The sequence below is a fragment of the Crotalus tigris genome, unplaced genomic scaffold (assembly GCF_016545835.1).
Source record: "Crotalus tigris isolate CLP2741 ecotype Arizona unplaced genomic scaffold, ASM1654583v1 scf7180000017611.44802233496:7321179, whole genome shotgun sequence".
NCBI lineage: Eukaryota > Metazoa > Chordata > Lepidosauria > Squamata > Viperidae > Crotalus > Crotalus tigris.
The window spans coordinates 1,769,915-1,832,804 of NW_024096511.1; the positions used below are offsets into that span (position 1 = coordinate 1,769,915).

The window sequence follows — 62,890 nt, forward strand, 5'->3', positions numbered from 1 at the left end:
AAGAGGAGCATCACTTCGAGTTTCAATCTGAACTGGAGACGACGCAGTGTTCTCGGTTACATAGCAATGGGAGCGTTGGGGGGCGTGCTAAAAGCTCCCTTTTGGGATGCAGGTTTACACCTGACATGTGACGTGATACACAGCCACCTCCTCAGTTCTTGATTGCTTTTGAGTTGAATGAGAAGTTCCCTTTTGATGAGGAGAATGCAACATGATCAAGCAGCCTCCCCCCCTTTTTTTTTTTGACTTCACCGGAAAGAAAACACGAATCAACTCACTTGTGATCTTTCCCACAGAGGGGGTGGGGTATTGTTTCCTTTAACTTAATCCACTTGTTTGTTTTGACTCTATCATAGAGTTTGGTGAATTTGCCAAATTAGAAAAGTGTACTTGCTCTTTTTTCTATTACAAGTAGTCCTCCTTCGTTTAGTGACTGTTCAAAGTTACAACAGGCACTGAGAAAAGTGATTTATTACTGTTTTTCAAACTTAACCACTGTTGCAGCATCCTCATGGTCATGTGGTCAAAATTCAGAAGCTTAGCAACTGACTCATATTTGTGACGGTTTGGGGAAGCCAGATTCACTTAACAACCAAATTACTGACGTAAGAACTGCAGTGAGTCACTTAACAACTGTAGCAAGAAATGTTGTAAAAATGGGACAAAATTCACTTCACAAATGTCTCCTTTAGCAACAGAAATTTGGGGCTCAATTATGATCATAAGTCAAAGGCTACCTGTATTCTACTCTTGAGTTTGACTGAAATTTAGGTGGCATTTTCTAAAAGGCGGAGCTTCCTCAGGACACCCTTTTGTTGATCCACAAGTTCTTCTGGGCCATTTGACATCTGTGTAGTTGCTGCAGCTGCACCATATAACATATTAGACGTGACCAACACTTTATTTGAATCTGTTCGTTCACTTTTAATAAAAAAAATAGGGGATTACACTCCAATCACGGGCTGAATTCATTTATGGAGATTTCTGGGAGCTAATTTCAATTCAGATTGTTTAACTAGTTTGCAGACTGCTTTCTATTGTTCTCTAGATACATTTCAACTTGAACTTCAGGAATTACAGCTTGTATAATAGAATTCTCTATGCTCACTGAGAATTCTGAGAGTTTGGGTCCAAACATATTGTATATAAGGGGCACCAAGTTTGGAGAAGGATATGGTCTAGTGGCAGTGCAATTTTAAAATGATACTCCCCCAAAAAAATCAATAGAAACCAGCGACATCAGTGGAAGCTGTGGCAAAATTTTGAATGCAGCATCTTTTTGTACATGTTTTGTACACATGTTGCCACATCACACTCATGAACAAAAGGGATAGAAATATCTAATGAAAGCAGTGCATTTCTGTAATCCATGATAAAACACCCCTTTAGCCTCACTAATTTAGGTTAGAATAATATTAATTTGAAAATTCAGTTACACCAGCTTGCTTTAAAGCCTTATACCATGGCTTCTTTCCTGGCTGTTTATCAATCATCTAGATAAGTAATAAACACTACTGCTTTCCCACTTTTGTGTCTTGGCCTTTCAAGAGATGACATCTTTATCCTCCTAATAGTTTCTATAGCTTCCTTCTACATTGCCTAGTGCACAGGTATCAAACTCATATCACAACTTTTTTTGCATTGCCGGAGCTGGGGTGGGGCACGGCCTCTGCATGATGCAACCGGCCCATGAGCAGGCAGTTTGACACCCCTGGCTTAGTGAATATTGGCTATGTTGAAGAAGTGCAAACCTCTTCTATTTTTGGACTTACTCTAGACCAGGGGTAGGCAACCTTGGCTCTTTTATGACTCGTGGACTTCAACTCCCAGAATTCCTGAGCCAGCATGACTGGCTCAGGAATTCTGGGAGTTGAAGTCCACGAGTCATAAAAGAGCCAAGGTTGCCTACCCTTGCTCTAGACAGTGTGTTTTCTGCATTCCTATCCCCTAAGATCCAGTATTGGACTTAAAATGAAACTGGTAGCCTTCTATGATCCTGTTTCCAATGTTGGGAAATTTAGGAATTTAAATGTTTATAGGAACAGATGTCAATGCTTGGGCGTTGGACAGGATAATATGTCTATACTGCCCTTTCAAGTTATGGCGGCTTCACTTTTTTTTTTTTTTTACTTTTAAGGGATTATTTTTTTATGTTTCTTGATGCATTCAAATATTTTCTCAAAAGTTTGGAATATAGTTCTCATATCTGAAGGCCATTAAGTTGAAAAAGTCTGGGATAAGCCAAACATACTGCAGAATTACAAAATTATTTGAGACTGAAGGAAGAATAAAAGCCAGGATCCAATGTGTCCAATAGATTGGATATACAACAACAGTCTCAACAATCTATTCCACAAAAGCTAAAAAGTTACATTGTATAGTTAGGCTTAGATTTTACTTGCACAGGTAAAAAAAAAACAAATTTCAAGACTGAAAAACTTCTAGCCTATCAAAAATACATTTAATTCCCTCTGAATGTTTAATAAATAAAACACTATTTGACTAAATATAGATTACAGATCCTTGCTTATTCACTAAAGAGAGAAGTAGACTCTTTGTGCTAGACAGCTAATTTAGCAATTTACAAAAATGAAGACATATTGGGCTAGAATCTTAATTATGAGATAAGTAAACATGGTATTCCTTAAATACATTTTGTCACATTTTTATTTATTATTGATTCAGTCCTGAAATTTCAAAATAAAACTCATTGAGCTTCCTCCTGATATCCACAGATTTATCTATATGCATTGCATGTATAATTTGCTATTACTTTTTTTTTTCAATTTGATGGTCTTTCATTATTGGACAATGCAATCCTATAGAGATAGGAGAGAAGAAACTCAGAAGAATTATCCAATTGCTGAATTGGAGAACTATGTTGCTATGTCAGTGTAAGATCTTTTTTTTTTTTTTTCTCAAGCAAGGATTTTTTCTCTTGTTGGTTGGAAGTGGATGGATTATTCAGACCTTTCCTCCAATACCTCCCCATGAGAAAAAAATTAAATTGATCAGCTCTCTAATGTCTAGTGAATCGATTCATGCTCCCTTTGAACTACTGTCCAAATATCTGTTTTTGCCATTATTAACCAAACAGAAATGGCAAGAATAAGGGCAATGAAGATTTTCGTATCTATTATAGGAACGGTGGTCCTCCACCTCTAGATTCCTCTCTCTATAAGGCAGCAACAAGACCCCACTCAATCCTAAATTCTTCAAGATATTCTCTTAGAGACTCAATGAATGCAGCCTTACTCTAATGTGATTGGATGTTGATCAATTTGATTGACTTCCAGTTCTATTTGCTTAAAAAGTCATCTGATTTAAATCTGGGCTGAGGTGCAAGTAATAATAATAATAATAATAATAGTAAAGTTGGAAGGGACCTTGGAGGTCATCTAGTCCAATCCCCTGCTCGGGCAGGAAACCCTACACCATTTCGGACAAATGGCTGTCCAGTCTCTTCTTAAAAACTTCCAGTGTTTGAGCATTTACTGCTTCTGGAGGCAAGCTGTTCCACTGATTAATTGTTCTCACTGTCAGGAAGTTTCTCCTTAGTTCTAGTTGCTTCTCTCCTTGATTAGTTTCCACCCGTTGCTTCTTGTCCTGCCTTCAGGTGCTTTGGAAAATAGCTTAATTCCCTCTTCTTTATGGCAGCCCCTGAGATATTGGAATATTGCTATCATGTCCCCCCTTGTCCTTCTCTGCGTTAAACTAGACATACCCAATTCTAGCAACCGTTCCTTATATGTTTTAGCCTCCAGTCCCCTAATCATGTTTGTTGCTCTTCTCTGTACTCTTTCTAGAGTCTCAACATCTTTTTTACTTCGTGGTGACCAAAACTGGATGCAGTATTCCAAGTGTGGCCTTACCAAGGCATTAAAGAGTGGTATTAATACTTCACGTGATCTTGATTCTATCCCTCTGTTAATGCAACCTAGCACTGTGTTGGCCTTTTTGGCAGCTGCAGCACACTGCTGGCTCATATTTAAGTGATTGTCTACTAGGACTCCGAGGTCCCTCTCACAGTTACTATTATTGAGCATGGTTCCACCTATGCTGTACTTGTGCATTTGGTTTTTCTTGCCTAAATGTAGAACCTTGCTTTTTTCACCATTGAATTTCATTTTGTTAGTTAGTGCCCAGTGTTCAAGTCTGTCCAGATCCTTCTGTATCTGAAGCCTGTCTTCTGGAGTGTTGGCTATTCCTGCCAGCTTGGTGTCGTCTGCAAATTTGATTAGTTCCCCATCTATCCCTTCATCCAAGTCATTGATGAAGATGTTGAAGAGTACTGGGCCCAGAACAGAGCCCTGGGGCACCCCACTACACACTTCCCTCCATATAGAGGCAGTTCCATTGAGGACCACTTGCTGAGTACGGCCGGTCAGCCAGCTACGGATCCATCTGGTGGTGGTTCTGTCTACCCCACATTTTTCTATCTTGTCAAGTAGTAGGTTGTGATCTACTTTATCAAATGCCTTACTGAAGTTCAAGTAAATTATGTCCACAGCATTCCTCTGATCCACTAATTTTGTCACTTGGTCAAAGAATGCAATAAGATTTGTCTGGCATGATCTATTTTTGACAAACCCATGTTGGCTTTTAGTAATGACTTTGTTTGCCTCTCGGTGTTTGTTGATTCGTTGTTTGATTATCTTTTCCAGGATCTTCCCAGGTATTGAGGTCAGGCTGATAGGTCTGTAATTTCCTGGATCCATTTTTTTTCCTTTTTTGAGATGGGAACTACATCAGCTCTTTTCCAGTCCTCTGGTAGTTCCCCTGTGTTCCAGGATCTTTGAAAAATATAGTTCAGTGGCTCCGATATTACATCTGCCAGTTCCTTGAGAACTCTGGGGTGTAATCCATCTGGTCCTGGCGATTTGAACTCATCTAGGCTGGACAGGTGCTCCCTAACCATTTTCTTGCCTATCTTAACTTGTGTTTCTGTTTTGTTTTTTATGGCACTATTTTTAATAGGTTGGTCAGTTTTTTCCCTTTGTGTAAAGACAGATGCAAAACACGAGTTAAATAGTTCTGCTTTCTCCCTGCAGCAGTTAGAGTGCAGTACTGCAGGCCACTTTAGCTGACTGTGTTCAGCAGGTCAGCAGTTCAAATCTCACCGGCTCATGGTTGACTCAGCCTTCCATCCTTCCGGGGTAGGTAAAATGAGGACCCAGATTGTTGGGGGCAATGAATATATATATATATATACATTGCTTACTGGTGTACACCGCTTAGAGAGTGCTTGCACTTAAAGCGGTATATAAGTCTCCTAAATAAATAAATATAATACACACATTCAATATACTATTAATTCAGTGTATAGGAAAAGATCTTTGGTTCCCTTTTCCACCTTCAATAGTACAAAGAACAAGATTTGATAGACAGGTAGCCAAAGCACTGAAATCAGATTAATTTGAGCACTGATCCTTAAACATCTTTCGTGACTAAGCAGAAATTCTACCGATATTTTTTTTAAAAATTATCAGAACTGTTTGGATGCAAGTTTGATTATGTCTGCCAAATTAAATTCCACAGAAGTTAGTTGACTACTGTACATTGCCCCCGTCTTCAAAAGCATAATAAGTCTTTGGGTACATTTGCCTCAATTAGCATGCTCAATGTTACAGTAGACAGGTATTTCCTTTTCTCAGCTATTACCTGCCAAGTAATAGATCAATTGCCACTTTCAAAGTGGATAAGCTTTGATAAAAAAGATGAAGATGCATATAACTTAACGTAGTTATTAAAGATGGCAATTATGTTACCAGGAGATTTGATGTGTGGAATATTTGTGTAGAATTATGGCATGCTACCTGTATTTTTGCAGAGCCAAAAGTAAATATACCCCAAGGTAAATGATTACAGCTCATTCTTATTCATTGCAACATTTTAATAAGCATTTTAGCCTGATGTGTGTGTTCCTTTTCTCACATGCTGTGGTCTTAAATTTGATGGCAATTAGATAAGAGTAATCAAAGGAAGAAATAGTATGTTGACAGAGCTTTTTCAGCCCAGGTGTTCCTAAAGAGCAAAGCTTCCATTTGCTGCCAAAGTAGTCAGAAGTTTTGCATTTGGATTCTTACGAATGGTTGTGAAGATGTTTGCTCTGTGACAGCACAATTCCCCTCTGTGTTGGATCAGCAGAGACAGCTGTATCTTTCAACAATGGGAGGTATTGTTAGGACAACTTTAAAGAAGGTTCTCTAAGTTAATGTGATTATGCAAATATTGCTTGAATTACCTTCTATCTTTCACAAATGAACACATTTCATTGTGGGCATCTAGTTCTGCTGTTCAACCTTGAACTCTTCGTTAAGCAAACCAATTCTCACCTATAAATACGCTCTGGTGTGGGCAGTTTACTCTAAAGCATGGGTGTCAAACTCGCCACATCACGTGACGTGTTGCAACGAATCACAACTGTTTTTGCATTGCCGGCAATGGGGTGGGTGTCGCTTCAGTATGATGAAAGTGGCCCGCGGGCTGGCAGTTTGACACCCCTGCAAGTTAAAGCTTCTGACTTAGAAAGACCACCAGCAATAGACTGGACTGTAAGACTAAATTTCATTCAGGATCTCCTTATCCTCAAATAAGGTAGTAAGTAGACTACTGTCTAGGTATCCTTTGTGGAAGGGGAAGAGCTCCTGGCGACCCCCAACCGGTCGTAAGTCGAGGACTACCCAACCAGTCATAAGTTGAGGACTACCCAACCGGTTGTAATCAAGGACTTTCCCTGCGCTGGCCAAGGCGTAGCTGGCAAGCGGCAGAGACGGAGCAGGCCAACCACCAGCTGGGCCACCCGCTGGCCCAGTCCAAGGGAGGTAAGGCACCTGCCGGGCCCCATGCACACCAGCAACCCTCCCTGTGCCCGCCGGCCTCCCACCTCCCACCCCGACCCTCTTTTACTTACATTTTTAGTAGTTGCTGAGCAGGGAGGGGTGGAAACTTCCAGACAGCTTGCCTTCGCTGAAGACAACTTGCAGCACCGTTTGCAGAATGGGACTTTTGGCGGGCTCAGCAGGCAGAAACAGCCTGGACAATTCCTATTGGCTTTTGAAAGCCAATAGAATTAGACTCTATTCAAGAGAGTCTATTCTATTGGCTTTCAAAAGCCAATAGAATAAAAGGGAGTAGCACAGCTAAGGAAAAGGGGAAAAAATGGCGGACTGTGTTGTTTGGCAACCCCCGTGAAATGGTCATTCGACCCCAAATGGGGTCCCGACCCACAGGTTGAGAACCACTGCACTAATGGAACAGAGTCATTTGGTTCTCTTGCTAAAGGGATATAGTAGTAGAGGTTTTTGTTACCATTTGCAGATGTAAGGCTGGTTACATAATCTGATGAAGTTTCCCAGTTCCTTGTCTCTGCCCAATCCAGGTTGTCATTATAGCTGAGATTTGTCATGGAAAGCACAGATTTTGTTTGGTCATTTATGGAACGGTTCAGACTCAACTCAGATATAGTTTAGACTTAATGATGGTTGTATAGAAAATGTACTTCCAGGTGAGGAAGGGCAAGAGAATCTGCTCATTAAATTAAGTATCGGAATGGAAAATTTTGATAGAAGATTTCTGTTGCAAATTTTTAAAGTGATAACACATTTAAATTTCTGGTATACATTGTGAAAACATTAGGAGCTCATTAAGCATCTTTTTCACCCAGTTTTGAAAGCGCATCATAGGAGGTAAACTTCCTAGTATTTTAAGATTAATAAAGAAGAGAATGGTTTCATAGGGCCCAGAATACTTTGTTAACAGTATATAGTTTAGGGAAGACTCATATAATAAAAATTAACTTTTAAAACATGTTTATGTTACATTAATTATTTTATTTAGACACCACTAGCTCCAAACTGACTCTGTGCAGTCTGCAATGCAATAAATACATTAATAAAATCACAATATATATTTCAAAAGAAATGATACAAACAAGAATTGCAACCATGCCAGTTTTGACATAAACTTAATTCATTCTGTGTTTCAGCAGCATCACTGGTTGGTATTACTCAGTGATTTACTTACGTGCAGATCTGGCCTAGGTGATGTGAATATTTGCAGCTTAGCTTTAGATCCAGGAAGAAGTTTTAGGTATGTTCACTGCCTTGAGTTATTTATAAAAATAATAAAGCTGGGATAATCTAAATAAAAAGTCTCTTGGGGAGGCACTTATTTGGCAGATGTAGAATAAACAATGGATTATATTAGGCACCGTCTCGCCAGAACTGAATTTACCCATCCAATTACTACATTTCTGGAAGATACGTTAAGAGTCCTGCTCTGCCTGAAGTTGGGGTGACATGGACAGGACAACAGGTCTTCTCGTGGGTAGCCGCCTCTGGAATGGAACCTTTCCACCCACAAAAGTTCCTTCCCTCATGGGTTTTAAAAGATCTTTTAAATCTTTTTTAAGGTAGGTAAAATGAGGACCCAGATTGTTGGGGGCAATGTAAATATATATATATACATTGCTTACTGGTGTACACCGCTTAGAGAGTGCTTGCACTTAAAGCGGTATATAAGTCTCATAAAATAAATAAATAAATAAATCTTTATAAATTGTTTTATTTCAGCAGACTTACCCTAACTATATTTAAGTAAATCCTGGGGGGGAAATAAACTTGTTGTTGCTTTATTGTTTTTTGTCGTCGTCATCATCATCATCATCTCAGCCATTGTTTATCCACTGCAGGATGAAGGCCTTTTCAACATGTTTCCAACCTATACAGTCCTGAGCTTTCTGTTGCCAGTTGGGCCCGCCATACTTGCTGATGTCTTCAATCCATTTTGTTTTAAGTCTGGATGCTTTTTAACAAGTGGGATCCATTCTATGACTGCCGTGCTCCACCTGCCATCACCTGCTATGTGACCAGCCCATTTCCATTTCAATTCTGTTACTTTCTTTACATTATTCTGAAAATACAGCCATATGATTTCCCAGCCACAGACATATTACATGATTGGGCTAGTATTTTAACAGCTTATATTGGGTGTCAGTTCTTCAGGGCAACTACAACATTCTGAGATTAAATACTACTGATGTAATGCTGGGAACACAGTCACATTTTTTACTGAGAGCACTGTAGAAGCATGTCTAATTAAGATTCATGTTCAGCAATATAGATGGAAAGTGGTGACATCACACCCCATGTGTGCAGCTTTTCTCTGTGGGCATAAATCCTCAAAACCTTACAGTGATGCTATCATGGTGACTCACTCTGTTCTAAAAGCAACAACATGTACCTCTTTTATATATGTTTATATATATGTTTATATATACTTTTACAATTGTGCTTTTTCTGTAATAAACATGCATTCAAAGATGTGGTGTGCATCTATTGTCTTGCCTTGTATTCTTGGTGTCCCAATCTGGGACTGTTTCTCTTGTTTGAACCAAGGCTGCATTTTGGGGATCCACTTTTCTCTGGTAGATCCTAGGACCGTGGTGGCAAACCTATGGCACGCGTGCCACAGGTGGCACGCAGAGCCCTCTCTGTAGGCATGCGCGTCGTCGCCCCAGTCCTAGGCCTTCAGCTGGGTTTTATAAAATCTTTTCGCTTTAGGCCTCCGCTGCTGTGTGCAAAAAAAAAAAAAAAGGTTCAATCAATCAGTCAATTTCAACTTCTTGCAGGGAAAAAAGTTGGAATTGATTGATTGATTGATTGAACTTTTTAGTCCCACCCAGTCTGCCGTTACCACTGCAGCCATGCCCACTCAACTGGCCACACCCACCCAATGGTTCATGCCCACCCGGCACCCGACGATACATAAGTGGGTTTTGGAGTGCAGTTGGGCGGTCTCTCAAAGATTTGCCATCACTGTCCTAGGATGTATCCTCTCAATTGAGCACTGGCTTTTAGGGGAAGTGTGTCATATGGCCATGCTTCTCAACCAACACCAGACTGCAGTCTGTAATATTTTTTTTTTTATTTCTTAAGAAGGCCTCTAGGGATACCTGAGACTCAGAAGCATTCCTAGAAATAAAGTCTACTTGGGGAAGGGGACTGGTATATCCAATATGTTGATACTTGCAGATACTAGGGGCTTCTCGATGGCTCAATTTCACCAACTTGCTCTGTATGTTTGACACATAAAAGCTTTGCAGTGTAGCTCTTTTATCACATAGTGTGCAGAAATATCCAAGTGACTTGAGTTTTTTTGTGCATGCTTGAAAGCAGCATGAAATTGTTCCCTACTGTTGCTAAATCAGGGGTTGGTGACCTGATCAGAAGCTGGGTCCTACCTCCCCATGTTTAAAAAACCAAAAAAGAAACAATTATGTAGTCTTCAACTACAGTTAAATCTTATAAGATTCAGCTATCTTATATCCTGATCTTCTCACATTTCTCATAATACCTCATGCAAAGAAATTAAAAGCTTGTGAAATATGGATGATATAAGGTCATCTCCCAAGATTTTACATTTCAGCTTTCCTATTTACTACTCCATCTCCATCTCCTTTCCTTTCCTTTCCTTTCCTTTCCTTTCCTTTCCTTTCCTTTCCTTTCCTTTCCTTTCCTTTCCTTTCCTTTCCTTCCCTTCCTTCCTTCTGGCAAATTCTGTCCTCAGATCTATGGAGGGTGAGCAATGCTGTGCAGAAGCTTGAAAGGTGCTTGATTTCAACAAAGGTTTGTGTGATTCTTGAAACTGCTTTGCATAGCAACTCTTCTGTTTAAAGATGACCACACTGATTTGTTTCATCTCTAAGAATCCGCATGTTAAAACAGAGTCACATTTTCTATTGGAACCACTGGCTTGTTACAACTGCATTACTTTCTTAGAAGCATGTTCCAGGAATGTAAACCTGTTTTTGAGTAAATGGGGTTCCAGTTAAACTTTTGAATTAGTCTAGATTAAATCTCTACTTGGAATTGTTGAATTCCTTCTGATGAAACATGCAGGAGGTATAGGGTAAATGACAGACATGGATATAGAGGGAAACCCTTCTGTGTCATGGATTGATTAGCTCTTCATTCCAGGAGTGTGATTAATATGCTCAGTTCTTCCTTTGTTATGGGGGCTTCCATGGGTCCTCAGAGCTCAACATTAATATTTATTAATATTTCCAGTACTGTCTTTAGAATATATTGTATATTGAAGCAAATTTAAAAAGCAAAGCTAAGTGTAGTAACTGAACAATGAAATAAGTACCACCTTTGCCCAATACATAGTGGACTTTCAACTATATTAACACAACAAAAATCATGATGGCTATGAATAACAGACACTATGGTACAACACATATGAAGGATGTAGTCTGGATAATGTTGATAGACATGTCTACAATCTGTTATGCTTTTGTTTAGTGTGCTTATTGAGATTTATACCCCCCCATTCCCTTCCAGAGCTCATTGTGGCATACATAACATGCTTTTGTATTTTTTTTCCTTCCAGCAACTATGACTATTTGTTTTTACAACTAGTTTGCTATTGTTAATTTCTTCTATTGCTTCTAAGAGTTGTTAATAGTGAAAAATGCCATGCAATTCTCTGGTGTGTGTATATGAAAAAAGGGACAGGCAGAGGACAGGAGTATATAAATTTATCACATTAAAAGAATGTGATCATTGGGGAAGTCTAACACTGATGGCCAAGCTAAGTGGCTATCTTAGAACCAACATCTTCTATTTAAAAAGGAAGTGAAAAGCAAACCAACATGTTAAAGAGTTGTAATTTAAGGAGGGAGACTTAGAAGAGACACAGCTGGGCTATTTTACTACACTACAGCTGGGCTATTTTATTATACTCACAACTCATCTGAGTAGTTCTAGTCTGAGAACCCGAATCTTTACCAAACTTCTTAACAGGTAGCAGGAGAAAGGCATAATTTATTGCAGTGCTTAACCCTCCCTTCACCCTGTTTTTCTACTTCTCTAGTTATATGGCACAGGATAAGGAATAAAGCTCTTTACTCTCCTCTTCTCAAGATCTGTCCAGCTGTGTATGATTAGAGTCATCCAATAGGATCCATTCTAATTTGCTTCAAAACTCAAGAATTAATAGGGACACCACAATCAGGTTGTAGTTAAATTGGTATCTAAATTTACAGATCAGTCTCGTTATCGTAATCTATAATCTATATGGGTAGCTATGGAAGAAATAAATGCCAGTTAATAGTGGCGGAAAAGAGTAGGGAAATTTTGCAACATGCTATTGAATTTTTTTGTGTATCATCAGCAAATGAGTAAGAATTCTTGAACACAACTCTGTTGAACCTATCAGTTCAAAATTTCAACTATGGGATTTCAATAACTGAATGGGTAAAGAACATCAGTTTGCACTATTGATAGAGATGACTACAGGGGACATCAATTCAACCTTTTATGCACTTGAATGAGATATTTTGATATACTAAGAGGCGGGGCATGTATTGTAATATAACAGAACAATTTCAACTATTTGGTATTGTCATGGTATATTAATTGGAATTACTTATGTAGTTAGGTATTTTGTTAATTTTGACTGCACCTTTGCTGATTAATAGGGAGAGTTGAAGATCTAGAGATGAGTTTATAGAAAATGGATATAATAATAATAGTAGTAGTAGTAGTAGTAATAATAATAATAATAATAATAATAATAATAATAATAATAATAATAAATTAAAAAGTTGGAAGGGACCTTGGAGGTCATTGAGTCCAACCCCCTGCTCAGGCAGGAAACCCTACACCATTTTGGATAAGTGGCTGTCCAGTCTCTTCTTAAAAACTTCCAGTGTTGGAGCATTCACAGCTTCTGGAGGCAGGTTGTTCCATTGGTTAATTGTTCTGTCAGGAAGTTTCTCCTTAGTTCTAGGTTGCTTCTCTCCTTGATTAGTTTCCATCCATTGCTTCTTGTCCTGCCCTCAGGCGTTTTGGAGAATAGCTTGACTCCCTCTTCTTTGTGGCAGCCCCTGAGATATTGGAACACTGCTATCATGTCCCCCATCGTCCTTCTCTTCATTAAACTAGACCAGGGGTAGGCAACCCAAAACACTCAAAGAGCCACTTGGACCCATTTCCCACCAAAAACAAAACACCGGGAGCCGCAAAACCCTTTTGATATCTAAAATGAAGATAACACTGCATATATCCTTTTTTACCTTTATTATAGGTGTGTGTGTGTGTGTGCGCGCGCATGTGTGTGTGTATGTATGTATGTGTGTGTGTACACACACACACACACACACACACACACACACACACTAAAAAAAAAGTAAAAATATGACTCTTGGGAATATCCATACTATTAAAACAATGATCACCAAGAGAATGCTTTAAGAGAATAAAATTACATACACACACAGGTTAAAAAAAGGATATATGCAGTGTTATCTTCATTTTAGATGTCAAAAGGATCTCTCTCTCTCTCGTCTCTCTCCCTCCCTCCCTCTCTATCTGCCCTTGGTCTGCCACTCCTCTTCCCCCACTCTCTCTCTCTCTCTCTCTCTCTCTCTCTCTCCCTCCCTCCCTCTCTCTTTCTCTCTCTCTCTTTCTCCCCTCCCTCCTATCTGCTGCTCACCTGGCAAGCTTCAAGCTATTGTCCAACAAGATCAGGGGTAAGCAACCTCATCTCTTTCATGACTCATGGACTTCAACTCCCAGAATTCCTGAGTCAGCCTAGCTGGGCTAGCTAGCTCTCTCCTGCCCTTCCTGCTTCCTGCTTCCTGCAGAGACAGCAAAGGGAGGAGCTTCCCCCAGAAAGCTTTTCAGCTCCTCGGAGAACACTGTGAGTACACTCTCTTTTACACATACACACACAAAAAAACACAAACACACACACACACACAGAGAGAGAGAGAGAGAGAGAGAAGCAGGGAAGCGCAATTGCCTCTCTCTGTCTCTATCTCTCTCTGCAAAGGCAGAGGAGGCTGGGAGCCAGAGGGGAAGGCTCAAAGAGCCGCATGCGGCTCCGGAGCCGCAGGTTGCCGACCTGTGAACTAGACATACCCAATTCCACCAACTGTTTTTTATGTTTTAGCCTCCAGTCCCCTAATCATCTTTGTTGCTCTTCTCTGTACTCTACAGTCTCAGCATCTTGTTTACATCGTGGTGACCAAAACTGGATGCAGTATTCCAAATGTGGCCTTACCAAGGCATTGTAAAGTGGTATTGATACTTCACATGATCTTGATTCTATCCCTCTGTTAATGCAGCCCAGAACTGAGTTGGCTTTTTTGGCAGCTGCAGCACACTGACTCATATTTAAGTGATTGTCTCAGTTACTACTATAGAACAAGGTATCCCCTATACCAGTGTTTCCCAAACTTGACCATTTTAAGGCATGTGGACTTCAATTCCCAGAATTCCACAGCCAGCAATGCTGGCTGTGGAATTCTGGGAGTTGAAGTCCACATGCCTTAAAATGGTCAAGTTTGGGAAACACTGCCCTATACTATACCTGTACATTTGGTTTTTCTTGCCTATGAAATGAAGATGTATTTAGTTTTATTTTAAAGAGATAGTAATAAGGTAATGTTGAATATACTGCTGGGGATGAAGGGGGAAGGTTTATTTTTATTTCTCTTTTTTGGGGAGTTAATTTTTAATATTTCTTTTTTAATATATTTTTGTTTTAGAGTTTTGTATATTTTTATCTGTTTAATATAATTCTTAATAAAATTCATTGAAAACTCGGTGTAATGCCTATCTGATGTTTATAGAGAATTACATAAAAAAATGTGAAGCAAATTATATTGTAAATAATTAGTAATTTAGGATATAAAAGATGCACAGTACATTGCTATATGATAAAATGGGTTTTCCCTAATAATCTTCTTGCAATATTCTCATGGATAGGTTGGGAATTGGTTATGCCATGTAATTTGTAATATATTCTGCAAAGGCTGAATTACCATTGCTTTTTCAGAGATTTTGACAAATTCTTCTGAAGCTGCAACACACCTCAATTGTAATTAAGATCAGAGTTGTATCAAAGCACCTTTTAGAAGCCATTTTGAGGTTAAAAACAGTCCAGGCTTACTTGGCTTTTATTGTGTTGAATACTTTGGACAAAACAGATCTCTTTACAAATGTAGGAATATTATGTATCAAAACTCAAATCCTGTATCTTCGTGATCTGTCCCATGGTACAAGCCACTAGTTAACTAGAAATTCTGGAATAAGACACTTTTTTTGTATATAGATACCAGAAATTTCAAGGGCCCTTGAGTTGCTTTTAAAATTACAGGCCAAGCTTTGACAGCTCTACTTTGATAGCTATGAAAAAAAATTAGGGGAAAGCCCTTAAATATTTTTGTCATGTAACATTTTTGCCTAAACAATTCCCAAACTGTTGCCCCACCACCATCCCCTCTGGAGGTTGGTTTCCTTCACTGCCTTAATCAGGAAGCATTTGTTTGGTGTGGGCCTAATGCCACAATTTATGTCTGTTTAATTGCATGAACCTTCCAATTATGACATAACCAAGGCTAAGCAAACCATGTGACCCAGTCACAACATACATTAGAGATGTACTATAATTAAAGCAGGTTAGGGTACTCTGGGATCCACGAGTACCTTCTCTCTATTTCTGGCTGCTCTTTACAGGCACCCCACCTTTTCCAAGGCAGACAGAGGAGTCGTACAGGTTCAGAAAAATACACATTTGAGTTGCAGTTTCACCATCTCAAATGACTGTAGATAGAACTATTAAAACCTTGCCATATTGTCCCATGAGAAAATAAAATGATTCTCTACACAGACTCGTTCGTACTGTATGAAACAAGAATTTGGTTATTTTGGTTTTGAAATGGCAGAAACAGCTCAGACTTAAACAAGGCGAAGCTTGCACATTCTAGTATTTTGCAAAACTAACAGAACAAATGGATATAAGTCAAAGGACATTCTTGAGGAGTTTGCTAAAATGCCAGCTTATCTTAAGGTAATAAACAAACAGCTATTTTTTTTACAAAATGCCACACTTTATTTATCTACAAGGCAGTACAGTGTATTATAAAAAGTGCAGACAAGGCTGCCCCTAATTCTATTAAGGCAGCGATGTCTGACATAAAAAAAGAAGCCACTTTCTCTTCACACTGAGAAAAATTCAGATTATGGCAGTCCCAAGGCCATAATTTTCTTTTTGAACTGTGCAGAGTCCAAGCATGGAATCTTTGAACGCAAGACGGTAATTGAAGACATAAGCAAGATTGTGTTTTCCCAAAATACTAAAGATCTGCATTCTATGTTTTCAAAACCTTTGAAAATACATGCACGTAGGCACATAAAAGCTCTCAAGAAGTGTTTCAAAATATTGCTTGTCCAAGAAAAGAGGGAGCATCAAAACAATATTGCAAAAATCAGAAATGCTAGTGCATAGTCAAGATAGCTACTTGCTCCCCAACTAGGGTTTTCTTTTTTTATATAAATCTTTATGGTTCTTTAGTAGTCCATCTACCTGCTGCAAGTCTGCAACGGCAAAGAACATTACAAATTAAAAAACAAAAAAACAACCCAACCCAAAGTCCATTTGGCATTTACAAAATTAAATTACTGAATAAAAATATAATTTGTTTTCATAAAACTATGCTTCATACAGTAGTAAAAAAAAAATAAAAGCAAGCTTTTCTTAATAAAAAAAGGAGAAGCTATCTAGATCTCCATTAAGTAGAACAGTACTTCAAATAATTAAAGGTTAAGTGAGCATTTACAGACAAGGTATGGCCCTGCCTTAACTTTCATAGTAGCATTTGCAGTAATGCTTTTCCTGCAGTATTTCAGACCAAGACATTTGTTCAATGATTTTAGCATAAGCTACTGATTGAGTGCCAGCTCTCAAAAAGGAAAAAAACAACAACAAAAACCTAGACAACATTTTCATTGGCACTGGAACTCAGGTAGCAACTCTTCACTGAATTAATACTGTGCACTTGATCTCCCCAAACATTTTTAATCATTTAAAATCACTGTGTTGTTAAAAATCTGCATTATTAATAACTGCATAATATTCAATACCTGATAACTTAATAGAGTAAAGCATCATCAGTGTAAGAGAACTTTGATCTGTCCATTTCCCCTTTTAAAGTTGGGCAAATTCCAACCTGATTAATATATGCTTTTGTGAATGTATGCACTTTGTGCTGCTCCCAAATGCTGTACCATAACAACAAACAAACAAATATACAAAAATGTTTTTCTCCCATGTAGAAGAATGGTAAATCCAAATCAACTGTTAGAGTGTTTTGAAAAGAGAACATAATGCTTGTTGGCGGACTTTTACATGACCAGAGTTCGAGTTGAGAATGCACCCATGTATTTGCGTGCTGGGTCGGAGAAAGTCAGCTGATCCTCCGTCTTCCCACAGAAAGCTGAATCCCATGTGTTGCTAAAATGCTAAAGACAAAAAGGAGAGAGCAGAATTGAGAAACAGGGTTTTTCTTCTCCAACTACTTAACACCTAGCCGTGTGACATTGAGAAGAGGGACGTCCAAAGGCTGCCTTACAAACCACAATGATAAACTGACGATGGACACAAACCTTGGCTTGTGTACATGTATCTTGATCTCAGGTACCTAAAACATGTGTATGGAATTGTATCATCACTTGTCCCTGTCTCAGATGTCCCAAGGGAAGTCAATGGGATTGCCATCTAAAATACATAAGCAAAGTACTCATAGGGGCTTAAGTCTCTTAGTAAAGACCAGTCAGAACGATAAGAGCTCAACCCTGGCCTCCAAAAACCTGTTTACTCTAATTCGTTACCAGCTTTCTAATTAACTTGGCACTCTCTCTCCAATCTGCTTTGTTTATAAGATTAAATTTCGGATTGTCAGGACAAGAACGGACCATGACATTTTGATTAGGAATCTATTATTCTCTCCAAAGGCTTCTATTATAATTGCTATCGGTACAATAATAGGAGTCATGGCAGAAGATAAGTTTATAATGTCCTCTCAACCTTTTATAAAGCTTTGCAAACGTGACCAGGAAGAAACTTCTGTTTTATGCCTCTAAAAGATGAGTATTAATTGTTGCTTTTGATCTGGTTGTCATGTTACTTTCAGTATATTTCTATGAGAGTAATTCTGATGTTGCACTGTGGTTATTTATTCAGTATATGAATCATAGGGTGCAGCAGGTAACATGAAATTCAGGATTATGATAAAATGCATGATAGAGTCAACATGATGTCAGCCACCATTGTCCTGTGCTAAGGGAATCAGTGAATCTTAAGACTGCCTTCTTCTATATCACCCTGCTTGAATGTTAAGATCTTTTAAGGCTCTTCTGATGGATAAGAGAAGAAATAACAACTGCAAAACTTCCCAAGTACTCTTTTAGGTACGCTGTAGGGGAATATGTGCCTGAAGTCTTTCTTCTCTTTCTCCTCTAACATTATTATAAATTATGTTTGTCTGGACCCTTTCAATTTTTTAGGCTTTGGCCTCTAAGACACCAGGCATTGTGTGTTTTAGCAGTCTGCTGCTGCCTTTGGAACTGCTTTCTATTCTGCATGTCATGAACTGAAAAACAGTGCATTAAAACCAAGCTAACACTTAAGAATGTTCCAAAACAAGAAAGAAGCAACAAAATCTTTACATTAATGCACAAAAGGAGAATCAATCTTCCATAGAGAAATGTAGGGGGAAAGGTGAAAGGCCTTCCAATAGAAACACATTTCTTAACTACAGTCTATGCTTGCAATGTTTACAAAAGTTGAAAACTGAACACAACACTGTGTTGGAAAGTGATAAACTTGTTCTGTAGTCTTGCAAACTATCTCTTGCTGCCTCCAGTCATCAGGAAGGACAAAAATGTCAACATACCATGGAATTTGCTGATAGAGGTAAGTATTGCTTTCTTCTAACCCATTTGTTAACATTTACTGCTGGGCAATCAGAACTGGTACTTTCACAGCAGCAATTCCAGCAACCCTAATTATAAAACCTACGAAGATACACAACCTTCTATCTCTGTGACAGAAAAGATACATTATGGCATGGAATACTATGTATGTTTTTTAAACACAGTCATTTACTGACCATCCAAACCCACAGAGATTTTTGTGACTGGGATCTCCAATGCCATCTAAACTGTACATCCATCACAGTAAGTTTTTCGATGAAGCAACGCCTTACTTATTCTTTAAAATTCCAGACCTTGGTAATGGTCCTTAATCAGGACATTCCCAAAATGATATAGTGTGATACAAACATCAGACAAAGATAAAATTTAACTAATTTTTTCAATGGTATTACTACCTTGAGTATTCTGCAGAATTAAAATACAATTTAACCAAGAATGGTACAAATCAATTTTAGATATAACACCATAAAACTCCATAAAATTAAAATAGATCAAAACCACCTACATCCCCACAGAAAAAAAGTGATGCGACAAAGAGCTTAACACTCTAATGTGAACCTGAGTTAACTATGCATTTTTTTCTTGATCTATATGACTCCCTTAGTTCTTCTTTGGTCTTCAGTAGTCCTGTCATTAAGCAATCAACCGTCATGTCAAAAACAGTCCAAATATGTAGCTATGGATTTGTAAAACAGCACCCTCCCACTTTATTAAGTTTTTTTTTTTTACACAGCATAGTCCTCTGCAAACCACAGTCAAAGGCAGGTGTGACATACATTTTACCTCACAGATATGCCACAGTGCTCTTCATGATTTTAGTAGACAGCCTCCTCTCTCTTGAGCAGCTGGTTAGACTTCCAGTAATTCTGAACACTGCTTAACTCCACTGAGTCAGATCTGCTCAGGGGAAATAGCAGCTGCTGCCAGAATGACTGATCTCTTTTTGTAAAGGATACTTGAAACCCCAAAATGGTTCTGATCATGGAAAATGATGAACTTCTGGTAAGATCTGCAGGGAGTAGTACCAGCAGTGGACGTTCCTTGACATGATATGGGATAAGGCATGAAAGAAACTGTTCCAGGTCCCTTCTAATGATTGGCTGAGAGGTTTCTTTCTTTTAACAAAGAAAAGCACTCAGGTATATTGATTAAGATACATTTCCAAAACTGGCCAAAACTGTCTGCCTGTCAAACTAAGAGAAAAGATTTAACAGATCCAATTTAACTGAGAAGTTGATCAATACGGTCAGAAAGTGACTATGTGAGTTTAATTTTGAAAAAAAGTGATAATACTTATGCCAGAAATCTTCTGATTTTGTGTAGTCTGCTGTAGAAAATAGGGTAACACAAACACATAGATACACATTTTGTATATGGGAATAGAAACTCTTAAGTTAGGATTGCTGCATATGACATTCTAAAGAACAGTATGTGAGAATGAGGGACGAGTTCTGGCAAAACTGCAACACTCAATCAATGATAATTGCTTGATGAGTATGTTGTGCACTGTAGTTTTGTTTGCTTGAAGATTTGGTTTTAGCTTAAGTCTATTTGCAAAAGAATGAATATAAATCTAAAAATGTGATTGCTGAAATGATTATTTATGATGAATGACTGTAAAGCAGGGGTGTCAAACTCAATTTCATTGAGGGCCGCATCAGCATTGTGGTTGCCCTCAGGGGGCCGGGTGGGTGTGGCCAGGGTGGGTGCAGCCTACTGGGTAGGTGTGGATGGAGAGGGTGTGGCCTACTGGGTGGGTGTGGCCAGCTCTACATCGTTCGTGTCAAGGTTGTCTGTGGGGGCCTGGGTAGGAGTGGGACAGATCTGAGGGTCTCTGGCAGAAAGGGGTGGGACCAGGGCAAGCGCCAAGGCATGGTCCAATGGAGGAGCCTCACTGTTCCTCTCAGGCCATGGGGGGGCTGGATGGTGGTGCGGGCTGCCCGGAGCCCTGGGCAGTAGAGGTAAAATGCCCAGCCTGGCCCTTAAGCACCTGTGGCACCAAACCCAGCCCCACTTCCCCAAGGCTGCTGCTCAAGGTTCTCCTGGTTCCTTGCTGTTTCCAGACGGCCTTGTGGAGCTAAGACTGAATGCGTTTCAGCATAGATGGCCAGCACAAAATTGTACATTGGCTCCTGGCCAGCCTGGGCCAGGGCAGAGGGGGTCGTTCCCTCACTGTTTCCAGGATGGCTTCGCAGGCCACATGAAACCACTTTGTGGGCCACATCCAGCCCCCGGGCCTTGTGTTTGACATGTCTGCTGTAAAGAATTCAAGGGTAATAAAAATTTCTGAATCATTTTTAATTTTTCGTAGTGTGAAGGGGGAAAAATGGAAATAAAAGAAAAGTAGAGAAAATTAGAAAACTGCAAGAAAAAAGTATGTGTCTTGAATGAAAAAATATTAAAGACATATTAGATTTCCAGCAGGAAATATGAGAAATAATCAAAAATATTAGACAATAAGTGATGGAAAAAGAAAAGGTGTTGTATGGTACGTATGTAGAAAAAGTTCATTAAAAATAAACTTGTCAAACAGAACAAGAAAGGGCTGTTCCTTGGAGGATTATGGCTGAAAGAGCAGAGAAAAAAACTGAGAGATTTTGATGAAAATAAAAAATTGAGCGAAGATGGTTAAATAAAAATCACCAGTAGAAATGAATGTAATTAAAAAGAAAACTGATGAAATTGATTCCTGATGAAACAGTCATGAGGAAATGCTGGAAGGGTGTTTCAGAGATTTGTATAGGAATATGTTGAAGAGTAATATCAACAACCTAAGATATGCAGATGATACCACTCTATAATGCCAGAAAGTGAAGAGGAACTAAAGAGCCTCTTGACACAGGTGAAGAAGAAGAGTGCAAAAGTTGGCTTGAAACTCAACATTAAGAAAACCAAGATGATGGCATCCGGCCCTCTCAATTCCTGGCAAATAAATGGGGAAGCAATGGAGGTAGTGACAGATTTTATCTTCCTGGGCAAGATCACCGCAGATACGGACTGCAGCCAAGAAATTAAAAGACGCTTGCTCCTGGAGAGAAAAGCTATGGCAAATGTATACAGCATACTAAAAAGCAGAGATATCACCCTGCCAACAAAAGTACGTATAGTCAAGGCCACAGTTTTCCCAGTTGCAATATATGGCTATGAAAGTTGGACCATAAGAAAGGCTGAGTGCAAAAGAATTGAGGCCTTTGAATTATGGTGCTGGAGAAGACTCCTGCGAGTCCCCTGGACTGCAAGGCGATCAAACCGGTCAGTCCTAGAGGAGATCAACCCTGACTGCTCTTTAGAAGGTCAGATCCTGAAGTTGAAACTCAAGTACTTTGGCTACCTAATGAGAAGGAAGGATTCACTGAAGAAGAGCCTAATGCTGGGAAAGATTGATGGCAATAGAAGAAGGGGATGACAGAGAATGAGGTGGCTGGATGGAGTCACTGAAGCAGTAGGCGTGAGCTTAAATGGACTCCAGAAGATGGTAGAGGACAGGAAGGCCTGGAGGAATGTTGTCCATGGGGTCGCGATGGGTCGGACACAACTTCGCAACTAACAACAACAATGTCGAAGAGTTGGTGTCCAAGAAAAAAACTGATCGAAAGAAAATAATAAATGCTGTGAGAGTACTGAAAAAATAGTAAGGATACTAATGTAGATTGTGTAACTGGAGAAATCTTAAAATATGGTTGTGATTTACTTATGGAATGGCTGTGCAACTTGCTAAATGTAGCTGTGAAGACTGCATTCATGGCTGATGACTGGAAGACTACAATAATTGTTCTCTCTTTACACTCTATTGTCTGCAAAAGCTATGCTGTTAAAGCAACCAATTATATTAGTTAACAGGCTTCATTTGATGACAACTCAACACCTAAACAATCTTCACTCTAATATCCAAAAATGGAATGAGAACAGATCAAAGGGTACAGGAATGTATTTCAGCTTTGAACATTTTATAAAATGATTTCCAGAAGCTTTAAGGTTTCATTTTCTATCAGGTCCAAGTTTTTCATATGGCTCATTATTTGGTAGGGAGAGGGCAGACGTTATTCCAGTCAATAAATAAGTGGTAGCAATTACAAAAAAAAAAAAAAGTCCGTCTGGCTGCTGCCCTCGTTTCACATGATATATAATGTAAACAGTGGCCTGACCTTTTTATCTAAAACCTACAGAAATGAGTAAGGATTGGTATTCATTAGAAGCACTCTGTGACCTGATAATTGCCAAGAATAGTCACACCCTAAAGCTCATCACAACTTTGGGATTCTATTTGTAAGCAAACAGAGATGGTTGATTCATGAGAACAAGTCTGAATAGTTTCCCTTTCGAAGTGTTTACAAGGTTCAAATGATGGCCTTAGTTTCTTGCTTTTCATAATCTAGGCTGAGATTGCTATCCCACTTGTAATACTATCACCAATCTTTTTGTGTGAACTAATACTGAAACAGATGCACTGTATTAGTTACCATATGCAGTTCTAAATAAAAATATTCACTTTGCTCTCATAGGAGCTGGGAATACTTTCAATTGTTATGATTTGCCAGGTTTAGAAGTTGGTTTTGCACAGGAGCCCTTGGAATTCTCAGCTATTAATTCCATACTTGTTTATTCACACACAGACACATTCATTTCAAAAACAGGAAGTATGTTAAATACTCCTTCTTGATTTCTGGTGATATTTCACTGGTAATATTTTTTATTAAATGGGTTCAGATTGCTAGCTGCTCATTTTATAATATAAAGTTAGATAGCATCATGATATTAAAGAGAAATAGTATAAAAGTAATCCAGAAAGAAGAAAGCTATTTTTCTAAGGCACAGATATGGTAATTGCATGGATGCAGCTACAGAAAGAAGGGAAGGGAAAGTCACAATCAGAGTTTGCTACACATTAATGAAAACTTCCAAGCCCTCTGAAATTATGACTAGAGGCTACCTGCTTACAGGGGAATAGAAAAAGATCTCCACAGCCAAGGGGACACTATGAAACCAATGAGCTTTTGTTGCCTACAGTGAATAGAATGCTGCTGCTTTGGTTCCCTCTCGTTGTCTTCTTCAGGTGATTGCTCAAAAGCAAAACACCGCCACCTAAACAGTGTCCTATTCTCTAGGCAGAGACCTATAGCAGCCATCCTTGGTCTGGATTATACATCTCAAGTCCCAGAATAAATGATAATAGCCACACTAATTATAGAATTCTAGGAGTTGTAATCCATCCATCTTGAAGCATTCTCACAATGGCAAAGGTTTCTTGCAGGAATGCTTTGTTAGTCAATATTAGCATCCGAATACTTCCACAGCTTCCTTCCTAATGATGCTCAATAATAGACGCTTAGGATTTCACTCACTTAAAGCTGCCCCTCATTAATGATGACCTTTACGATAAACCACTAAATTTTTACTAACTTCCATGTGACAATGCCAAACACAGATGAAACCAACGGTGGTTCTCGTGTTTCTTTTCGATACAGTTTAGTTGGGGCTACTTTTAACTTGGTTGTACCACATCAATGGTGGCCTGCATGTTTTGCATTAGACCACAGAGGTTATGAAATTGTGGACAATTCGTGTTATCCTCTTACCCTCTCTTACGAAACGTGTTTCTTTTTTTCAAAGCAGATTTCCTGTTAGCACTTTTTAAAAGTTAAAATATGGATAACAAAGGTAACTTTTGCATGTTTACATTATGTTCACCTATTATCCATCAAACCATGGAATATTTTCAGCTGTATCATTCTTAGTTCATTTTGTTACATCATTAATCCTACCTGCATATCCTTCTTCTGGCAACAAAATTATCTCACTTATCCTGTAACGTGTCTTCTGTTACCTCAGGGAAGAGTGAACAGTAAACAAACTCTCCAGAGTTTAACTGGGATATCCAGTTAAGTAAAAGTAAACCTCCAGGGAAAACAGCAGTAAAGGCAAGATTGGGCAAAGGTGCTTTCTTAAACCTACTCAATGTAATGGCAGATTCACATATTACATTTTCCTGCAAATAAGTACGGTACTCAAGGAACAAGGCTGTGTCAAACCAGTCTTCTTTCATCTGCCATTGTCTATGCTAGTGAATTCCAAATATTTTCAGTAAAATTTATTGTATATTGGTATACAGGAAGAAAATATTAAAGTATCTATTCATTCATATATGTGTATTGAAAATATAGCCCAATATATATAAATAAATTTGCACATTGAAGTGTAGCATAGCTAAATGTCTTTCTTAATCTTTGGGAGTTAATTGAATGAATGAATGATCTAACTGTCCAAGCCTAGTGAAGTCAATCTATTAGTCTAAGTTTAAGATAGTTTCTCCTTTGATAGTGGCAGCTCTTCTTTATCTCTCCATGCAGTCATTTTTAAATTATTATGACCTCCAAAGCCCCTAATGTGGATTTTGCTGAATTATGGTGCTTCTGCAGAAAAATATTATCTTCGAGCAACACTTACATGAAAACTTTACTTCAAACAGAATCCCACCCATCCATCCCACTTCTACATCTGAATTGTTAAGTTTCTATAGTCAACAGAGACAACTACTAAAGCAACTTCAGTGAATGAATTAGAACATGTTGAGGAGCCTCATAACCTTTTTTTTTTTTTTTTTGCTGGTTCGCTTCTTGAAAGAAATACCACAACAAAATTGCTGTGTATTGACATCAGAGCTCCTTCCTGGGAAAAATGACCAAAGGAGGAATAAACATAATGAAAGCTGGCAACCCAATCCAGAAATGGATTGTGCCCAAATACCTGGAACAGTTGTGGAAGGCAGGAAATTTAGCATCTGTGTACATTTCCATACAGCTCTCAAAAGGCATCACCATCGTTTCAGGTTAACAAAGGGAGGAAACATCATGTACAAACATATTTTCCCTTTTTGTGATCCAACCCACCAAGACATTGAATGGACAACTTAATAGCTTCTATCTCCTGATTAGAAAGGGGAAATGGATCAGGAAGTACACTATCTGAGTTCCCACAATCAATGATCTAAACAATTGCACACAAACACAGATTTATAGTCTTAAAATTCTCTGGCTACCCAAGAGCTGGATTGGAAAGAAGCGCATTTATTTCCCATTTGTGAGTTCACACTAAAGAAATAATCTAATGCCAACTTTAAGTTAAGGTAACAAGGCATTTCTATTTCATTTACTTAGGGAATAATTGTTTCTAATGTAGTTATTTACATAAATAGCAGTAATGAAATAGTCTACATATTCTGTTGCCTCAGCTCTGTAGACGTGATTAAGAATAAATTCTCATGAACTTGGCCAACATAGCAGTAATTGTTGTCTAATTTATATTTGTAAATAGCAAAGCCAGAGGCAAATGTTTTTGCGTTATGCCTACGAGACACGTTCAAGCATTAGCACTTCCTTGATAGGTGAAATAGATTTTCATCATTAGACCATTTTATATCGGAACGAGAATGAAGCATGTGAATCTAATCTTGTCTACAGTAGTTATCCCAGATTCTACCAAATAGTGAGAGTTGTTTCTTATCATTATGTTTTACTTCCAGGCTTCCTGTAGGTATCTAGCAGAGATGCACTGACAAACTAAATAGTAAACTAGACACAGAACTTTGATTCCATCTTCCAGGGGTTTTCTTATGATTATAAAAGACGCAATGTATATTCAACTATTCGGGAATAAGCTGAATTCAAAGTGATGTATGAGTGGACATCTCTTGTACTGCAAAGGTTTTTACATCAGTTTTCTATTGGAAGCTAATTAAAAGAGTCAAAGCACTGATCCAGCCAGCTCAATATTTTCCATGCAGAGAGAAGTTCTTTTCAAATCTATCTGAAGATGTCCGGTACTGAATTAGGTTCTCATTCCCATTCATAAGAAGTCTTGAGTTCTACCACTCAAAAAGGCAATCTTGCAGTGTTTGCTATTCTTCCATTCAACTCAAAAATCAGACTTCAAGCTGAGTTTCATGTGGTATCTGAATGAAAACAACCTGATCTGAGGAAGTTCATATTTCACTGTTACAAAAACAAGGCCACCAGAAGTGGGGAGTCAAAAAAAAATATCAATGTTTTTTGGCTTCCTTTTCCTTTACACTTCAATATAGTGCCCCCAAACCCCCCCCCCCCAACTGCAGAAGAAAATAATGTCACTTTTCCACAACTGTACCAAAAGCCAACAGGTTCAATTATAATGTTTTCCCAAGAACTTCTTATTCCTGGAATAGTCTACTTGGTCAATAATACTGGATTCAATAGCTAATTAGGTTTGTGTTCAAATCTTATTCAAACACATCTACAACATTTTTCCCTTATACCAGTGTTTCTCAACCTTGACAATTTTAAGGCATGTGGACTTCAACTCCCAGAATTCCACAGCCAGCAATGCTGGCTGTGGAATTCTGGGAGTTGAAGTCCACATGCCTTAAAATTGTCAAGGTTGAGAAACACTGCCTTATACAATAAGGTGAGATCTTCAAGTTTTACAAACAAATTATTCTTTGAATTGAAAGAAGAATTATTTCTCCATTTGGAAGGAAGTTCAATGATTATCTATGGAATTTTACAAAAAGAAAATGTGTACCTGAAGTGGGCTACTTGATGATCTAGTTCTATGAAATGTGAATAATTTATGACTGTTGTCTTCTTCTTCTGATGTAGGCATCTTTAAATGTGAACTGGTCAGCAGATTCTGGGGAAAAAAAGACCCACACTAAAATCTTAACTGTGTTAAGAATGGTGTATAATGTTGAACGGATTATTTATGATACAGTGTTATAGGACTGTTTGTTTATCTCTCTCCATCCTCCTTCCATCCTATCAGATTGCACTTAAAGGATATTTGAAATTTTGGCGTACTCAACTATTGGAATCCTCTGAAAAAATAAAGCATATAGCAGATAAAATTAGAAGGACTTTAAAAGACATTTTTGAAAGGTGCAATACTACATACAGGTAGTTCTCGAGTTATGATGGCACCTGGGACCAGAATTCTCAGCACTAAGCAATGCAATGATAAAACATGATGTCAAATAACTGCATTGCTTAGTGATGGCAATCCTAGTAGTTGTAACCTCACGACTGCACAGGTCATTAAGGAAGGTATTCACATGACCATAAAGGGAAGAGATGGGAGTTCCAGGTAAGCCAGCTGGCTGGCAAAAACTTACCAGGTACTATAAAGCTATAGATTATGAGCAGATGGGTGAAAAAGTGACAGCTTGCAATTTCCCACTGGCTTCCCCACTGACTTAGCTTGTAGGAAGCCAAGCAGGGAAGGTTGCAAACGATGATGAGCGTGAACTGGTTTGCCAAGTGCTTGAAGTGTGATCACATGACTACGGGGATACTGCGATGGCTGCAACTTTGCGGACTGGTCAGAAGTTTGTCACAATATTTATCTGAAAGGAGTTTTTAAACAACTTCAAGTGAATGTCTGAACTGACATTATGCTGATGTTGTGGAACCAAACCAAGTCACACATAATATTAACAAAGTGGTTACTAAATAATGCAGGACTAAACACTGGCAGTTAAGCAGACGAGGAAATTATCCTTAAGCAGCTAAAGCAGCTACTGAGAGGGGTAACAACTATGAGTGAACTAGTAGGGAAAAGGAAAAATATTTTTTGGGAAGAGTTTAAGGAACATTGGATCATGTACCAAAACTTTTCAGTATAGAATAGTTAGTGTGGCATTTGCATGTACTATGCTGGATTGCATTCTCTGAATTTAGTAAACTTTAAATTTAAATCTTGGTTACTGAAACAAAAGGTGGTTGTATCAAGTTCCTAAGGAAAATGATATTCAATGAAAATAATTTTTATTAATTTTTTTAACAACCTTCAGTGTAAAACTCCCGTGCAATATGCTGAATTGAAAGAGATTAAAATGAGGGCATGCATAAAAAAACATGATTGACAAAATATTAAAAATGTAGTCTAACACAGGATTGTTCAGAAGCCAAGTATTTTCTAGTGCTACTACCTCCAAAATTAGATAACAATACAACTGACAAAAGTATAAATATTTACCTAAAATATCTTGTTGACTAAGCTATTTTGTATATAAATTCTATTTACATTGTATTAGTTTATGCTTTTTATAGAGGATGCTGATTAGTATCTCTTCTACTGGTCAAAGTAAGAAAGGATTTCATTGCCTCATCACTTAGCAAACATCTCAGAGATCTTTTATCTTAGAATGTATTAAGTGCATCTTTACCCAACAAAAGGAAAGGATAGACATTAGGAAAAAAAATAAACTTTGGCATTAATCAGGCTGACATTAAATCTGTTAATATCACCATATTTGCCACCTATGAGCAGATTGCCATAGTCATAGACTTTGTATGGATAATATAATGAAATATGGGACTCATTTATACAAAATACAATAGGTTAAAAATGGGATAGTTATATAAATGTTCTAGAAATGTATAATAATTGCATTCAACAACTATATATTTATTGCTAAAATGATCTTTTTTCTTTGCTGTTTTTTTTAAAAAAGCACTTTCCATGTGTCTTTTCTTAATCGATGCACTGTATGTATTTTTATCTATGTTTCGCTTGTTTTCTTTATTTTAAAAAGCCATAAAAGAATTTTAAATCCTCCTCCTGTTAATATCACATTGTCTTCAGTGGAGAAATTGAATTAATTGCCTCATGCTGAAATAAGTGAATTTCCCCTTTTTTTTTTAGTACTAATATGTTTGCATTTCCAAAACAGAATGTGAAAATTATGGGTACCACATCCCCAAGGTGTAGCCTGTGGAAAACTCCCCTGTACAAGCTTTTTCCAGCTATTAGTAGACTATAATCTGGGAAATGCCCAGATACGGGCTATTCTTTTCTTCTTTTGGCCTCAGAACAATCAAGGTTGTGTAAACAAAAACTACAACAAAAACACCCCAGCCCAAGATGTTGAGATGTAGGGCATTAATACATACAGGCACATCTTCTGCTGATGATGCATATGGGAAGAGCTGTGTGTTTAGCCCTTCCCCTTCCCAACTATTTGAGCAAAGGAAGTTTTCTGCTTTCCCTGCTGGAGAATCCACCTGCAGGCAGGAACAAAAGCCACATTAAAATAAAGTTGATTGACACATTCTGTCTTGCTTAACAGCAAGTGCATTTTGACATAAGCTTTGGCACCAAACTTAATTCAGTCAGCATACAATGTCCTGAACTACTCCACGCAACAGAGATAAGCTTCGAGTTTGAAACAGCTGTTTTTGGTGTTCTGAGTGTGAAAGAAAACACACAGTTTTGTTCCAACATGAAAGCATTTAGAGTGTTTGGACTGGGCTGTTGGATGAGTTATGATTGGGCTGCTTTCTTCAAATCTTTTTCCACTTTAACCAAATACAGCAGCAGAGATCCATTATGTCCTTGCTGCTATTGGTTTAGCCATGTCAAACTTGCGACGTCACATGACGTCGTGCAACCTATCAGGACAGTTTTGCCATTGCTGGCAACGGGGTGGGCGCGGCTTCCGCAGGATGCGTCCGGCTCATGGGCCGGCAGTTTGATACCCCTGGTTTAGCCTATGTGGGGTAATACAGGAGCGAAGTGCTAGAAAGGAAACAATGAAGCACAGATAGAAGATTGTTGGAGCTGCCTGGTAAATTATTGCTTTTCAAAAAGGTGATGTTTGAGTTCATCTGAATGCAGTGGTGGGTCCCACTGGTGTAGATAATGCAAAAGTGCATGTTTATGTGCATTGCTTTGCTTCACACAGAAATATTATGAATGCTACAGAAGCTATTTAAATGTAAATACTATTTGTGCAATACTGGCTTGCTCAAATTTGCTATGTATATGCATGCTTTCAGAACTTGTAATGTTGCTGCAGTATTTATTCATGCAATTCAAAAGCACTAGTGGTCTTTTTTCCCACTCTGTCAGTCACTAGACACCCCTCTATGCAAGCAAAAACATCAGGAAAAGACACAGTTGCTTTTACTGAGCTTGTTTTTAAGCTGACAAGCTAACTGCAAAAGAAAGAAAAAAGATTTACAAAAAAAGAATGACAAAAAATGGTCAAAACATCAGGAAAATCTCACAAGGAAATGTACTAATTAAAAATAATATTAAATAATCTAGCTGCTCTTTTTGTCCTGCCATCTGTTGGCTGATTGACCCATAAAGTTTGTTTTAAGAAACTGAAAATATTTCTTTCTGTTGAATGGGCAAAAATAGGTGGGTAATAACAGATGCTAATCAAAGTAGATTTCTCAGTTGATGAACTGCGTTCCTATTGTCTCTAAGCATTTTATGTTAATATTTTCAATTAAAAACCTTGTCTTTGGCTAAGTTTCCAGCAGTTAGGATATAAACATCAGTCAGCTTTAAATTTTAATTAAGCCGGTATTCAGGTCTGGGAAGGTTGGGGTGGGTTGGGGCAAGGGAACTTTTTTTTTGTAAAATTTTAAAAATTTTCAATAAAAAAACAACAACAACAACAACAAAAACATCAGTCAGCATGACCATCACCCCACTGAACTCTTCTTGCCCTAAACAAGTGAAAGGAAGTACCGGTAGCAGCTGGTAATAAGTTACTAGAACTGGAATAATTAAAATAATTTGAGTTTTGTTCTAAAGGAACACAGAACATTCAAGTGTTCAATTACTCCAAAGGAACAAGCCAATGCAAATCATTCTGAGAGCATTTTGAATGGGACAGACCTGTTCCAAGCTTGAAATAAATGGATTTCTTGTGTCATGTACACCTCTAACACTGCACACTAGCACTCAGGATCTGTTCACTTTAAACAAATTTAAACTTGCTGTTATTTGACTGATCTAACATGAATGTAGACAGATTTCAAAGACATTTCTTTTCTACTAAAGATTGCATCTTATGTTGAAAGATGTCTTTTCACTGAGTGGATTATAAGCCTGGACATGTTTTGTTCAATGCAAATTATTACTCTACCAATGATATCCAAAATAATCTAATCTTAATAGATAGAGTAAAATAAGCCCTAGTGAAATATTGTTCACTATCTGCATAGTGGCATTTCATGAAATTGGAAGTCAGAAATAGCAGTACTGTACTACCTTTATAGGACTATTATTATTTTTTTTTTTTGGACTTCCTATCGGCAACTTCACGCGTTACTTTCAATTAACCAAAGTTTAGAACCATTTCTGAATATTCTGATTAATTTCTCAAAAATGTAAATTAGAATAGCAAGTTCTTTTTTGAAAGCATCCTGCCAAAGTTGATTTTTCTGAGGCAGTGCTTAAAATGATTTAGAAGCATTTGTTGGCAAACAGAATGGAGCTTAATGTAACCTTAAGTAAATACAGTTTAACTTGCCTCTTGTTTGATTTTCTTCAGCAAAGGGAAACCATTTTCACATAGGCTGGATACAATGCCAGATTCATCAGACTCCTGTTTGATGACATCTTGCAGATCATCTACCAGGTGAGTTGGTGTTTGAGGCTAAAAGGAAGAGAGAGAAATACACCTGAACAGCAGAAAATGCTTTATAATAGAGCTAAACCCCAGAGGTTTATGTAGTTTGGTGTTGGACTCCTGGATTGCTTTCAAAAATTGGCACAAAAGTTTAGTGTGACCTCAGGGGGAAAAAAAACCATATTATCTATATTTCAATCGCTATAGGCGCAAATTAAATTAAATCCAATTTGATCCTACTAACTTTCGGCATGCAGTTCTTGGCTTATTATATAGCCAAGTGCAGTCATGTTGTCCATTCCCAAAGATTATGTCCTACTGGAGCTTCCAAAGAAACCTCATTAAATCATCCACTAGCTTCCTATTTCTCTTTTATCAGTTCTGAAATTCTGACAGGCCTTCATTTTGGCCAGGCTGGACACAGAAATGCCTTCTCCTAAATGCCTTCTCCTATCTGTCCGGGTATTACAAAAATAATTTCATCAGTGTGCATCCTTTTCATCATTCCCTCTCTACAAAGAATCCCCAATGACTTAAATAAATAAACCCTATCTTGAAGAAATTTCAGGGTAAGACAGCATGACTTCTGTTTATCAGTTCTTCTGCAGGCCATTGGTTGCATATATCTTTCTGAGTTCACCACAATAAACACTATCTGCTTTTCCTCAGGTCTGAACATTTGTATTAATGTCATTTCTTTTTTATCTTTATATATTTTCACTTTTGCTTTTATTTTTTTTTCTGACTTCTGACCACATGACTGTAACAAAGGTTTGATCGATCATTAAGCTAGTGCCCTTTCTTTTCTTACCAGCATTTTTAGGGGTCCATATTTTAATTCTTGAGCTGCAATTGCATTTTTAAATGGAGTTGGTGTTCTTGGAGAACTCTCTAATATTGATCTTTTGATAGCTGGAGTTCTGAAACTTACCAAAGTGAAAGAAATAAAGAGTGAGGGGGAGGGGAGGAGAGCGAGAAACAAGTTCCAAGCCATTAGTTGAAAATTTTGCTTAGAATACACCTAGAATATTGCAAAAGTTAGAATGTGTTACAGCTGCAAATTCCCCGTTTCACTCTCCCATTTATATTATGGAAATACTCACACTGGCTTGTCTTACAGGCAAGCTAAGTGAATTTATCTTTTTGTTTTTAAAATTTATTTGCACACCATTATTCAAACGCTTTAGAACAGGGGTCTTCAACCTTGGCTCTTTTATGACTTGTGGACTTCAACTCCCAGAATTCCTCAGCCAGAGGAATTCTGGGAGTTGAAGTCCACAAGTCATAAAAGGGCCAAGTTTGAAGACCCTTGGATTAGAAGATAATTCTATACATAATAGTAAATTGATTAGCGCTGCACATATAGTCCTCATTAAGCATCAGTTTGAAGTTATGATGGTACTGAAGTAGGGGACCAATCACCTTTCTTCATAGTTGTAGCTGGCACAACATCCCACTGGTCACATCATCACAATTTGGCCACTCATCAACTGGCTCAAAACTGTAACAGACACAGCATCGTGGTCATGAGATCACCATTTGCAACCTTTACCGCTGGTTTCTGACAAGCACAGTCAACGGGAAAGCTGGCAGGAAGTAGCAAATGGGGATCACATGACCAGGGGGGCACTGAGATCATGGGCAATTGCCATGTTAAGTCAAATGATGCTGTACTTTGCAAGTGCATCACACAACAATAGAGTTGCTGGTCTCAATTACCATTGTTAAACAAGGCCTACCTGTTTTTAATTTCAACGTCAATTGTTTAAATCAAATAAATTAACTGGTGTAAATAAGATACTTATTGCTGAGTACAGAACAAGCCTATACAAGTACTATAGTCCTCAACTTAGAACAGTTCGCTCAATGACTGTTCGAAGTTACAACGGCACTGAAAAAAAGTGAGCTATGACCGTTTTTCACACATGTCCAATGCAGCATTCCCATGGTCACGTGATTTGCATTCAGATGCTTGACAACTAACTCACATTTATGACGGTTGCAATGCCCCGGGGTCAGGTGACCACCTTTTGCAACCTTCTGACAAGCAAAGTCAATGGGGAAATCAGATTCACTTAACAACCATGTTACTAACTTCAGTGATTCCCTTAATAAAAGTGCCAGGAAAAGTCGTAAAATGGGACAAAACTCACTTAAAACAAATTTGTCACTTAGCAATATAAATTTTGGGCTCAACTGTTGTCGTAAATTGAGGACTACCTGTATTACACATTTTACAAGCAGTTTATAGAAAGGATTCTGCTGTAAGGGATAATACGAAGACATAACTCTCAAAAATCATGACAACACTCTTTACTATGTAGCTTGCCACCTTAATCATATTGAAAGGGGCAACATCACTTGAGTGCTTTAAGCACCAAGCTATCTTTCACTGAGGCAAAGGGGAACATAATTTGCACAGCAATTCCACACACATAAAAAATAGCTGCAACATTCTCACTGAGAGTTGAAACTGCTGTCAAAAATATGATTTAAGAAGACTTACGAATTATTTTCTTTGTGGCTCTTAAATGCTTGGTCTTTTTGAAGCGCTCCTGTAACAGCGACTTTATGAGTACACAGTGGAGTGGAACTTAAAGCGGGATTGTCCAGATCCAGACTTTCTTGGATAGAAGAAGTGCTGAAGAACTGCAAAGGTACATTATGTTATAGAATTAATGGTTTTTACTTTTGAAATAGCGTAATCAAGTAAAACCAAGAGAAGTGAAGAAAAGGAACTCACAGTGTAACTCTGAATATCAGTACTAATTTCATGTAATAACGTAAATGCTGTTATGCATTTTGATTACTGTATTTCCAAAGTTTTTACATTTCTGTTGCTTTAGATTATTTCTTTAGATTTCTTCCAAGGTGATATTTAAAGAACAACTACCTTTTCAGTGGAATTTTAGCTATCAAGGAAGAACAAATTTTTCTGAAGATTATGGTATCCTCCAGCTAAAGTAGAACAACACTGGATTTTTTAAAATAAATTCCTATTTACCTTGTTAAAACATTATTTTGCTTTAACAGCATGGGTAGTAAAGGATGCACAAAGTTTTTAAAATTTAAATATTTGACTTTGTTTGCAAAAGACTGTTACATTAAAAAAAAACAGAACTGCAAAACTAGTATAGATGAATTCGTTAACTTGTCATTTTAGACTTTTTCCATTTAACCAAACACATTTATGTTTAAATCTTCTATGTGACCAAGACAATTTAAATATATCCATTCAACTGATTTGTAAGTCACACTGCACAGTTCCTCCAATACCATTCAAATTTATTTTCATTATTAGGTTAATGCTTTTTTCTTTTTAAAAATGAACTTGTTAGTACATAATTTGGAAGTTAATTGTTTAACCCAAATTCTGGGATTATATGAAACATCCTCCAAAATGGATGAAATAAAAAAATGATTACAGGAAACAGGAATGCTAATTTTGGACAGATGAAGGAATTTACAAGCCAGAGTAAAGCAAACAGACAACAAATCCTCCCCAAATCACCAAGAATTAAATATTTAGGTAAGTTAGATTCTTTCCTCTCTAAACCCAACAGTGGGTAGATTCAAAATCAGAATGCAATTAACAAGCACCGCAGGGATTAGTCATTTGCCCCAAAGATTAGTTTCTCCATGTTGTTAACACCTTACTAACTTAGAGAATTAGTAACAGTTAAACAGAATTGCTCTACCTGGGAAGGAGAGAAAGGCAGGCTTTTGACAGGGGAATGTTTAGGAGTTGAGCTGCTGACTTCAGTAAGAATGAGGGACTTATTATGACCATTGGCTAAATGGTTCATGGGATGGCTTCTCTTTGCACGCAGAATGACCAATGGAGGTGGGCCACATTTGGAGCCAGTCAAGGACTTTGGCAAGGCAAAGGAATCCTGACTCAACATGGCTTTGCTTAAGTCTGCAAGAGAGTGTCCTTCCAGCTTACACACATTGCTGTCTGTTTTCTGAAGCTGTGGGGTCCTGTCTGAGGGAACCTGGGTAGGTGAAGCATTTGATGTTTCTGAGAATTCAAAACTGCTGCGATCACCCCATGATGACAGATCCTGGAAACAATGGGGGAAGCCACGAATCTATGAGAAAGTGCATGTTCCTCCTACCTATTTTAAGAAGCTCAACTGGATTACTAACATAACAGCATTAACAAAAGGAGAAAGATCGGTTCCTTTTTAATTTGAGTTTGACCCAGTTGTGATACTGTTCCAAAATGTAAACATTAAGATACAAATCACCCCAATGATATTATTTCAAAAAAGAAATATCTCAAACTGGCTGTTTAATCAATTGTAAAAAGTCTTGTTACACAAAGATATTCTCCACTGACTAAACTTATACAATAGCAACATCCTTAAACAGAAAACTGTATATCAATCAGTATGTATAATGTTATAAATTTTATGTATCTCTTAGTTTATTAAAACTCTCGTCTCAAACTACAGGGCCTAAAAGAATTCTTACTCTTTAGTTAGAATCCTTAATACAATGATTTTATTGAAATTATGATTTAAAAAAACTCAACAGCACTATAAAAAAAGCCAGGATCCAAAAGTCTAATATATTACTGAAACAAAAGATGTAATATCATATTACTTTTACAGCTTATGTAATTTTTTTTGCTATAATTAGGCACACATTATTTATAAAGTTTGCTTTTTATTAAATTTTTATGCCACCTATCTTCCTACAAGGTGACTCTGCGTGGTTATTCAGCGAATAGCTGTGTCATCTGAATATTCATATTGAGCAGAATTTCCAGGATACGTGCATTCTACATTTATATGAGTTTAATAAATACTACATTCTTCAAACAAGGCAAACTTCAAACTAGGCTAACCTGTTCTTATTCAGAAATACTTGTATTTACTTAATAAGACTTAACAAGACTTAATTCCGAGTAGCCATATAAATGACTGAACTTTAAGAAATTTAAGCCAAACATTTTAGTAGCCATATAGCAATGGTGAAAACTGTTAAAAGTAGTCCTCTATTAACAACAGTTGATTTAGTTCATTCAAAGTTACAATGGCGCTGGAAAAAGTGAGTTATGACCGTTTTTCACAATTATGACCTTAGTATCACCACGATCATGTGCCTAAAATTTAGACGTTTGGCAACTGGTTCGTACTTATTACAACTGCTGTCCCCCCAGGTCATGTGACCCCCTTTTGTGATCTTCTGACTAGCAAAGTCAATGGGGAAGCCAGATTCACTTAACAACTATGTTACTAATTTAACAAATGCAGTGAGTCACTTAACAAATGTGGCAAGAAAAGTCGTGAAATAGGACAAAACTCTCTTAACAAATGTCTTGCTTAACAACAGAAATGTTGGGCTCAACTGTGGTCGTAAGTAGAGGACTACCTGTCTTTAGCTTTTTATGCTGGAGGCCAGAACATTTAGTATGACCATATATAAGAAAGCATACTGTTGTAGACATAGCATGCAGATTCCCCTAAGGCAGTTACACGTTAGAAGATTATCATTCTACTTACGGAATCTATTAGCTGAAGTGTTTCTGCAAATTCTAAGAGATTCTTAACATTATCCAGGAAGTTACTCTGGTGAACAATCATGCACCTTGCAGGGGATGCACTCTCTTCAGGCAAGCAGCCATGGTCCATTGGTGGAGATGCAGTGCAATGATGCTCCCCCAAAGAGGAAATGGCCGCACCATTACCACTCGTTCTGGTACTGTCTGCAATTGTGGTGCTGTGCCATCCTGGATAATCTGAAGTGTGATTCTGAGTCTAAAAAAGAGGGGGAAGGGGGGATGAGAAGGGAAAAGAAAGAGAAAGGCAGAAGGAACTTAGTAATGAAATTGCACAAGGCGTCAGATGGCTGTTGAAGGAAAAGATAAAAGTAGTTGCATCATCTAAGCACTTAATGCCTATGAAACAGTTGTCAAGATGTTTCCTTTCATCAGTGCAGCAAAAGCGGGTTTTAGAAGGGTAGAAGATTTATAGCTCTCATTTTGGCATTACCTCATTTTGGGCAACAACTCTGCATCTTGGGCAAGTAAGTATAATTGTAAGCCACACAATCATGGTGTTATTTCACCAAAGTAGCTGAATTCATTTTTCTGGTGAGAAGCAAGGAAATGGCAGATTTTTTCTAGTGCAAACTCACACTTGTCTATACCTAAAGGATTTAGAAGTTAAATCTTTTAGGTCTGCTCCATATCGTATCTGAAGTTACCTGAACTGGTGTGATTTATTTTTGTGGGCCAAGTTTAGAACCAGCATTGACTTTTGGGGGACTTCTTCCTATCCCTGTCTAGCACTACAGCTTACACCAATGCAATGGAAAGGCTGTAAAATCAATGTAGTTAAGAAAGCAGAAAAGCAAATTAATAGAAGTCTCTTTACAGTATAACCATGCAAGACAAGAAATTGCAAAACGTAAGATAAAAATTAGAAGTTATCAAACTAACATGTCATGCACGCAATTGTTTTGTCATACTAACTAGAAAGTAAATATTAACAGAATTCAGTTATACACAGAGGTTTCTGCTGGCTACCACTTGGGTTTTTCTGCAATACCTGTATTAAGTCATTTCATAAACTGGTTTGTTATTTTTTTTTCTTTTTAAAAGAAATGGAGGGAAAACAAATTTATGTATTGAAGTAATAGCCAGCTCTGGTTTGATGCATGCAGTTACAGAATCTAACTTTCTTTAAAGAAAAACATTATCAAAACATGAAAAAGATGATGACATGACTTGGACTGTGATTCCCAAACCACTTGGAATTAGAACTGTAGTCTCTCAAGCCAATTAAACTAGATGCAACATGTCCACAATGCAATATGTATGCCAGAAGTGGCCCAGGCAAATGATGCTTGTGGCATTCTGAAAAGCAGCAAGTAAGCAGGGTGTGGACAGAGAGAGGCTTCAATCTTTGCTTGCTTCTTTCCTGTAGTGTTGCTCATTTGCCCTGTGAGAAGAGAGCTACTGGGTTTGGGGCGGAGGGAAGAACTACATATATCTTGTATTATTACTATTATGGTTGGTTGCACAATAAGCCAGATGTTTACGCTAGATTTGGCATTTGTATCCATTTATTGAGTTCTTCCCAAGGACTTAGGCTAGGCAGATGTTGTTTGATGGTATTAAAGCAATTGTTGCAGGATTTGGGTGTTCAAGGAAAGCTACCTTTTCCAATTGACTGGTGGCGATTTTCTCAATGCCAATGGTGTTCAATGGTGCTCCAGTTATTCTGGAATTGCACCTAAGTTGCCTATTACTATTGCTCCTTTAATATTCTTGCCTCCTATTGCCCTCACAGCAACACTGTGAAGTGGGTTTGATTAAGAGAGAGTGACTGCCCCATACTTAAGAAAAGCCTAAAACTCAAGACTTCTAGTTTCTAGGCCAGTACCTTTACCACTACATCAAAGTGGCTCCAATATGTGTTAAATATTTAATATTTAAAGGAAGAATCAACACAAATGTCCATTTGGATTCATCTCAGGTTTTCATTTTTCTGCCCATAAGTTTAATTCATCCTATTTCCACACTGGGTTGACTGTGTGTGGTTTTTTTTAAAAAAAAAAAAACACATAAAAATTAAAGATGTTTCTGTGTATATTTGTCCCCACAGATGCATTTTCTATGCAATTTTGCCTAGCATGTTTTTGTAAACAAGCAATAACCCATTTCTCTAGGTAATATCAACTACTAAAAATATTGCTGAGTGTATCATTCATGTTTGCACTTTCATTGGAGAACTGCAAAACCCAAACAGCTTTTCATTCTGCATTATTTTGGAAGTGTGAAATGATACATTGGGTGAGACGGGGGGGTTACTAAATTAAATATCCTATGGAAGTTTCAGAATCACAGGACAAAAGAATAACACGTAACTGAAGAAATCCACCATGGAAGAAAAAAATGCAAGAATTAGACACTACATTTCCATTATGCAAAGTATTGTAAGTTCTTCATTATCTCATATTTCACCTCAGCATAAATCAGGTGGGAAGGCTATAATATTTTGCCCCAGTCAATGGAAATATAGAGTCTCAATTAGTATAAGAAGAGAGAAAATGAAGGAAGAAGGAAGAAAGGGGGAAAAAGCGAAGAGAAGCACTGGGGTAAAGCTGCTATCCCTCCATCCAAGTACATGGTGACATTCTTACTGGTAATGCCTGCTGCCCTTTCAGTTCATTCTCAGTCGACATTAGTAGCAATTCTAATTCCTTTATTCGTTTTTCTTTTTCAGGGTCTTCATCATTATAGTGTCTCTGAAATTAAGAGTTAAGGGAAAAAAGAAAGTAAAGGCCCTGCCAGATGCTGCAGTCACCATGATAAGAATGCCTCATGCCATGTTGTTGATAGGCCTGAGAGACTTCTACCCACTGAACAATGTCCGCACTAAACTTTTATAGAGATTCATGTTGAGATATGAGACTAATGATACCATTCTGGAGTGATTTCTAAGTTTGCCCTTCTCATTTCAATATTGCATCCTCTCTGATCTCCTTTTTAGCAATGTAAATATCATACTGGCTCCCTGCTAACTGGGTTGAGCAAATTAGAGGTTAAACTCAACCAAGTAGGCCTCCTTTCCTGGAATATATTTTCCCCTTCTGCTTTTGCGGTTTTTCCTCACCAAATCTGAATGTATGTTGCTCAGCCAGTTTCTTCTAAACCAGTGTTTCCCTATCTTGTAAACCTGAAGATAGGTGGACCTTCAACTCCCAGAATTCCTGGCTGGGGAATTCTGGGAGTTGAAGTCCACACCTTTTCAAGACTGGAATCAAATCTGCTGAAGTTAAGCTAGCCACAGCATTGTATCTACAAAATTACTTTAGTATTTGCCATAAAATATGAAAGAGCTTAGCTTTTGCTTGACTACAAGATAAAGTATTTGCATCTAATTTGCACATCAGATCTACATCAAATTGACTCTTCAAATTATCTTTAAGATCATCTACCTGTATAGCTGCAGCAGCTGGCTGGGGTACATTAACAATATTTACATGAAGTGCTACTGGATATGGGATTTGAGGAGAGACCTATACCAAACAAATGAACAAAATAAAACACAAATAAAAAATGTAAATTATTTGTCATGCTAAAATGCTTCCCAATTACATAACTGGTTTAAAAAAACAACAAAAGCCTTCACATTAATCATTCTATTTCCTTGAAATGCAATTGTGTGTTCTCTTGAAGTTAATAATTTCAATAAAATTTACAAGGAAGTTCTCAAGTTGCCAGGTAATTAGTAATGAAAACAACCCTAAAAAATTGATGGCATCATGACCACTACCATTAAGGCTACTCCTGGAATGACAATTTTTTTTATCATATCCAGCAGAAAATTAAAGAATTCTGCTCTTGCCTTTTAGAATTAATTGCTGGTTTACAATAGACAATGCTTCATAAAGATTGATAGAAAAATATGGATAAACCATATGGAAGTGAATCTAGAATAACATGTTCTACTTTATAACCCAGATAGGAAGAACAGAAAAAAAAATTACCTATTGTGTATTACCTATGATGCTACCCACATTTCATCAAGTCCTGAAATAAAGTTTTGCTATTCAGTTGTATTTCACCTCAACATTTCATTTCACCTCAAATGTTGTGAAAGTTTAAATTAAAAACCGAAAGAAAATATACATACTTGAATAATTTTTCCTATGCTTTCTAATTATTCCATGCATAATAACCAATTACCTTTTTTTAAAAGGTCCTTACTAGATTTTTGGAGATTTCCTTATTTTATACAATAACTAATGATTATGGTACGTAACTATGTACAGTATATTTGCATAAACTAATTATTTGGTCTCTAGCCAGTTTATAAACTAGCAGATGTGTAGTTTAGGAGAAAGGTATATATTTAGATCCAAAGGATGGTTAAATTATTTCTTTGTATTTACTTCCAATGTATTTTTAAGTTAAAAAATTAAAACATTTACAGTATCGTCAAGACAGGTAATAGGTGCCTCTCTGCATTTACTCCACTGTGATTTACAGTCAAAAATATTCAGCTATCTGAGCACATTTACTGACAAGAGTTGTTTGCAAGAAGAAGCAATTTAGAGAGCAATCCTATAGAAGTTCATGCGTGAGTTCCATTTAAGCACACTTTATTCTCAGTAAAGTTAATACAGGGCTGCTTTCAGAGGGAAATTCTATGTGCGTTTATTTAGAAAATCTCTGTGTTTAATACAATACATTTACATAAAGATCTACAAGTAAACTGAGAAATCCTAATTAGCACTTTTGCTGGCCACCAGATATAATCTAGCAGTATCCAATGCTGTAATGTTGATCCGACCAAAAGCTACAACCTCCTTGGTAGTTTGGATCACAGAGTCTTCATATCCAAACAAGATACTACTGCCAAATTGGATCATGGATGCAACTGCACTATTTCAACTGCCGAGAAATCTAACTTATAATCCAACTGTTTTCCATTAGCTTACATTTTGGGTCTCAGAAATATGGTAATACGAATAGTCACTGGCCGCTGTTGCTTGAATGTCTGTTGCCAGATGCACAGAAGGTGGAGTGTGGGTAAAACCCATTAAATGATTATTCTTTGGAAAACCTGAAGGCTGGTTGACTTTTGAAGCTTCTTGAAGGTAACCTTCTTGTTCAACCTTTCGACGCATTGTAGAATTCCAATGGTTTTTGATAGCATTATCAGTTCTGCACAAGAACATTGGTAAAAGAAATATATATATGTGTGTGTATTGCACAAATAGAATTTTCAGGCCTGATTATGTTGACTGGGAGAAAACAATTATTTTATTACTATGAATTTTATTTAACATTTCAGAACTCTAGTAAGAGCTTCCTAGACAGTTTCAAGATGGTTATTTCACTTTGCATTTTAGTTAATCCTCCATCTCTTTTTAACTAGCCACAAAATACAATAATACATAGCTGCATACAAAGCTAATCTCCCTCCACTTCTGAAGCCAACTCATGTTAGCCTTCTCCGATCCCAGACACTGCACTCCTAACATAAAGTTCAAATGGGGACATGGAGCAACTTCCTGATTTTTTGGTATAATATAAGGACTCCTCACTTGTGAAATATGACGGGAAATCTGCCATTCTAAAAGAAGCCTGGCTGCCTGAAATCAATGCACATATTAATGCAAGAATTACTACCTCCTCTGCCCTCTAGAGCAGGGGTAGGAAACCTTGGTTCTTTTATGATTCGTGGACTACAACTCCCAGAATTCCTGAGCCAGCCATTCTAGGAGTTGAAGTCCACGAGTCATAAAAGAGCCAAGGTTGCCTACCCCTGCTCTAGACTAATGAATTAAACCAACTAAATAGGCAAATGAAAGAAACAGCTGCTTGAATTCAAGTTCTATATGGAGATATCCCAAATCAATAGAAATCCGTCTGAGAAATACAAGAGCAATAAGAATCCATTAACACTGTTAATGTTGCTTGAATTTAAACAGAACATTATGAACACATTGAAAAAAAAAAGATTATGTAAACTTTTGCAAAAATAAGTTTTTCTTCCCCAAGTTCCTCATGGGCTATTAGTGGTTAAAGCATGGGTGTCAAACTCGATGCATCACGTGATGTGTCATGACGTATCATGACTTTTTTCGCATTGCCGGAGCTGGGGTGGGCACAGCCTCCATATAACGCAACCGGCCCGCAAGCCGGCAGTTTGACACCCCTGAGTTAAAGGGATGGATGGAAGGAATTAATCACTTCCATAATCTTCTAAAGTCAATGGAGTTGTATTATAATAGCTGTTATTTGACCTGGTTACAGGCAATAGATGCACTTCATCTATTTTGTTTCTTTGTTACCTTTAGAAGTCTTAGCAAAACTGGGCAAACCTTGGTATGTGCTTTTACAAGAGTGTTAAGATAGTCTACAAACAGCAAGGTGGTAATAGGTCTTATCTATTACTTTTGTTATAGGGGCAGAACAATTGCTGTTACTAGTTGACTATTGTACTTAGGACCTATTTCCATCTTTTCCACATTCTCCTCAGAAAAACAGATTGCCTAAGTCAGGCATGTCAAACTGCCGGCCCACGGGCCGGATGCGTCACACTGAAACCACACACAACCCATTGCTGGCAATGGGGAAAAAGTCACAATACATTGTGTCATGTGACACGCCTGGCCTAAGTGTTTGGTCCACTCTAGTGTAGCTTAATCATATAATGGGAAGTCTCTAGTAGGGGTTGGTTTTTTGTTTTGTTTTTTTGCAATTTTTAAAAGAATTCAAGATATGCTATTACATTATGAAAAATAGTTCACTACAAGTACTTTGTACATTAATTAGAAAAAAAGGAAGTTGATTATGCGTCCTCTTTTTTGCATCCACAGGAATCTAAATAGTAGGACATGGATCTCTAGACAGCGCTCATAGAAATCTCCATAAGCAAGTCTCACTTTTCATTTAATTCTGACTGTCATAGAAGTATTAAGTATAATGATTCTTGCTTGCTGGTGATACAGGAGATGATCTATGCCACGGGTGTCAAATTCGTGACATCACATGTGTCACGACATATCATGATTTTTTTCCCATTGCCAGCAAATAGGTGGGTGCGGTTTTGGCATGATGCATCTGGCCCATGGGCCAGCAGTTCGACACCCCTGATCTATGCAATCATATGAAGGAATCTACATAACTGAGAAAATGGCCTCTAAAAGGAAGCTGTATTAATAAAGACTCAACTCAAAACATACATCTTACTTAGTTTGTTCCTGCAATCAAAATGTAGATGGGAAAATTGGCTTAGTTCACAGTGTTATGTAAGTTATATTTCACAATCCAGTGTGCATAGTTTTTTCCCGATACCTGCATTTTCTCTAGACTTTGTGATACTATTTTGCAGACATTAAGGCAAGTTCAGGCATTTTGGGGGGCTGAGGGCACAAAGGTTTTTTTTAATCCATTTGAGTTTGAGGTGTGTGATTGGTGGATCACTTAGAAGGAAGCTGTGATTCTGAAGAGAAGATGAAAATTACTTCACAAAAGGGCTAACTTTGTTGTGCTAAACACAACCTTTAAAGTGTATAGTTGTATATTTTAGCCCTCCTGCTGTTAACGTGCAATATTATGATCTAATGATACTCCACACCCATTTCAGACTGAGCCTTGTATGAAAAACATGAACAAAAAATACAATAGGGAAATGTAATATTAAGCAAAAAAAAATCATTGCTGCAAAAGCATGCATTAGGAAAACTGGATATAAAAATGTATTAGAAATATGCACAAAAATGCATCCAAATTTTGTAGATTTTTTTAAAGCCACAGTAGAACTAAATGAACTTTAATTTTAAAAAATTATAAATGGAATTAAACCTGAAAGACTTGTCTTATTACTTGATATATCATAATGCAACTGATAGCAAAGTTTAACTTTTTAAAGTGCAGAATATTTTTCTGCTAAAAAAGACAAAGAATCTCCCCACTCCATCCACGTTTTTTTGCCCCAATTGTTATGTTCTGACCTTACCTTCCAGGTAGCAGCTTTGCAATTTCTGCCCATCTGTTTCCAAGCCTCTTGTGTGCCTGATAAATAATTCTATCTTCTTCCTCCGTCCAGGATGTTTTTTTCACTTCTGGATTCAAATGGTTGTGCCAACGCTCCCTGCATTGTTTCCCAATCCTTCCCTTTAAGTGCTTGGCGATGACAGACCAGCGTTTAGGGCCATATTTCTGTACAAGCTCTATTACCTGCAAATCAACAACAATAACAAACTAACTCTAGTGGCTAAGTGTTATATAAATAGAGCCAATCTGAAATAATTGTCATCAAATAATTGTCTGTGGCCTGATTAGAGAAATGTTAATAAAAAACCCACAGTGAATTCCAATTTCAGCTTATAAAGAAGCTTCCCTAATTTGCAACAGACTTCAGTGAGGTAGTCTATCTCCCTCCCTCAATCTGCTTTGGATGATTCCAATGGTCAGAAACAGTCTGCTGAAATGAAAGGATATTCGGCCTGGTGTTTTACTTTGTATTTGAAATTCATTAAGCCACCAAGATAACAATTATAAGCACTCTCTTCTGATGAGTCAGCCGTACTAAGCCCAGAAGCTTTAATTTCAATAACAAGAACATACTATGTATTTGTAAATAAAACAAATTTCTGAAGAGCATAACAGACTGTTTGCTTAATATGATATGCATGCAACTATAGACAACGTTTTAGAGATGATATGCTCTGCAATGTAAAAAAGAAATTGTCTTTAATAAAGTAGAACCTCTGTTGTTTTGAATATAATATTCACAATTAAATCTGCTACCTGCTAAATACTTCTTTGAAAAGCTTTAATTAATAACCTAAACAATTACACCACAATGTGTTTGGCTGTACTTATAGGAAGCTTGCTGCTTTCACCAGAATGATAAAAGCAATTATCATGCTACAAGTTCTGCCTTTTCATACCCATAACATAGTGCATATATGAAACAGGCAGGGGGCTTAGATTGAGACCCTGCTTCCATCCTTCTTCCCCCTTATAGTTGCTGTTGGATCTACTCAGTTTATAGTTTGGTCTCTGAAACATTCTACCCTACAGCAACCTCAATGGAACAATTTAAAATGCTGGTAAATTTTCAAGCACATATGAGAGGTTGTAAAAAAATTAATTCTAACAAGAAAAAAAAAGGCAATGCTCTATATAAATGCAGAGTTTTTACTTTTGGAATACAGCTCGTTTGGACACAGAATTAAATATTTAGGAAGTAGTCAAATGCAGATTACTCAAACATACTTGCTGATCTTCTTCTTTAGTCCATGGGCCTTTTATAAGTTCTGGATTTAGCACCTTTTGCCACCGATGCTGGCACTGTACATCCGTTCGATTCTAGGATTGCAGAACAAAATCCAAAGCAAATTATTACAAAATGCTACAGATGTTAATATGTCATCCAGAAACACTTAACCTGCCAATGTTTATTGCAGGATTCCACTTGCCTTTTTGTTTTACTGGTCAGGACACCATCTGTACAGCTACAAAGAATAAGTACAGTGGTACAGAGAGAAGTAAAACAGACATGCAGTTACACATTGCTAGAAGTCAGCTATCTGGCTTTTTCAGTTGCCAGGCGCTTTGTTGTAGTTTTTCATAATTAACAGCATTTTAATTTTTGATCATATTTATTGACCCAATAAAAGCAAACTATTCTTACTAATATATATTTTACCTTTAGCATTTTGGAAACCATACTTACTAGAAACTTATATTTAATAAGCTGCAGCCACCCAAGATCACAGTCAACTTCTATTCTGAAGTTTTTGTTGTTTCTCTATGTGAAATCTATGATGTATTGGCCATCTGTTATACATAAAATCTCCCCCCAAAGGCTCTTTATATTTTCCGCCCCTTTTATTTCACATGAGAAGTGAAAGAAGTGTGTATAAATTTGAGTTCTGCAAGTCTCACAAACGCCTATTTAGTCTCCATCTGTAATTATGAAATAATCTCTCTCCTTGCCCACTAATACATGTGTGGTTATAAACAGAAAACAGGCCTACTTACAGGAAGGAAATTGGCAATAACTTTCCAATCTTCTGTGCCATTCTGCTCCACAAGTTTCTTTAGCTTCTCATCCTAAGACAGTGATATAAATTCCATTATTTGGGTTTCATTTCAAAACATGGAAAAGACCAAACCAACATTATGCATTGTTGAATATCCTTGCTTTCCATAAACATGAAAGTTGAGATTTCCAATTTAATTGTTTTAGGCAACACGGTAGTTTTGTCTTCCCCATTTCTCAACTGGGCAGTTTTCTTCAATGAAAACGGTGTGACATTTTATACTTGGGAAGCTGTCAACTGATAAGCTAAGCTGAAATCATCACTGAAAACATGGTATGCTTGATGAAGATCAAAACTGCCACAGAAATCAGGAATATTTGTGTAATTGAACTTTTTAAAGGTCACTTGCTTTTTTCTTTTTAATATACCTGGGCTTTGTCTTCAGAAAAAAAAAATGTGATATAGATTCTGCCCGTTTCTCTCTCCATCCATTTATATATGCATTGACTGCCAAGATTGGCCCTTCCTGACATCATCAGAGGTTCATGGTCAAATATGTGTGTGGATGGAAAAGGTCGGGGATGTGTGTATATGCTTGGAGAAGCCATGATTCCTATAATTCAATGGCAATCAACCACGATTACAATTTATTTTTAAAGATAAACTGATGGAAGGAGCCCCAAATGTATAGCTCTTCACAATTTCACCTTCCCAGCCTGACGCTGGCAGAGAATTGGATTTGTTGGAGCATATGAATAATAGGGTTAGCCTATTTGCTGCATTCCTAGGTACCCACCCCATTTGAGACTTGTACGCATCATATGCTTTTATTATATTCAGTTAAGTCAAAGGTTGGGTTGAAACAAACTGCAACAGTGAACAAGTTGGGTTATCAAGCAGTACAAACCCTGTAGGTTGTCCTTGACTTACAACCACAATTGGCACCAGCATTTCCATCGCTAAACAAGGTGGTTATTAAGTGAATCAGCCTGATCTTATGATCCTTTTGCCTTGGTTGTTAAGTGAATCACTGCAGCTACTAAGTGAAATATGCAGTCATTAAGCACATCTGCTTTTCCCAAAAGACTTTGCCTGTCAGAAGCTGACTAATATGGTTGCAAACAGCGATCACTTGGACCACACAGTCACCAAAATGGAGCATCCTGGTTAACTAGCCTGCCTCTTAAACAAGAATCAAAAACATTACTTATTTAAGTTAAGGCCTCTACCATTATCTTAAATGTATAGTTGTGTAGATGCATTTATTTGACATACCCACACATCAACTTAAACAATGTACATACAACAGACACAGATCTGCCATTGCAGACATCTAATTTCCATGAAGTTTGGCATCCAAATCATTAGATGGAGATAGTTGATTGGTTAGGTTCAATTTTACTATGTGAGAAGAATTCAGTGAGAGCAATCTTCTGGACAGCAACTGCAATGCAGCTTCTCATAATGAAACGTCCAAAGCCAACAAATGAAGATCAAAAATAGAAATGAAGAAATACAAAGACAGTCTCCCATAGTTCAAGTTTCACATATAATCCCAACATCCCTTAATTTGATGTACTCCGGACAATTTGGACCATAGTGCCCAAATTTCCAACAAACAAGGTTATTAGCTATGTTATTTGAAAACCATGAACCTGTAATTCATTTTATCTAGAGGGTTAGGTTGAAGAAGGCTGCTCTAATCACTTCCTATACTGGCACCATTTGTGTTGAAGATATTTAATTTACAGCACAACAGTGAGTTAGTATAACTGGAAAATTCACTAAATATGAAGTTAATTATGTTTTGACAACCATTAATCCATCTGCCATTATACTTGGCTGCAAGAATGTTATTTGTAATCATACAAGATAGAATAAGAATGGCCTTCACTATAATAGTGCCATCATTATCTTGTGAACCACTTCAGATAAGCACTTCTTTTTATGCTACAGGTGATCCTCAGTTAACCATCATTTGCTCAGTAACTGTTTGAACGTATGACAATACTCTATTAGTGATACTTATAACAGGCCTCAAAGTTCCAGTCATTGTAGTATCCCACGATCACATGGTCTTGATTTACAACCGTCTCCTTTAGCAAAGTTAACGGGCAAGTTGGCAGGAAGTCAGAAGTCACAAGTGTACTCCTCACTTAATGATCTGCAAGGGTCCCCTTAACAATGGTAGCTGGGGACTGCCAGAATTGCCATAGTTAAACAGGGTATTGCATCACATTGCATTTTACAACCAGACTGCTTAGTGATGTAAATTCCAGTCCCAATTAACACTGTTAAGTGATGGGGAAATAATCACTGAACTCTAAAGTCTAACCATATGGCTATTTTCACAAATATGTTACTAAAAAATGTGTCTGCAAGTGGAAAGCATTGTTCTAGCAGTAATATTGTCTTGTGCTGATTACTAAAAGTGTGCTGGGTTTAACACACAAAGCATAAAGAGATTTTTCAAATATTATGCTGCAACATAAAGAATCACCATGCAGAAGCACTTTTCCAGATGCAATTAAGGTTCAACACTTTGACACCATATTCAACTAACTTAACCATACTGCTGGTTTGAACAGCACAACAATCAACCTATTCTGTGGCCCTATAAAGAAAAGTACTAATTTGTTGCAATTTTGATGTACTTCCTTGTGATTATTTGACCCAGTAACCTCCAGCAAGGGTTTAGAAAGCACAACATTAAGCCGCAAAGGCTATTTTGGAGAGTTGCCAAATAATGCAACAAGTACTTAATTTTTTATAAAATCATTGGGAAAATGATGTTAATGTTTCATATCAACATGTTAGTGAAACTAAAGCAACCTAAATATGAAAATTAGAGTGTCTAGCAATAAGTCAGCTGAAGTTATTGTCAGCACAGTGTTGCAAATTTATTATTTTAATACGGCAACCTGTGCCAAAGAAATAGAGTACACTACACATGTGAAATGGTGGAAACCAAAGCACGACATATAAATCCCAGAAACACATAATACTGATGTTTCTAATGGCTTCTATAGATTTTCTATCAAATGCATAATGCCAATTTCTGCACACCTTATTACCGTTGACCAACTGCTATGAAATCAGTCATTATCTATAGCAGACATGTCAAACTCACGACGTCACGTAATGTATTGGGACTGTTTTGCCATTGCCAGCAATGGGGTGGGCTTCTGCATGACGTGTCCGGCCCACAGGCCAGCAGTTTGACACCCCTGATCTATAGCAACAGGCTGAACCCTGTATTCAAAATAGCCGAAGCAGTGACCCACCCTAGAATCACCCCCATTTTTCATACGAACCAACATACGAAGACATGATTATTGCTGTGCTGATTTGCATGGGAAGTGTGGCGGAAAAAAGGTTTTCTGCTGCTGGATTGGCTGTTCTCAGGCTTTCAAGTCAATATAATAATGATTTAGTTAGTGCTTCTCTATTTTCTTCCTTCTAAGTCCACTGTCTTTTTACTTGTTCCTATTTTCACCTCAGTATCACAACTGGCGCCATCAACATTAGATATTTCTTTCTCGAAAGGGTGTTGCTTGTTTCTAAACTACTTATGTGTGGTTTGTTTTGTAAAGCAAACTGTGTCTTTTTAGGCATAGGTCAAATCATGGCAACTTAAAAGAAAAAAATTAAGTGTTCAACTTCATATTAACCCAAGTCATTCTCTTGTTGAGAAGCCAGCCACAAATAGCACTAAAATTCTTGTCTTCCACAGACTCTTAGTGTGAGCCAGTTTACCTCTTCTCGGGTCCATCGTGATTTTCCTAAATGACGTTTTCCACCCTTGGGTAGCAGACCGTCATAGTCATGATCGTATAACTCGACATCTTCATCCTCATCATCACTGCTATATATGCTGAAGAAATAAAATACAGAAAGCAAAATTAAGACAGAACACCAAAGGGGAGAGTTTAATTTCAGTATCACAGGTTCTACAAAAAGTTAGCAAAAGTCAACAACTTTGGCAAAGGTTATAGGGGTAATTGTCTGGAAAGTTGCATGACAAGATTTTGTTCTACATTCTGTTCTAGTATTCTGAACTGGTTCTGCTGTTTCTGGTATCCACAGATACAAGCAAAAGGTTGGCAACCTTCTGCTTACTATGCATGTTTAGACCTGCTCATGCTGTTAGATCAGTGGTAAATTACCCATTTGGCAGCTGTTCAACCAATGATGGTTTCAAATTAAAATACAATGTTTAGGACAATAAAGGAACAGAGGCTGTGTCCTTTGCCCAGGTACATATTTGGAATCCTTATGCCAAATCATTCAAGGAACACCTCATAAATTCACAAAGTGGTAAAAAAAATCCACATTTAATTTTCAGATAAAAATCAAATCTTATATTTTTAGAAACTAGTATTTTGTATTATCCTACTGTCATATTATTTAATTACATGCACAATGACTCTAGTACAATGATGCTTGTACGATCAGTTCATAGCACCCTGAGCGATTCTCAAACTATGTGCTTTGGTATCTTGGCATACCACAGTAAACCCACTAACAATTCCATTTATTAACTAGTAAAATATTCCACTGTGCCTCTGTGAATTCACTCTTGACACTCTGGGACACAGTTTGGGAATCACAGTCCTACTGACTTCAAATTAGGATTACAGAGTGGCCTGCAAAAATCTAGAGGACCACTAGATGTCAGCAGAGTGAGAGCTTTCTGCATTCCCCCCCCCTCCCCATTAATTTATCTTCAGGACTTTTGCAGATTCTGAGGATCCTACATGTTAAATGTTAAATTTAATTGACCTCTTTTTCCTCCTTTTTTGTACACTTTTTTTTCTTTTTATGTTGTGGTTAGGGTTGAATGTATGTTTTTGTTTTGTTACATTCTGTTTGTTTGTTTATACCATTCTGTATTTTATGCTCTATGATAAAATAATACTTATAAAAAAAAGATTTGTGCAGACCAGATATGGTGATCCTAGTTCAACTACATTGTTAGCCCTTCAAAGTAGTCCATGCAAGAATTATGAATATTAGCTCTACCTTTATTGTAGGGATACATAAAAGAATCTTGGAAGTCTGAAATATTTCTCCTTCTCCCTTTTTACCCTGCAGAAAACTAGAAGGGTCTCTTCTGAAACGCTTCCCATGTCCGCATGTCCTTCTATGGACACTACTGTAATTTTATTGGCTGTTTGTCTAGTCCAGTGATGGTGAACCTTTTAGAGACCGAGTGCCCAAACTGCAACTCAAAACCCACTTATGCATCGTCGAGTGCCGGGTGGGCGTGGCCCATTGGGTGGGCGTGGCTGCGATGGTAAGGGCAGACTGGGTGAGACTAAAAAGTTCAATCAATTCCAACTTTGCAAGACCTTTGCAAGAAGTTGAAATTGACTGATTGAACCTTTTTTTTTGCACACGGCGGCGGAGGCCTAAAGCAAAACAGTTTTATAAAATCCAGCTGAAGGCCTAGGACTGGGGCGACGGCGTACGTGCCCACAGAGAGGGCTCTGAGTGCTGCTGCTCTTTCTCCTGTCTCCCAAAATCATTCCCACCTACACTTACATGTCCTAAATGAAATTTTTATGCACTTGAAGAAGGAGCAGACATATTTTACAAGGATATATACTACTAAATTCTTTGACTATGACTTTGAAGAGGGTCAGTTTGTACATATGCAAGGCAATGTAGCCTCAAAGTGTTCAAGGTCAAAGATCAATGCAAAATAAATTCCATTAGTCAGTTTGGTTTGTTTTACTCTTCAGTGACAAGTTCACAATTCATTCCCAAGTACAGGTATCTCTAAGAAGAATACAATCTGAAGTTTTCATACTATTGCTAACCTCAATCCCATCTAATGTACTTCAGCTGCTGATTGTCACAGCTTTTCTTCAAAGTTAATATGAGAGCAGAAATTACTAAAAACATCCAGTTTAATTCATGCAGTTTGGTAAAATTCAAAATATTTTGCAATGAAGGTTGCCTTACTTCAAATTCTATTGAGCAACACTTTATTTTCAACTGGAAAATGTAAACATAAGTTCTGAAAGTTTAGCTTAAAGATTCTATCTAAAGTAGAGAAGAAAATATGGATGATTTAGGAGTGCCTACGGCAATACAGTAATACAATGCACTTAAAATACCATTTTTTTAAATGCATTTTAATAAATGAGATTAAAGTAACCTGGTCCAATATCAGAATTTCTAAATAAATATTTATTTATGTTTTTGTAGTAAATAATTATACATGTTTTTGCAAATAAATACGTTTCCCTGAAAATAAACTTGCCACAGCTGATTTTTTGGGAGGTGGGCCTAATATAAGCCCTCCCCCTGAAAGTATGCCCTACTTAAGGGCTTGCACGACAGCCTGCCTCTGTGACGAGGTGAAGCCGATGGGGGAGGGGGGTTCTGACCACAGTACCGGTATACTGGTTCCTTACCGCCACCCGGCTTGTTCCGCAGCCTCATGGCAGTGGCATTGGGCAGGAGGCAGCAAACAGCCAGTTTTGGCACGATGCAGCTGTTTGACGTCTCACGCCCAATGCCACTGCCAGGCCTACCGTACGTTAATTCTAATCCCCACTGTCCCCCAACCCGAACAGGAGATGGGAAGCCCTGGGGAAAAAAACAGAAAAACTTGGCTGGGAAAAACTGCTGCATTGCATTTTTCTGTTCGCTTCTCACCGTGGCTGTGTGTTTGTGGGGAAAAAAAAAAAAAGTCCAATCAGACTTTCTAACTTCTCATGAGATCTCAAGAAGTTAGAAAGTCTGATTGAACTTTTTTTTTTTTTACTGATAGTCCCACAAACATGCCAGGAAGGCTGAGAAGTGAATGGAGAAATGCAATGCAGCTGAAAGGCAAATTAGTAAAAAAAAACACTTGGGGGAGGCGAGGGCATCTGGGTGGGGACGGGCGTGGCAACCTTACCCTGTATGGCTTTGGCAGGCGGAGGGAAGCAACTGGTCCGCCACTAAGCTCTCTCCGCCGCATTGCTTCTCTACCCCATATACAGGCCCCACCCCACCCCCGTATGCTCAGGGCCTACTGGTACAGGTACCAGCAAAAAGTAAATCCTCCCTGAAAGTAAATCCTAGTGCTTACTTCAGAGCCCAAAAGAAAGTAAGACGGTCTTACTTTTGGGGAAACATGGTACGTATACATATTTTGTGCCATCTATTCTCATGATTCTAGAAATTCACAAGAGACAAGTAAAACTGGTATAAAATACTCAAAACCAAACTATATTGGACTACAGTGCAACCCTTGCTTCTCAGGAAGCAGACCCTACTATCAAGTGACATGTTTTATGAACATGTAAAATGAATTTTGAGGTTTATTGTATGTGCATGTGTGTGTGTGTGTGTGTATGTGTGTGGTGTGTCCCACACAACAAGGGCTTGAGGAGCTCTGTGTCATTAATGATGGTAGTGAGAACAGAACAGTTGAATATTTTTTCCGCTCTCAGATGTTGGTATAGATTTCAATTGTATGTTTTCAGTTTTGCCTACTAGCCAGTTGCACTTATTTTAAAAGGCATCAAGGCAACGACAATTATGACAAGGTGAAAAAACCCACAGCTTCCATTTTCATATCAATTTTATAGGCTCTTTAGCCAAGTTCCATAACTGTTCTTTTGTTTTCCAGATAATGCAGTGTGACTCCGATTCTGTCACATTTTGCAACTAAAAAAGCCAACCAATAAAGCAGTCCAGCTTTCTTTCTATCGTTCTGTCCCTCCATCCATTCACTTTTTTTTTTTGATCTCTAGAACCCATAACCGGGCAATCGCTCAGAGCAGTCTGAGATGACGTGTCAGGCTGCAGAAACGGAAAGGGTTAAGGCCGTTCCTCCAGCTAATTTGTGCATAAACACTCCACACACTCACGAATACTCCGCTCTTGCCAAGGAACTTCAATTGTGCAACCAATTTGAGAGAAAGAGAAAAGGAGGGTGGAGATGGGGCGGGGAGGAAGTGATTTGTTGCAGCCGCTTACTACTACAGCTACTACTATTACTACTACCGCTGTCACTGTGATTGAAGAAAAAGCGAGCAATTCGCCAGTCAGCCGAAGGGCAGTCACTCGCGATCCTTCTCGCCAGTCTTCTAGGTCGACAGGTGCTGGAAAGAAGCAAGCCCCGGGGGTTTTATTTTCTGTGTCCCCGCCCGTACTGCCCGTTGCTAACGGGGAACGATGGCCCTTCCCCAATCCCACTGGAACACAGGGGGCGGTGTCTCCGTCGCCGCACCCCCCCCCCGCCTTCTATTCAACCTCACTCTTGCAAAGAGGAACATTATTACACATCACTTTAAAAATAAATGCCCCGAAAGTCCCGCGCTGCGTTGAGAAGACGGCGCCTTTGGCACAGTCGAGCGCTTTCTCCCAAGTGCAAGTGCAAAGCTCGATAGCTCCGCTTCTTCCCAGCACAGCGCTGCGGATCTACTCGGAGGGAGAGAGCGAGCGGCCCAGAAGCGGGCCACCACTCAAATAAAACAGGCAGCGCGCAGAATAACTATCTCTCCCCCCCCCCAATCGCTTCTACCAGCCGGATTAGCGATTTTGTGTGCACGCAAAGCAACGGCCCATATATTCCTTAGGTAAGGTTTGCAAGGCTGCCTGCTCTGCCGTGACTTATTTTCCCTTTCTCTTCCTAGAAGTAAGCGGAACTTTCCGGAGTTCCAAAGGTTAGTCCTTGGCTTTCCGTGTCAAGGAAAGCTGAGCGGAAAAGAGGGCGCATTAAAAACGAAGAGGGGGAAAGAGAATCCCAGTTGCTGAAGGGCGAAAGAGAAAGTCTTGCAATCTTGACTCCACGTGGACGCTGTCCCGAGCTAATTAAGCAAACAATCCCGCATTGAACAAGCGTTTCTGCAGACCACGAGGCGCAGCTTTTCGCTCCCCGGCTGCTGCATGCCACCGCAGTGCAAAGAGAAAAAGGAGTAAGCAGTGGGTAGCCTCAGTCACCTCCACCAGGCAACGTTTGCCCACAACCACAAGCCGTCCTCGCCCCGGACGATCACCAGTCACCACATACGAACACCTAGCAAGATTTTTTTTTTTTTTTGTAAAGTTCCCTCACTAGAAGCTGTCAAACCCAGGCCCGCAAAGCAAGGTTAAAAACTCCACCATTACCAAATAAGTGACAGTTGACAACCAGCAGTCCTTTCCCCATCTGCAACCTTCTCCTGCGGTGCCAAGCTGTCCCAAGCCGCGCTGCACGGAATGCTTCAGCTCCTGCAGAAGTAAAACAGCGCGTGCAATGCGAACGCAAACTTTCATATCCAGCACTTAAATTAAAAAAAAAGCAACAAAGACCCAAATTCCAAGGCAATAGGTTTGCGGTTCGGAAAGAAATCGACAACTGCAAAAAGGGATTTAGTCTTCCTTCCACCCTGCTTGTCATTTTCCCAGTCGCAAAGAATGAATGAAAGGACGAATGAATGAAAACGGAATCGGGTTACCTGCAGCTCCGACATTTTGCTCTTTTTTTTCGGAAGGACTGTACTCTCTCTCGCCTCTTGCAACCCCAAACGGTCACAAACCAAGATTGTCAGAAGCAACGGATCCCCCTTGCAAGACTGGGACGGCTCTCGAGTCCTTATTAAATTATTTCGGCTCGCGTACAACTTGCAATTCGGTCGGATGCTCACCCACCCCTTCTGGAAATTTTGCACGGATCCGAGTGTTATTATCTATTCCTAATCGGTAATGAGCGGCGGAGGTGGGGGGAAAATCTAAGTAGCCCAGGAGAAAGTGAGTTGCTAAGCACCAACTGATTCAATGCAGCATTTTATTTAAATACAGCGATTTAACGCACGTCCTGACAGGTGAACTGGCAGGGAACGCTTCCTCTGAACCCTGTGCAACAGCTCCCAATCTCTCTCCAACCCTTTTATCTTTTCCCCCAAAAGAATCTTGTCGCTATAAAACAAAACAAGACGCACGCGCGCACACATACCAACATATCTAGAGACCGAAAGAGCCAGCAACAGAGCGCGCGAGAAACAACGACCAAAAAAATAATAAAAATGCCTCGGTGTTGCAAAGAAATTTGCTTTGCACTTTCCAGTCTTCGGCTTTTTACCTGTGCCTAGGTCTCCTGGCCATCCTTGCATTAGTCACTGGGGGGAAAAGGCGAGAGGTGAGTGGGCGGGCGGGGGAGGAAAGGGCTTTATGCAGCTGGAAGAAGTGCTTGGCGTGTGTCTCCTCTTAAAAAGGGTTCTTATGCTGTTAAGTTCTCAGGAGCCGGAGAGGGGAGGAGGAAACAGGTTGAGATGAAAGCGTAAACTCTGTAAACAGATGCCATCTAACAAAGGCTTTTTGGACACTCCCCCTCCCGCCAAATCTGGCGCCCCTGTAGTGCGCAGGCGCTCCTCGAGCCGCTTGGCTCTGAGTTCTTGCTGGCTCTCGGGAACTTCTCCCAGCCCATTCGACTCTCGAAGCGCGCGCGGCGGAGGTGGTGGCGGCAACGGCCCGGAGCTGAGCTTCAGGAGAGACCTTCGAGCAGGCGGGAGAGGAGCCTTTGGCTGCGCCCTGCCCGCTCTGCGGAGGCGCACTTCGCGCCCTCTCCGCTGGGCCACACGAACCCGGGCTGGTTCCTTGGGCGCAAAGCAGCGGACTTGGGACGGCTGCGACGCCAGTGCAAGCTCTGTTATAAAACGATACCCCGGGGTTGCCTTCACCCCCTGGGACGCTGTAGTTCAGTGCTTGGTTCAAACTGCCTCTGGAGCTTATACCCGTTTGCTTACCGAGGAGGAAACCACCCTATTTCTTCCCAGTTCTGGAAGAATGGGGAGAGGTTTCCCGCCCCCCCGAAATCTGCCACCTAGAATTTCCCCGTTTTGGTTGGGTCCATGACAGGCAGGAATTCAACAGGAGAAGTACAGACACCTCTGCCCACGACTTCGCCCTACTGAATGCCTCTTTGCTTGCGAAGCGCTTAGTTAAAGCCACAGGCAAAAATGAGACTGAAAAGTGGCAGCAACTCCCTTTCAGGCTGGCAGGTCTGTGGGGCATTCCAGTATTTAGAGCCTAGGAGTTGCCTCTGCTAGAATGGAAGCTAGCAATCTATTAGGAGCACCTATGAGGGGCACGTATGTAGGAAAGGGTGCTTTTTTTTTGCATATATGCAAGAGAAAAAAAGTGATCTTTCCTGCCAGGTTTGTGCATTCTGTTCCTTTGTTTTTCCTATTCAAGGCCCTAGCCAGCCAGTTGTATACATTTCCAAGGCACGTCATACTTTTCCAACTTTATTAAGAAAATGCATAGCCTGCCCAGCTCACAGTGACTCTGGGCAGTTTAGAGAAGTTTACAAAGTTAATCGTTTACAGACTCACCGATACAAAACCCAATAAATCTACCTCCTTGGTGACAACAATCAAACTACTTCATGGGTGCCATATTGCCCTGAGGTCCCCAGTCCCTATGGCAAAACCACATCTTCAGAGAATTTCAAAAGATGAATAACAGTCTTAATCTCCTTCCACAGGGACGCAATCACCATGGGAAAGACCCTTCTTGGTTCCCCTACACCAGACATTGAAACACAAGGCCCCGGGGGCCAGATGCGGCCCGCAAAGTGGTTTCATGTGGCCCGCAAAGCCATCCTGGAAACAGTGAGGAAATGGCCCTCTCTGCCTTGGCCCTGGCCCAGGTCAGTCGGGAGCCAATGTACAATTTTGTGGTGGCCATCTATGTTGAAACGCATTCAGTCTTAGCTCCACAAGGCCATCTAGAAAAAGCGACGAACTAGCCTCTGCTGTGTCAGCCCCGCCCCCTGGGTGCATGCTGGGAAGGTGTCACCCTTTGTGAGGAATGAAGAAATGGACCATGCCTTGGCACTTGCCCCAGTCCCACCTCCTTCTGCCAGAGCCCCTCAGATCTGTCCCACTCCTGCCCAGGCCCCCACAGGCACCCTTGACGCGAATGATGTAGAGCTGGCCATGCCCACCCAGTAGGCCACACCCACTCCATCCACGCCCACCCACCCAGCCCCCCCCGAGGGCAACCGCAATGCTGATGCGGCCCTCAATGAAATTGAGTTTGACAGCCCTGCCCTACACGGACCTCCTTAAGATAGGGAACTTACAGTCTCTCTGCTCCAGTGGGTTGGTTGGCTATAACTGGGAAAAGATGGTCCTTCAAATAATCTTCACTTTCCTGCATTCTCAATAGCATCTTAGTTCATGCTGGCCATTAAGCATGTTCTGCCCAGATGAAATTGGTTTGTATGCTGATATGTCAATCTTATGGCTGTATGGGTTAATCTATGGCTTGTTTCTTCTGTATCTGACAGAACAATGAATCAGTGGAACAACTTGCCTCCAGAAGTTGTGAATGCTCCAACACTGGAAGTTTTTAAGAAGAGACTGGACAGCCACTTGTCTGAAATGGTATAGGGTTTCCTGCCTGAACAGGGGGTTGGACTAGAAGACCTCCAAGGTCCCTTCCAACTTATTATTGTTGTTATCTTATTTTTTATTTGATTTTTTTGCCACCCTTGGAGTTTTCTATGCATGTAGTATCTCTCTGTTTTTTGTAGTCAGTTTATAATTTTGGCAGTATTTAAGTTAAATTCATTATGAGAGAATAGTAAATAGGACAAGAGTGTGTACCACAGAGACTTTTTGTGCCTCTGCAGTTTATAATGTTTTGCATAAGAAAGCAAGGAGGACCAAATGTTAATCAATGCAATACATTTACTATGCCTGACCTTCTTACATACACATTTTTGTATTTGCAGCTATGTGCAGATATCTATTGGAAAACTGCACTGATACACAACCAGTGAGCCTCCAAATGTTTGGGTCCTCTCCTCAAGCACAAGCAGGGACTTTCCAAAACTTTGCATGATGTACTGACATGCTACAATGCAGCCAGAATCTATTTGACAGGGCAGAAGTATTGAGAAGTGCAGTATTTTTCCCGCTTGCAAGTAATAAGGAAAATTTATTTAGATCGGAGCAATTACTGATGTATATCCATCTCTCCATCTCTACGACTTAAAACATGATTAACCCCTTTGATAATGGAGCTTACATATTTTTATTGAGGTCATCTTTACTTTCTACAGTGTGACAGCATAAGCTGTAACAGGCACTTCTCATGCCCATTTGTCATTGTTCCTACATTAGATGCATTGGTTGCCATTTGGTTTCTTGCGTGCACTGCATGGTTCTGGACGTCACCTAGAAGAACCTTCATAGCATAGGGCTTGATCATTTGAGGGAGTATCTATCTCCAGTTGTTTTGGCCCACTCAAAACATTTAGGTAGAGTGGGTACACTCAAGGCCCCTTCAGTCAAACATTGCTATCTTGTAGGACTGAAGAAATGTGCCTTCTCTATTGTTGCCCCTACGTTCTGGAATCACATCCTCCAGAGATATGTATGGTGGTCATTCTCCTGGGATTCTGGAAAGTCCTTAAGACCAGGCCTAGGGTTATTGTGTTCATTTTTTTATTGTTATGGTTGTTTTTTAGTCTGTGTTGCTATGTTTTGTTACCATGTTTTAATTATTTTACTGGTAGTATCCAGTTTGTGATTGTTCGTTTAACAATGGTTTGAAGTTATAGTGACTTCAGAACAAGTGACTTAGGACTTGTCCTCGAAATTGTGACTATTGCATTACCCCTGCGGTCATGTGTTTGCAAGTCAGGTTCTTAGCAAACACATATATGATCGTTGTAGCGTCTTGCAAGTCACAGGATTGTAATTTTCGATCTTCCCAGTTGGTTTCCGACAAGCAAAGTCAATGGAAGAAGCTGGATTCAATAATGACTATGGGATAGAACATAATTTGCTTAACAATCATGGTAATTCATTTAATGACTGCAGTAAAAATGGTTCTGAAACTGGATATTGTCAAGTGATGACTCGCTTAACGAATGCGATCAAAATTCTGGTCCCAACTGTGCCCACAACATTACATGCCTATAATTATATATTTCGATGTTGTATGCCTCCTAGAATGTTTTTGCTAACACAAACTTCAAATAATCAAGATGGATGTCCACACACACAGGCATGACCTGGAATACAGAATAAGTTAGTTACATGATTGGCACAAAAAGATGAAAGAACTCAGTTGTAACTGCAAAAACATGGCTAGGGGCTGACTGTGGAATAGATCACAAATTGTTCATGTCAAATTTGAAATGAAGTTAAAGTGAAAGAAAACAGACTACTTCCCACAATGTAATCTTTACTGTATATCAACCATTTTGAAGGAGAACATAAGGAACAGATTTGAAGTCCCGAGTTTTATTCAATAAGCAGAGGAGCCTGCTGTTGAAAGCTGTTGGAAATGACAAAATTATTACAACTTTTGTAAATACATTGAAGATGGAAATAGATGTAGAAAAACAAGGGATATTTTAAGGATTTTGACCTTAAATTGGTATGCTAAAGAACACTAATGGATAAATAATAACCCATTCAAAGAAGGAATATACTGAAATACTGTACAGGAGAGATGTCAATATTCAAGATACTTTAGCAGATATTCTCTACTTATTTAGCATATGATGATAGTACAATTAGCTAGGAGACTACAGTGTTAGTACATAGTAGTTATTTGGCTGCCAAAGAGTGCTACTCCGCTTAGTTCATGCTCACACGCTTATCCATGGTGTATCATGGGGCAAACTGGCTCCACACCAGAAAGAAGAATGGTGTCATCCTAAGGTGTCATCTGGGGCCTTCTCTCACCACTGATGTTGCCTCGCAGTCAGGCATCACATCCGAACAGGTCCATCACTGGCAGGGTCTGACCATCCACATGAAACACCACCACGTTTCCCATTGAACTGGTACCTATTTATCTACTTGCATGTAGCATGTTTTTGAACTGCTGGGTGAGCAGAACACTCCGCCACATGGTGCAAGGACTTAAACCACTGGAGCAGAAACCATCTCCAGCACCTTTAAGGCAATGAGCCACCACGCCTCTGCATTCCTTACTTATTCTAGTGCTAGAATATAAAGTTAGATCAGTATTCCAGTCATTACAAAGTGGGCTGCTGGAATTGAAATGATAGCTAGCAGCAGCAGCAGCAACAACAAAATCTATAAAAACAAAGTATGCAAACTAATGTATGAGCACCATCTTTAGTTTTACATGTTAGCAAAACAATGCATAGGATTATCCAACATACATTACAGCCTGAATAGAAAGGGAGTGCCAGATGTTCAAGCTGGTTTTAGAAAAAGCT

The 62,890-nt window shown here is 38.8% G+C and overlaps 1 protein-coding gene and 1 long non-coding RNA gene across 6 annotated transcripts; one reads left to right on the forward strand and one right to left on the reverse strand.

Annotated features, from left to right (window-relative positions):
- Positions 1–16,317: 16,317 nt before the first annotated feature.
- Positions 16,318–59,322, reverse strand: MYB (MYB proto-oncogene, transcription factor). Of its 5 annotated transcripts, none has more exons than XM_039323540.1 (16): positions 57,764–59,322; positions 51,457–51,574; positions 47,699–47,770; positions 46,931–47,023; positions 45,666–45,886; positions 42,637–42,862; positions 41,131–41,211; positions 40,333–40,437; positions 37,689–37,943; positions 35,877–36,242; positions 34,685–34,827; positions 32,990–33,098; positions 32,080–32,205; positions 29,705–29,815; positions 27,339–27,446; positions 16,318–17,312 (listed from the first exon to the last, which is right to left on the reverse strand). In XM_039323540.1, exons 1-16 carry the CDS (start codon positions 57,784–57,786, stop codon positions 17,196–17,198), a joined length of 2,274 nt encoding a protein of 757 aa, XP_039179474.1. In that variant the 5' UTR covers positions 57,787–59,322; the 3' UTR covers positions 16,318–17,195. The 5 variants fall into 5 exon arrangements, with proteins under 5 accessions (XP_039179474.1, XP_039179467.1, XP_039179483.1 ...); XM_039323533.1 differs by having other exon boundaries at positions 32,990–33,104; XM_039323549.1 differs by lacking the exon at positions 40,333–40,437 and having other exon boundaries at positions 32,990–33,104.
- LOC120299118 lies at positions 17,343–36,972 on the forward strand. The gene is made up of 4 exons (XR_005554344.1): positions 17,343–18,765; positions 32,101–32,187; positions 34,729–34,835; positions 36,009–36,972. It is a non-coding gene; the product is annotated as an uncharacterized LOC120299118 (long non-coding RNA).
- Positions 59,323–62,890: the final 3,568 nt, after the last annotated feature.

What these genes read in the sequence shown, in the direction of transcription:
- MYB (XM_039323533.1), bottom strand. Translation starts at nt 57,786, where the DNA reads ATGGCCAGGAGACCTAGGCACAG. An exon ending in TGCCTTTCTCTCCTTCCCAG is followed by an intron (nt 34,828 to 35,876) that starts GTAGAGCAATTC and finishes GTACCTTTGCAG; the next exon opens with TTCTTCAGCACTTCTTCTAT. An exon ending in ATGGACCCCTAAAAATGCTG is followed by an intron (nt 32,206 to 32,989) that starts GTAAGAAAAGAA and finishes TCTTCCTTTTAG; the next exon opens with CCTCAAACACCAACTCACCT.